The sequence below is a fragment of the Syngnathus scovelli genome, chromosome 13 (genome assembly GCF_024217435.2).
Source record: "Syngnathus scovelli strain Florida chromosome 13, RoL_Ssco_1.2, whole genome shotgun sequence".
Lineage (NCBI taxonomy): Eukaryota > Metazoa > Chordata > Actinopteri > Syngnathiformes > Syngnathidae > Syngnathus > Syngnathus scovelli.
In genome coordinates, this window is record NC_090859.1 from 1,495,654 (window position 1) to 1,567,742 (window position 72,089).

Consider the following 72,089-nt stretch of genomic DNA (forward strand, 5'->3'; position numbering starts at 1 on the left):
GGATGTGAAATTTGAATTTTAATCTAGGAGGTTAAAAGTGTAATGGAATAAATCAGATGAATTATGTGGAAGTAGTTAAGATAAAAATAAAATAAAAGGAAGAAGAATGCAGAAGAAGTTGAATAATAATAAAGTCAAGGCAATTCAAATTTATTTATATAGCCCACAAGCAAGTCTCAAAGGGCTCCAAATGTACAAAAATTGCCAATTTAAAATACAAGAACAATAAGTGTGAGGGCCACAATGATGATCATGACAGCAAAAATATTTCTAATTGGTTTTGATAGGTACAAAGGGGGAACATGGAAGAAGGTTTTCAAAATTTGTGATATAGCGTGACTCAATTATCAAGAGTAAGTATTTCTTTTTAATTCTAAGAATTGGCATCAACAAAAAATGAGAACGATAATCCAAGGTTATAGTGTAAGTGGCAGGAGGAAGCTGTGTATATTTTTTAAACATTATTTTCAGTATCATTATTTCTTAGGAGGGTCAGTAATGCTTGTGAGAAGATCAAAGTCAAAGTCAAAGTCTCCTTTATTGTCAATTCCTCCGCATGTCAAGACAAACAAAGAGATCGAAATTACGTTTCTCACTATCCCAGGGTGACAAGACAGAGTTCACAACGCACATACAAGTAAACAACACAGGAAAAATAACACAAGAAGTCAACATCAATGAACAATAAGCGTGATAGCACGCTAGCCGCTCCCGATGCACAGCAGAGTCCGGTAAGATGACAGTCAACCAGGCCACTGTGAACACGAGCACACAGCAGGCACGCACTGTCCGGTTCGTGGATCCTATCAGACGAACGCAACCCATCTTGTCGCGAACGAACGTACGCCAGGAGAATGGAACGCTGGGCGAGCTGGGCTGGCCGCAAGCCTGGCCCGACGTCTCCGTGCTGGCCCCTCTTCTGCTGCTTCGCAGACCCACTGCCGACGCATCCCAACAATGCTCCAGGACAGAGCAGTCCGAGCTCACGACACAGTCCAACCGGGGGAGGAAGAGCAGGCCAGTCCGGCGTCGCTCCATGACGAAGCAGTCCGAGCGCCCTTAATCTCTCCGCACCAAAGTCCAGAACGCCATAAAATCCACTTCCGCCGATGTTGAGCAGAACATGCCCGCCACACTAGTAGCACGACGTATCACACGAGACGAACACACACAAAACTGCCGGACAAACACTCAGTAAACACTCACACAACACCGAACGGGACAGAGAGTGGCCGCTGCGTGTGCACGCGCCGCCATCTTGAACCGGATGAATGAAGGAACAAGGTAACAGTAAAAGGGAGTGCTCTAAAAATGTTTGGTTCTTTGCCAGAGGTAGTTATTTGGAGGGATGAATTTAAACTGAAAGCAAAATGGAACTGTTTAGTGGAAGAAATATGGGAAGGTGGAAATATTGAAGTTACAGCTCAACACAAAGTGTCAAATAGTCTAAGTGTGAGATGTGAGCAAACTAAATGGGGAGTTAAATCATGTTCCAGTATTATGCATATTGGCAAACGATGTGAGGACAGGAGACCAGACAATTAGATATTAATTTTGGATTTAAAATAAAAAAGGGAAATTTTAATTGAGGAGAAAATTTTGCGTAGGGAGGGTTTTTTTTTTACAATTTGATATTGTATGTTTTATGTGTGTGTTGTGGGATGACAGTTTGTCTGTAATGCTGTATGAATGTCAAGTCTGTACTTGGGATTGGGTTTGTGTATTGTGAATGGTTAACATGATTCAAGGTTGGGGTGATGTGATCACAGCAGAGGATATCATTCCTCTCACCTGAAAAATATAAAGATACTACAGATTTGAAAAAGCAAGATTGATCAGGGCTAATTTTGGACTAAATATGGGTTTAGGATTACTCTGGGGCACCATTGACAACAAAAGACTTCAATGGAGAAGGCCCATTTCAAGATTATGACCAGACGTGACTATACCAGCATTGGTATCAAGACTCTGAGCCAAGACAGTGTATGACAACAACTCTGGACTTACCTGACAGTGTGACGAAATGTATGTGACGGAATTTGTGATGACTTGCTTTGTTTTGATGTTTTACCTAATTGTATTGCAGCCTCTAACAGCAACCCAGGGAGCAGATTGTGCTTTATTTGTTAAACTTGCGTTTTCTTTGCAGGTTGTCAACTGCAGTCTTGGAGAATTTTGTGTCATGTCTGTGAACATGCATTAACAACTAACCCCTTACTTTTCATAATGAGTCTGTAAATGTGATCGGTTTCATGACAGGCTCGGCAGGCTCCAATTTTCATGCGTTTGACATGCGCCCGTGTGTGGATTATTATTTTTATCATTATGAATTTTATTTTTTGGTATTATGGATGTTTATTGTACGGAGAGCTGCATGCACAGCTACAGGTGGGTGGTGGCTTTTGTTCATACAGCCATGTGAGATGCTGCCAGTCGAGTTTCAGGGACTGAGAATTGGTGATTCCAGGCTAGGATGGCATCTGGAGGTACACCGAAGTCCAGCTGGCGATAGGTATGTCACCATGGACATTGTTATTTTTACTTTATAACCATTGTGACACATTTTTTAGAATGTCTCAAAAGGGGGAGGTAGAAAAAAACAACCAAAAAAAACCATAGGGGGGAATTGTGAGATTTTAAGTGTTTTCAGATTTGATGGTTTTTAAGTCTTCAACATGCTGGACGGAGGAGAAGAAGCGGCTCGGCAGAGATGAAGTGAATGGGAGACAACATCATGAGATGGAGCCAAAGCCTGGTAACAAGTGTGAAGAGTTTCAAAATAGCTTATAATAAACTGTAGACCTTCACAAGATAGGATCAAATAGGTGGGAGAGTATTAAATGTAAAAAATTAGAACAATAACATACAGACTCCAAACGAATTGGGGACAGGTGGATTATGAACGTTAAAGTTTGAATAACACATTATTCACGTGATTCATTTGCAGGATAAACAATGGAAGGGATTGATAAACTGAACAAATTTAAGATGATTGCGGAAGTATTATGTCGGAAACAAATAGATTCGACAAGTTTTTTCCCTATAAAATGGTGCCGTTTGGGTTTGAAGTACATAGTCGCTTCAAAGGAGGAAAAGCATGATTTAAGATATGTGATTGATCAATGAGAAGGCTATCCCTTGTACCAGGGGGGTCAAACTCATTTGTTCACGGGCCGCAGTGTAGTCATAGCTTCTTTCGGAGGACCGGTATGACTGTCATACCCAAATAAATGTGTGAGCACCTCATAGAGTAAAAGCTACAAAACAAACTGGCAAGTAACTTGCTTTCAAATCAGAGAAATAAAAACCGGTCTAATATTTAAAAATCAAATATTATTAAAAGTGAAGACAATTTGCAATTCGAGTAATGACACGTGAATAAAAAGCACAATTTGTCTGCGCGGGCCGCATAAAATCATGTGTCGGGCTGCATCTGGCCCCCAGGCCTTGAGTTTGACACCTGTGCCTTATACAAAGGTAAAGTAGGATTAGAATTTGATAAAACAGATATGGACATCATCATATTCCATTAGAGTTTAAATTGCTTGCAATACAATTACAAATTAGTTAACACCTGTGTGATTGATTGATTGATTGATTGATTGATTGATTGATTGATTGATTGATTGATTGATTGATTGATTGATTGATTGATTGATTGATTGATTGATTGATTGATTGATTGGTTGGTTGGTTTATTGATTGAGTGATTCATTGAGTGACTGACTGAAGGGCTGAGTGACCGAATGGGCAATTGTTCGATGTCTGTCTATATGTATGTACTATATATGTATGTATGTATTTCGTTATTTGTTTTACGTATGTAATTCGTTATTTGTTTATGTATTTCTCTTTCACATTTTCTTTCTCATCTTCCACTTTTTTCGGCTGCTCCTGTTAGGGGCCGCGACTGCAGAGCGATCGTTTCCATATCTTTCTGTACCACCAACCTGCATGTCCTATCTTTGTCTCTGCCACACTCTCCATTATTTTGGCCAGTAGATTTCCAAGCCTCGCTTCTAACATTCTTTCCGATAACTTCATGCTTTGCTTAATCAACATAACAACACCTCTGTAGCTACTACAGTTCTGCGCATCGCCGTGGTCTGAAATAAGGAATAGAAGTGAACACCTTTCCGGGGAACTTCTCGCTTTTTAAAAATCTCCCCTGCCATCTCTCCTTGATAGTTCCATGCTGTCACTGGAATGTCGTCTAGGCCAATTGCCTTTCCACTCTCCATCTTTTACAAATGTCTGGGTATGAATTTTATCTATATTTATTTTTCTCACTCATTGGCGGCTCCACAGAGGAACGTGGTGTGCCAACAGAGGGACCCTGGTGGCATCAACGATTTTGGTGACCTCAGTAAAACTGAGGTCAACAGAGGGAGTGAAGGAATGAGGTCGAAATACAAAAAGTCCTGCCTCGCTACAAAAACAGATATGCTCAAACCTCATTGAATAAAGTACATAAGCAGACAAGTATATTCACATATTAAATAAATAAAAGAAACATTTGAAGCATATAATTATACCTACACACCAAATCAATAAAGAAGACATAACTAGACATTTTTGATAAGTGGTGATGAGAAAGGTTTTTATAACTTTATGATCTGATATATATATTTCTGAGGACTTTGAAATAACAAATGACTTTTGATATATTGCCTAAATAGCTTAATGACCCTTAAGGAACTGTGGAATGCATGCCTGATGTTTTTTCTCTGAATCATGGACACGGCCAGAGTCGTCTTGACCGTTCAGTACTTGATTGTATCTTATGTTTTGACTAATGCTAGACGCCAGTTTTTGATTACTACTGAACGCTCTGCACAGAGGGAAATAGTTTGCCTAACAAAGAAAAGATACGGTTGAATGCGGTACGACAGTGTATGTCCAAGATTGGAGAAGAATGTTCACAGGAAGGTCACGTGGAGATAAAACCAGTGGGTGCCAGAAGGAGCCACCCGAGAACTCGGCCAAAGATGATCGCCAAGGCCGAGAGACGGGATGGAAGACAACAGCCCCCTCCACACACACACACACACACACCAACAGCCCCCCACCAACACACCGAGTCGCCCATAACCAGCACCACTCCCATGGAAGCAGACTCTCCTTCGAACTTGCCCCACCCCGAAGACTCATCGCCCATCAATCCCAGCCCACAATGTGCTACTGAATATAAAACTGATCTAACAACCTTGGACTTTGCCTTTTCTGAATGGAGACTTTCCGCTCTTGAAGGGCCCAGCGCTGTATTGTACTTTCCTGAAAACAGAGCTTTTTGAACAATAATTGTGATTGAACTCAACCAATCTGTCTAATTTCTGCTTCAGTGTCTTTGCATTTTCCTAAATCTGAAGAAATGAAACGAGCACGCAGTGAGTAAATTGGATAACAGGTGATTGGCAAAGGCTTTTGCCGTGAGGCGCAGATAACGCGCTCCCTAAATTGTGGACAAAATCCAACACCCTCTTGGGAGTTTAAGATCAGTTTAAGATCAGGGGGTGTTTGAGAATATCTTTCGTTCTTCACATGTCCTGAGTGTTGTTGTTAGTCACCTAAATGTTGAACAGAGGCTGTGATTTACCGAAGTCAAATTCCTTGTTTGGCACGCTCAAACATGGCGAATAAAAAAACTCTTGAATCTTGAATATATATATATATATATATATATATATATATATATATATTATGTAGGAAATATCAAATAAACAAAACAACCAGCTCGGCGAAACACAAGGGGGAAACAATATAAACATCACTGTCTTGTGGGGTTTTGATAGCCCCCTTTGCTACTCAGCGCTGGAGCTTGTTTTAAAGCCATTGCGGTCCTTGTTTCATCATCCGTGGCCTCTGTGCATGTCGCCAACAGCTTCTACAAAGATGAACTCGATGGACATCAGGCAGTTTTTTTTTTATTTACCAGCGCTATCAGAGCAGTCTTCTTGTGCGCCCTCTTTGCATGGGTTTCACCACCACGCATATTGTCATTTGTGTAAAAGCTACAACAGAAAAAAAATGTCAACATTGAGAGCAGCCACCACATCGTAAGCCTTCACTGTTGTCTTTTCTAATCCACAGTACAGATGTCAAACTAATAATATGTTGGAATAATTTTAAATGAAGCTTTGGCCTGCCAGACCTGGAGGCCTCGCCTTTACGAGTTTATCTTTCCTTTTATCTAGGTTCTTCCTTTTTAGTGATAGGGATGTCTTTTGATCCCTGTCAGCCATTTGTATCCTTCCTGTCCATATGTTGTCTGTGTGTTTTGGTTCCCGTAAGAGGCCTTCACTAACAATGAGCAGGGCTTATTTGCATAGGTGACATGTTCTTTGTTTGATTCACAGGAACTTCATTCCTTTTATATTTAGATGTAGGTTTGGTTTATAGATTGTAGTTTATCAGACCTATTCTTCTTTGTTAAGGGTTACATACAGTTAGAAGTAGTTGTATAAAAGTTATCCCATATTTACTCAATGTTTGTTTAAGGAACTGCATACCGGTTACCTCACATTTGTTTAATGTGTGTTGAAATGTTTAGGACAAGTTACTTATTATTATTATGTGTTAATTACCAAGTAGATAAAGTTAGCAAAGGTCTAGTTGCATTTGTTCCACAGCAAAGCGGCAATCAACGTGCGTCAGGGTATTTGTTGACCTGAGGACAAGTCAGCCAACTGTGAAGGAAGACAGCTGGGGACGGCCTCTGCGGGGGGTCACGAGCCAACAGCGGAGTGCTAATTCACACCACACTACATTCTTTTGCTAATCAGCGTTGCTACAGACACAATCCCCCTCCCTTTAGTGTAGCAACGCCTCTGTAACCAGGGCAACCATAACATTAAAAAGAGGGGCACGTGGAGTAAGGACTCAGAACTGATGGAGGTTGTAACTGAGATTGCTTTCTCTATCGTTCTCCTCGCGAGTAAACCTGTTCTGGTTGTCTTCTCCTCTTCATTCCAGCGAGTGATTTAATGTCTAATCGTATTTAGACCCAACATTTAATTGGTCCTTCGAGCCGGATGCCAACACACCTGAGGATTCCAGCGGACGGCAGCAGAGATCCAGAAAGACCGCGCGCGGTAGGACCTCCCTAGGTGGGGTCCTAAATCCTTTTCAAGGGCTGGCTGTCTGCTCGTCAGCTGGGATCTAATGGTTGAAGGCAGTCCGAGGTGCAGAGGTGAGGAGAACCAGAGGGTGAGTTTGTTTTTTTTATATAAAAGGAATGAGCGGCCGAGGGCTCGTTGTGCCCTATAAAAGTCCTAGGACAGAACGGAGAGGTTCGTTCTAAAGGTACCAAAACGGAAAGGTCCGTTTAAATAAAAGTTACACAACGCAGGGGTAACAAACCGGTTAAAGGACAGAGGTGTCCGACGGAGAGGCCCGTCAAAAGAAAAAGGTCAGCGGAATTCCACGTGATGCCGAAAATTCCGTAATACTGAGTGATTGGGAGTGTGAATGGGAATACGTATCACTAGATACAGTATTCCATATTAAAGCAGTGGGGAACACATAACGTGGTTCTGTGGACGCAATAGGCAAGGATTCTCCACCAGAACGCTGGTAGAAGTGAGAATCACCACAGGATCTTTTCGTTATCCCACTGGAAACACCCGACTTTAGAAACCCCTATGGTTTTACAGTTGGGACCAAATTGATTAAAATGGGGAACGGGAAGAGTAAAAATAATATCCGAGATAATCTTAAATGTAAAGATTGGGAAATAATTGAAAGGCAGGATCCCGACCGACTTAAAAACCTCGATAAATGGGTTAAGAAATATAAATTTGAGGGACAACTAAAAATAACCAAATTGATAGAACTTAGAGGCGCCATGAAAGAGAAAACAAAGAGAGACCCTAGAAAGATGAAAAAAGAAGGAGATGAGGATGTGGTGTTTTGGCTCAAAGTAGCAGGAGAGAGAGAGAGGGGAGAAAAAGAGAAAGTGGAAAAGGCACTGTATTGTAGGAAGGAAGGGCCCAGAGTGGCATTTGGTCAGAGGAGAGTGGGCACCCATAAATGCTCGGGGTCAACCCTTACCCTATAATAGCCCAGAATTAATTAATCAAATGGAAGGGCTGATTAACCGGGTACGCAACAGATATACGTAGAATGAGAGCAAATTATACAGAGATAGGGAGAACAAAACAAAATGATAATGAAGCCTTTGACGAGTATCGAGTGCGCATGACAAAAGTGTTTAAAACACACAGTGGGCTGGTGGAAGATATTGCGCCTCAAGGTGCTTATCAACAGCAATTAAAAAATGCCATCCACGCAGGGTCCAGGCCAGCAATACAAGGCTGGGTGATCAAACATTATATAGGCATGAACACCGGAACTTTGGAGGAATACATAAATCACGCCCTCCATGCAGAAAAAGTAGTCAAAGAAAAACAGAAACAAGTGAAAGCGACAAAAGACATTTTTTTTGGTAGATGAGGACAGTGACACTTTCTACCAAGATACAGGCAGAGGGTGGAAAGGTCAGAGGGGGCGAGGAGCCACTAATAGAGGAGGCTCCAAGGGCCACGGGAGAGGATTTGTACCTTATAGTGAACGTGAATGTTGGAATTGTGGAGAAAAGGGCCACATGGCACACAATTGTCCATATAAACAAAACAATAATGACTAGTACAAGATCAAAATACATCAGATTCTCATGTAATAAAGTGGGGACCTGGCAGCCAAAATTAAAGAGAAATTAGCTTAAATATACAGGAGATATTCGTGTTAAAAGGATAAAGTAAGATAAAGAAACACTGAAGTTAAAACTTTGCAAAATAAATGGAAAAGAATTACAAATAGCTCCTAAAACTAAAATAGAGAATAAATCTGACAAGTAAGATGAGCAGAAAGGTGTTCTTAGTACGCTCTATGTGGTTTTATATGTTGTGCGTCATCCTCTTGTGCTGGTGTTTGTGTGTGCGTGTGCGCAGAGGATCCTCATGAATGTTGTGTATATGTGTGAGTGTGTGAGCGAGATGTGTGTCCTATGGAATAAATTAGTAATGGAGAATGTTCAGGAGGCTGTTGAGCAATAATAGGGTAATTGAGAAGTGGATGATGGTGTGCTTAAGTTGGTTGGAGAACCTAAGATGAGCAGTGTGTGGCAGTAGAGAAAATAAGACGTGTGTGGCAGAAAGTGACGAGAACGGTGGCTTGATAGGAAGCGTGCCTGCGCTCGCCCGTAGTCGCGGGTCGGGGCTGTGCGCGTAGGCCTGTGCTATGCTCGTGTGGGCGGTGGGCCGGCATCATGATTGTTGCAGGAAATGGCCAGCCTGTGACCAATCAACATTGATGCCGCGTCCCCCCCTCGCATGGGGGGTGCTATGGCTGTGGGCGAGGCAGGGAAAGTGTGAGTTTCTCAGAGAATGTTTGAAGCAGGGTGAAGCTTAAGGAAGATGTGACAACATTAGCATGAAGGATAAAAGGCACTGATGAGAAAAAAAAAAAAAAGTATAACCAAAACGTCAAAATAGAGGATGACGTTTGCGCAGCGTTGTTTGTTGGTATTGTTTGTGATCTGTGTCTCTGCTGTTTTTGTGTTGTCTGTGTGCTGTCAGTGTTATGTGTTAAAAGGAGGAAATTGGCTAATATACGTAGGTGCACAAAATAATTTATTAGACTGTAGTCTATCTGATTTGCACCGCAAAACAAAATCAATTTTGAAAAAATAGGAAGTAAAGAAAAGCAAGCAATTTGTTTATGGGCAGAAACTGGTTCACACTGCATTAATGCCTAGCCTTGATGAAACAAAATTTGAGAGATGGAAAGAATTTGATTTCTGGAATTGGATGAAGAAAAATTATGTAATAATGACATTTCAAAGCTAAATTTAAAATTTGAGAATAAGAGAGCGATTGAGCTAGTTAAAGTTCAGAAACAACAACAATGAACTATTATATTAATTCACTGGCAGTTATTTTGTTGATTTTTTTCCGATTGGTGGATTGGTTTGTCACTTTAAGGAAGAAAAACTTCCGATGCAAATGGGCAGCAATATTAACTGCCCGTACAAATGAACCGATACATATGGGCAGCAATATTGAGCCATGAAGTTGTCACGTGATGTTGACTTGACACATGGCTCAACAGGGAGGATGAAAGGGCAGTTCAGTCGGCTTTATACAACATATGGATTTGATTCATATACAAAACATTTATGTAAAAAAAAAAAATTGTAAAGCTTGTTTACCATGTGCTAAACTCAATCCACAGGGTTATAATGCCTGGTCATAATAGATGCATTCTCAAAATGGATTGAATTGGCTTCAAAGTAAACACTGAATGCCTTAAAAAGCACAAAGTTCTTGGGAGTGCACATCACTGATGACCTCTCATGGACTACCAACATCACTGCGCTGGTCAAGAAGGCGCAGACACGACTCCACTTCCTGAGAAGGATGAGAAGAGCCGACCTCCCCACCTCTGCTCTCACCACCTTCTACAGAGGTGCTATTGAGAGCATCCTGACCAGCAGCGTCTCTGTTTGGCATGGCAGCTGCCTAGCTGCAGACAAAAAGGCGCTGCAGAGGGTGGTGAGGACAGCAGAAAAGATCATCAGGTCACCCCTTCCAGCCATTCAGGAACTGTACACTTCACACTGTACCAAGAGGGCAATGAACATCATCAAAGACACTACTCATCCTGCACACAGACTGTTCTCCCTTCTACCATCAGGTAGTCATTGTCATCTAGACAAGCAGACTGAGTAACAGCTTCTTTCCTCAAGCCATCAGACTCATGAACACACCGAGGAAAACCACTTGAACATTCCAAAGTCACCATGCCACTTGGCACTTTACTCTTGCACCTTATATACAGTTATACACTTTTTCACTTTACTTCTATGACCACTGATTGTACTTCTGCTGCTGTGTATGTATGTGTGTGTGTGTGGGTCTGTATTGTCAATACTCTTATTACACACCGTGTGTGTGTGTGTGAATGTGAGAGAGAGTATTTTATTGTATAGTACTGCACATGTTTATCAGCATGTTAGTGTTTGAATGACTGGAATGTGTAAGTGTGCATTGTCTATGTTTATGTTGTGAATGAATATGTCAGAGAAAGAAATTGTAAATTCAGTATGAGTAAGTTAGCTGTGTGTGTGTGTGTGTGTTGTGTGTATGTGTGTGTGAGAAAGAAAGAGATTTATGTCAATGTCTTATTTAAATGTTTTTAGTTAAACTGCACATTGGAGACTGGTCAAACGCAATTTCAAACTTCTGTGGTAACCCTGTTACATAGGATTTTTGACAATAAAGTAAACTTGAACTTGAACTTGAACTTAACAGTGGCAAAAATGTTATGTAACGAAATAATACTTTGGCAACAACAGCTGTAGACGTTAAAGAATGAAATTAATATCTCTAAAATGAATGTTTGATAATTGGTTTCAGGTAATTACCTATAAGAGTAACTGGTAAAAGAAACGATTGATTGCTAATGGAAAAACAAGCTGCAAACCAGAGAGAAAAAAAAAAAGAAAAAAAATGAATATGTCATGTGTATGGGTTTGCGACCGATTCTTTATGTTGTACCATTACCATTGACCAAAGATTGTGTGAAATCTGTCACGTCTACTGATTGTGAAATGTACAACAGAGCGTTCTATATTAATATATATATAATATATAATATCCGTTGAGGAAAAGAAAAGAAACCACTGCTTCTAGAGAATGTAGTAAAGCAAAATTGTATATGTATCGACACGCCAAGATCTGGGGAAAAGCTGGTAAAAACCAAAATGTCTTTAAATTTGAGAGGCGACGATGATCTGACTTTAATTGATGCAATTAGAGTCCCCAGAGGAGTTCCTGATTAATAAGAATTAATTGACCAAATTGTAGCAAGATGGGAGTCTTCCATTTGTTGGTGGTGTACGATAAACAAAAACGTAGACAGGATAGATTACATCCATTACAACGTGCAAAAATTGGGCAATTGGACACAAGCGGGGCTTGAGGCAGTGCATGAACAGCTAGCCACGACTTCCCTAATGGCCTTCCAGAATCGCATTGCTCTTGAGATGTTGTTGTCTGAGAAAGGAGGGGTCTGTGCAATGTTCGGAGAACAGTGCTGTACCTTTATCCCCAACAACACCGCCCCTGATGGGAGCCTGACAAAGGCCATTGAAGGCCTGCGATCCCTCAACACGAGGATGAAAGAGCACTCTGGCGTGGACACATCAATGTGGGACAACTGGATGCATGCCTTTGGGAAGTATAAAGCACTTGTGTCCTCAATTATAATATCAGTTGCAGTATTTACTGCTATACTCACCTTGTGTGGATGTTGTTGTATTCCATGTCTGCGTGCTCTGTTTAATCATCTCATCACTACAGCAATATCGCCCATGGAAGACAAGATGGCCCGAGTATGCCTAATGTCTGAACGCCAACATGTTGATGATAACGATGAAGATGAAATTTTTGCACTCGAGTTTACAGACTTTTTCCCAGATCTGTGTGTTTCCGAATGATGATGATGCAACAATTAACCTTTTTAGACATATTTGTGCTCATACCTTTGATCCGACAACTGAAAATCGAGTGAAGTGGGTGTTTTTGGTGATGTAAAAATTGAGCAAATATGTGATAAACAGGGGGAAATGTTGGAATAATTTTAAATGAAGCTTTGGCCTGCCAGACCTGGAGGCCTCGCCTTTACGAGTTTATCTTTCCTTTTATCTAGGTTCTTCCTTTTTAGTGATAGGGATGTCTTTTGATCCCTGTCAGCCATTTGTATCCTTCCTGTCCTTATGTTGTCTGTGTGTTTTGGTTCCCGTAAGAGGCCTTCACTAACAATGAGCAGGGCTTATTTGCATAGGTGACATGTTCTTTGTTTGATTCACAGGAACTTCATTCCTTTTATATTTAGATGTAGGTTTGGATCATAGATTGTAGTTTATCAGACCTATTCTTCTTTGTTAAGGGTTACATACAGTTAGAAGTAGTTGTATAAAAGTTATCCCATATTTACTTTACTTTAAGGAACTGCATACCGGTTACCTCACATTTGTTTAATGTGTGTTGAAATGTTCAGGACAAGTTACTTATTATTATTATGTGTTAATTACCAAGTAGATAAAGTTAGCAAAGGTCTAGTTGCATTTGTTCCACAGCAAAGCGGCAATCAACGTGCGTCAGGGTATTTGTTGACCTGAGGACAAGTCAGCCAACTGTGAAGGAAGACAGCTGGGGACGGCCTCTGCGGGGGGTCACGAGCCAACAGTGGAGTGCTAATTCACACCACACTACATTCTTTTGCTAATCAGCGTTGCTACAGACACAATCCCCCTCCCTTTAGTGTAGCAACGCCTCTGTAACCAGGGCAACCATAACATTAAAAAGAGGGGCACGTGGAGTAAGGACTCAGAACTGATGGAGGTTGTAACTGAGATTGCTTTCTCTATCGTTCTCCTCGCGAGTAAACCTGTTCTGGTTGTCTTCTCCTCTTCATTCCAGCGAGTGATTTAATGTCTAATCGTATTTAGACCCAACATAATACCTGTCCATGGTCTTGGAAACATGCAGGTCTTCAAATCAGCCCCTCCCAACACAAGACTGGTTTGCAATCTGTATACAAGGCATTATGAAGTGTCTCAGAAGAGTGGAATTAAGAGTAGACAAAATTGAATTGAGGACTTTTTTCTTGTAAATCAAGCAAAAAAGTAACTGAAAAGTCAGTAACTTTGACAGCACAGCAATGAAACCAAACGGAACCCTACAGTTCAGAACCCCATTTGTAAGGTATCAAGAGTGAAGTGGGGATCACAACATCCAACATTTTGACTAACCAATTCCAAGCTTAGTCATTCTGTCATTTATTCTTGCATCCTGTTTGTCATTTATTTCCTTGAACATCAAGTCAAAGGTCTTCAGATCAATCATGGGCAACCGTTCACTCTCCGCGTCATATTATGAATGAGAGTTGAGGCTCCTCAGCCCATGGATTGCCAGAAGGGGTTCCACGATGACCTTCAGAAACTCAGAGAATGTAGACAAATAGAAATGAAATACTCAATTAAATTACTGCAGCTATGACCTCTTTAAATGACTAATACCTACAAAAAAACCCTCTTACTTTTCCCTGTGATGGGCGTTTCACACTCACTTCCTAGCTGTTAAAGAATGAAGCAAGTGTTAGCTGTAAGATTCAAACGAACCATTTTCCAATGATAAACTTTGCCCTGTCAAGGCAATGACGTCATAAATGCAAGTTCCATATTGAAGATTGCAATTACGACATACGCTTTTTGCATATGCTCGACAGTAGCTAAGCATACATAAGTATATTCAAACCACCAACAACAGATCAATTTCCAAAGATAACGCAAGGCAGTTGTGATTACTTCTACAATCAAGAAAAAGTCAAAAATCAATCTGTACCTTGTGGAGTCCGGTCAGTTTTTAATACAGATGCTCCTCTTTTCTCCAGGCTTGGAGTCTGAAAAAGAGGGTATAGGGAAAAAGAAAATGTCTGATTTGACAATTCACCCATTAACCGCTGTTAACCGCTGTTAATCACATGACACAACGCAATTTTAACTTTTGAAGTGATTTGCCTTGGAGTTCCAAGCCCTGTTGGGCGCAAGACAAAGTTAGGTGCCCATTTTAACGACATCAGAAGATAAAAACCTACCTTTTCACGTGCCACTCCTTGAGCTAAATCTGGAGTCTCAAATCACAACATGGGTAAAAAGGGAAATTACATCTTTGCCATGCCATCAGAAAATCTCAAATTTGTGATCTATACTTACTGTTTGATCTTGTTTTTGTTTTATAATAGCCATGGCGATTTTTGAAAGCGAGCTGCTGACATCTGCAAAAGCAATGCCATTATTTACATTAGTTTTTAATTCACATATGAATTGTAAATGCATACGGCCAAACCTCTTGTCAAAAATAACATGTCATTTTTAAATATAGGCAGTTACTATATGCCTTATATGTACAGTTATAAACTTTCAAAAATATTTTATTTGCTTGAGATTTTTTTTACGTAAGAAAACCACTACATACACTATGCATCGACATGAAACAAACTTTTCGGAATTTGAAGCAAATTCACTTAAACTACCATCAACGTTTAGAGACCATCAACGTTTGTATCAGCTCTTCTCTTCAGAAAACAATTAGTCAGGTAGAAAAAACGAAGGACTAGCAGGCAAGCTACAACTTAAGTCCAAGCTTGAAATCGATTGATAATGAAATGGACAAACTTTGGACACAGATTACTGCAACCAATGCGGTGTGGCATGGAGGCAATCAGCCTGTGGCATTGCTGAGGTGTTATGGATGCCCAGGATGCTTCAATAGCGGACTTTAGCTCATTTGCATTGTTGGGTCTGGTGTCTTTCAGCTTCTTCTTCACAATACCCCACAAATTCTCTAATGTGGTTCAGGTCAGGGGAATTGGCAGGCCAATTGAGGACAGTAAGGCCATTGTCAGTACACAATTTACTGGTGGTTTTGGTACTGTGGGCAGGTGCCAGATCATGCTGGAAAAGGAAATCATCATCTCCATAGAGCTTTTCAGCAGACGGAAGCATGTAGTGCTCTAAAATCTGCATTTACTCTGGACTTGATGAAACACAATGGACCAACACCAGCAGCTGACATGGCTCCCCAAACCATTGCTGACTGTGGGAACTTCACACTGGATTTCAAGCAACTTGGATTTTGCTCCTCTCCAGCCTTTCTCCAGACTCTGGCGCCTTGACTTCCAAATGAAATACAAAACTTGCTTTCGTCTGAAAAGAGGACTTTGGACCACTCTGCAACTGTCCAGTGCTTCTTTTCCATAGCCCAAGTTAGACGCTTCTTCCGTTGTCTTGAGTTCCGAAGTAGCTTAACCATGGGAATACGGCTATTGTAGGCCATTTCCCGGACACATCTGTGAACAGTGGCTTTTGATACCTGGACTCCAGCTTCAGTCATCTCTGCGGTCATCTCTCTTGGTTGTGCAGCGTTTCCTGCCACATTTCAAAGTCAAAGTCAAAGTCAGCTTTATTGTCAATTTCTCCACATGCCAAAGACACACAAAGAAACCCTAACCCTAACCCCCCTATCCCACGGTGACAAGACATGGCTCACAACAGACAAACAAGTAAACAACTATAACAACAGCGTGCTGAATAAATAATGAATAAATAACACAATAAATAAATAAATAAATAAATAAATAAATAAATAAATAAATAAATAAATAAATAAATAAATAAGAGGGGGGCGGCTCGGTGACGCACTGGGTAGCACGTCCGCCTCACAGTTAGGAGGGTGCGGGTTCGATTCCACCTCCGGCCCTCCCTGTGTGGAGTTTGCATGTTCTCCCCGGGCCCGCGTGGGTTTTCTCCGGGCACTCCGGTTTCCTCCCACATTCCAAAAACATGCTTGGTAGGCCGATTGAAGACTCCAAATTGTCCCTAGGTGTGAGTGTGAGTGCGATTGGTTGTCTGTCTCTGTGTGCCCTGCGATTGGCTGGCAACCAGTTCAGGGTGTCCCCCGCCTACTGCCCGATGACGGCTGGGATAGGCTCCAGCACGCCCGCGACCCCGTGGGGACTAAGCGGTTCAGAAAATGGATGGATGGATGGATAAATAAGAGGAGCAAAAAAGGAGCAAGTGCGCGTACAGCAGACATTCCAGAAAATAGCGCAACAGTGCCGCACGCTACGCGCTATTTCCCCCTTCCAACAGACTTTTCGTGGATGTGCTTTGAAACTGCACTCTGTGAACAACTTGCTCTTTGAGAAATTTGTTTTTGTCTTACCCTCTTGATGGAGAGTGTCAATGAGGGTCCTCTGGACAACAGTCAGATCAGCAGTCTTCCCCATACTTGTGATTTAGTTTACTGAACCAAGCTGAGTGTTTTTCAAGGCCCTTGCAGGTGTTTCGAGTTAATTAGACCATTCAAGTGATTAGTTGAATACCCTACTAGTATACTTTTTCATGATATTCTAATATTTTGTGATAGGATATTTGAGTTTTCTTAAGTTGTATGCCATAATAAGCAATATTAAAATAATAAAAGGCTTGCAATATTTCAGTTGATTTGTAATGAATCCAGCATGTATGACATTTTTGGTTTTTTAATTGTATTACGGAAAATGAAGAACTTTATCACAATATTCTAATTTCCTGTATGTGTTCTGCGATTGGCTGGCAAACAGTTCAGGTTGTCCCCTGCCTACTGCCTGATGACTGCTGGGATAGGCTCCAACACGCCCGCGACCCCCGTGGGGACAAACAGTATAGAAAATGGATGCATGGATTTAATTTTGTCGTCTGGTTTAGGTTATTCCATAGCCCTAATATCAGGTTACAGAAATAACTACACTTCACACGGATCAATGGTTGTTTAAAACAAAGCATCGCAACTTCTGTACATTATTTATACAACTAACTGAATGGTTTTGGGTTCGATATTTTATATTTGATGGACTTAATTTTGTCGTATATTTTTGGTTATTCCATAGCCCCAATAACACTTTACATTGATCAATGGTTGTTTAAAACAAAGCAACACAACTTGTTTTGGGTTTAATATGATCATATTTGATGGATATAATTTTGTCATCTATTTTAGTTATTCCATAGACCTAAAATCAGGTCACAGAAATAACCACCCCTCACACGGATCAATGGTTGTTTAAAATAAAGCAACACGACTTCTGTACATTATGTATACAACTTACAGAATGGTTTTGGGTTTAATATTTCATATTTGATGATTTAATTTTGTCTTCTATTTTAGGTCTATGTGTAGACCTAAAATAGACGTCTATTTTAGGTTATTCTATAGACCTAAAACAGACATCAAAATTAGGTTTGTGTAGCCCTAACGTAGACATCTAAATTAGGTCTATAGACCTAATATAAACGTCGATGAGGTTACAGAAATAACCACACTTCACCCTAATCAATGGTCGTTTAAAACAAAGCAATGCAACCTCTGTTCATTATTTATACAACCTACAGCTGGTTTTGGGTTTGATATTTCATATTTAATGGATTTAAATTTGTCATCTATTTTAGGTCTACATATAGACCTAATTTAGATGTCTATTTTAGGTCCATAAAATAAGCTAAAATAGACATCTATATCAGGTTACAGAAATAACCAATTCACATGTACGGATCAATATCCTTGTTAAACACAAATCCAAACAACTTCTGTACATTATTTATACAACTTACAGCTGGTCCAGTCTTTAAAATTTCAAAATATGATCATATTAGATATTTTTCATTTAGACGTCTATTTTAGGTCTATACCGAGACCAATTTTAGACGTCTAAATTAGGTCTATACGTAGACCAGACGTCTAATAGACACCTATGGCTGACAGGGAAAGATATCAATGAATCACACATTACATGCATAGGGCTATGCACATTTTCCGCCAGAATTCGTGCGTACGCACGTTAGTTAACAATGGCGAATGAAACTGCGACAGCGAAAAAAAAGCTATATTTGTGTGCTCTCTATCAAACAAAACAGGGTACGGGTATCTTCGTGCCCCCCCCCCCCCCCCCCCCCCCACACACACACACACGCACTCTCCGTGGTTCGTGTTTCTGTATGTTTTGTCAGGAATGAAGGTCTTTAAAAATATTCTGACATCCACTCCAATTCAGAAGGTAGCAGTAATCCACTAAACGTTGTTTGCCAACAAAGAAGAAAAAGACGACGAAGATGAAAAAGACGACGAAGAAGAAGAAGACGACGACGAAAAAGATAATCATAATAAAAATAAAGAGTCGTCAACCCACATGTTTGGAGCCGACCATTCAACGTAAAACTACGTAACTGGAAAGTACCGGATGCGTAGATCCTGCCCCCCCCCCCCCCCCAACACACAAACACGCGCGCGCACTGTCCCCGGCTCATGTTTCTGTATGTTTTGTCTTGAATGAAGGTCTTTAAATAAATTCTGACATCCACTCCAATTCAGAAGGTAGCAGTAATCCACTAAAAGTTGTTTGCCAACAAAGAAGAAAAAGACGATGAAGAAGAAAAAGACGACGAAGAAGAAGACGACGAAGAAAACGACGACGAAGAAGAAAACGACGAAGAAGATAATCATAATAAAGAGTCGTCGACCCACATGTTTGGAGACGGCCATTCAATGTAAAACTACGTGACTGGAAAGTACCGGACATATTCTGTTCAGAATGGCCTACCAGACTTTTCAACAGGAGTATTTACAGATTCCGCTTGTGACGAGGGCATATACTACAGCATGTGTCCTTACAACTGCAGCAGTGGTAAGATAAACACTCTTGACTGTTGGCTTGTCAGAGGTTACAGAGGAAAGATTACATTCACTTCGCTTTATTCGCACTTCATTCCTATAACAGCTATTATCTATAGTATCACTTTTCTGCGTTATCGTTCACATATTGTAGGCTAACGTGTGTCTTAGAAACGCCACCCACCCTTTGAAGCGCAAAATCTATGCACCACTTAATGCGAAATATGAATACGAATTTAATTGCACAGCCTTTTTCATCGCTACAAATAATTTCTGTGTTTGCATTCTTGCCTTATTGAGCAATAATATGTAAACGTTCACACACGGAGCAAAAATGACAGATTTGTTTGTGATGTATGATAATACTTACTTACTTACTTACCTTTACTTTACTTTACTTTACTTTACTTTACTTTACTTACTTACTTACTTACTTACTTACTTACTTATTAGTAGTGATTATTTTACAGCAACCGGCAGCTCTCCTGCTAACGTTATTTTGTTGTGAACAGCGATTTTACCGTGATTACAGTCGTCACGAATAGGTTATTTTAGTCACTAAAATTTTGTGTGACGTGTTAGCTTGGCAAGCCAGACCAATGCTACAGCGAAGCGGGGCAAACCTGAGTAAACAGACAGTTCGAATAGACCATTCAGCGAAGAGCAGTCTTCTATTGAAATACAGTAATCGTTTATCGCGGCTTCAGTACATTGCGGATTTTTTTCCAAATTAAAAAAAAAAAAATCAAACATTTACAAATTCAAAATAAACCTTCTCAATTGAGGAATCATGGCACGAAAGTTGCCCACACGCCACCAGAAGGCAGGGAGTGTCCACACAATTGCAGTACGTACACTTGTATCTTTTTATTACAAAAAAGTTATAATAATTAGAGTTCTAAAAACATATTTACAGTATTGTACCGTGTTATAAAAAATGTTATAACAATAAAAGTGTTCTAAAAACATATTTACAGTATGTACACTTGTACCTTGTTATAAAAAAGTTATGAAAATAAAAGTGTTCTAAAAACATATTTACAGTATGTATACTTTAGCTACAGCTACACGCGCACGCACACACATGCACGCACACACACACACATTTATATTTATATTATTTATACATTATTTTGTCATTTATACTACGTATTAATATAGTATTTGCATGTTTGAAACTATTATTTAATGTTCTGATGATAAGATATGCACTAATATGGTTTAATATACACTTGTTGATACACAAAATATTTATGTACCGTATTTGCCTGAATATAAGACGATGTTTTTTGCATTGAAATAAGACTGAAAAAGTGGTGGATGTCTTACACGGATGAGATTCTTCCGCGGATCCACGGATTTTTGTTTTTTTTCCCGTCAGGAGTAGCATTTTTGTAAATCGTGTAGATCCGTTGAGAAAATTGTTTTTACATGGGGGGGGGGGCTGGCAGCAGTATTGTGACATCAGCTGAATTATTTTCAGCAGCATTTTGGCCCTACTTTTGTCACATCATTTGCCCACTCATTTGCCTGATTAGCAAAAGTTTTAGCCAGCATGACGAAGGTTTTAGAGAAAAAAGACGAGGATCGTGCCAGGCAAATAGACAAGTCGAACGGGATCAGGAACTGCTTCAGATGAGCATGGCTCGAGAGCAGCGTCATCTTACAACTCGGAACACAAAGACGCTCTTAAAGTGAGTGCCCGGCGCACTGTGGTTGCGCGATTGGACTAAATTAAGCTCCCTGCGCACTTAGGTCCACTTGAATTTTGGAAAGTTCATCAGGAGTTTAAAAATATTTTCTAAATTCAGGGATGAGAATCTTACGCGGATCCGCGGATTTCCGTGTTTTTTTTCGTCGGGAGTATCATTTTCGTGAATCGTGTAGATCCGTTGAGAAAATGTTTTTATATATGGAAGGGGGGGCGGGGCAGCAGTATTGCGACAACAGCCGTCTCATTTTCGGCAGCATTTTGGCGTTACTTTCGACACATCATTTGCCTAATTAGCAAAAGTTTTAGCCAGCATGGCGATAGTTTTAGAGAAAATAGACGAGGATCGTGCCAAGGAACGGGATCAGGAACTGCTTCAGATGGGCATGACTCGAGAGCAGCATCATCTTACAACTCGCAACACAGTCCGTAATCACCTGCCTGACGGAAAATATCTGTAAATTAGATGTCCCGGGGAAGGTTTTGTGCATTCTTTGTCAAAATGTGATAAGCTATGGAGGTCGCGGCGCTTCGAACATTAAGGAGCACATAAAAAAAAACCTCACAAAGGTACGTTTTTACTTTTATAAGCATGTGGGTAAAGTGATGTTACATGTAAGCTAATGTTAGGCTGTTGTCATGATCGATCGATCGATCGATCGATCGATCGATAGATCAATAGATAGATAGATAGATAGATAGATAGATAGATAGATAGATAGATAGATAGATAGATAGATAGATAGATAGATGTTGCAAAAAATTAACAGTCTTCATCAAAAGGAAAAACTCCAGAATTGATTGTGCCATTATGATGTATTATATTCACCTTGGTAGCCCACCAAGCAGGAATATTTTTTTAACAGAACTGTTGAAATTGAGTGATGAAATTAATGGTTTTGGGGTTGCTATACTGCCAAAATCCAGAAATTTCCAGGGAGCTTTGCCCCTTCGGGGCGTTGCCCCTGGCCCCCTGTGGCCCCCAATAGGGGCCTGTGGCCCCTGCAGCCCCCAATAGGGGCCTGTGGCCCCTGGCCCACTGCGGCCCCCGTTGGGTGGGGCTTGTGGCTCCTGGCCCCCCACAGTGAGACATTCGGTCCCCAGACCCCGGCTACTTTTCAGTGTTTTTTTTTTCATTTGCCGTTCTCATCGCTGGTCTTACATTTGGGGTCTAAACATTATACCCATTCATTTGTGTGCAGCGGTAAGTTAAAGGTTGCTGGTATTGACTGAGTATGTTGCTGTGATCGTGTGCGTCTTTGACACAAAGTGAGTATATACATTTCATTGTTACTACTGTCCACTGTTGTGCCGTTTGTCTGATCCCGTTTTCCTCCGGCGTGCTCCTTTGAGTTTGCCTCGCATAGTACGAGCAGCGTACACACATGACTACAGCTGTTACGCAGCGGCACGGTGACTAACGGACACCAGCAAATTTGTTTTGTTGTCTCAATGACTTATGTTTGGTGTGTTGCCGAGAGTATTTCATTTATGGTTATTTAGTATAGCGGAACCGTTACGCGCAGTTAGTTATGTAATGTGTGCCGTCTACTAGTGTTGTGTGATGTCAGAAGTTGAGCGTTGACTTACGTGCTGTATTTCTGTCTGTTGCAGAACCACACACACACACACACACACACACACCAAACACACCACACTACCCCCCCCCACACACACACACCCTTCACACGCTTCATACAATAATCACACACATACAAGAATCACATTCACACACCCAAAGACTTACCTATGTACACTACACACACCTGCTCTCACATCCTTACGACCAAACTGTGCCTATACCCTTTTGCCAGATTGCCTATATGCCCCTATGAGCTACAGTGCCTGTTACGTTTTTGCCAATAATTCAGTAAAGCAATCAAAACTGAACCACGTCTTCCCTCCTGTGTTCTGACCGACACCCGGGGGCGAAAAAAGCATAACCATCCGAGCCAACCCCCTATACAGTCCTGAGGCTCCCCAACAATAGCGGTAGCAGTTTGCATTATTTTATTGCAATGTTTTTCCTTATTCAGATTTGTTTCAAGACTACAGGTATAGCTAGACTTCACTTTAATGGTTAATGCAGTTATTGAAATGTTGTTTTATCACAGTAGATTTTGTTTATTCACATTTCAAAAACCAGAAGCCATTCATTTACAAATGTAATTGCACTTTAGTTTACATATTTAAATGTTCAGATATTGAAATGTGATAGACAGTTTTTGCATGATTTGAATGAGGCAAAAAACATGCTTTTTCTCTCAAATATATTGTTATTATCATTTGTTTCAGATGTAATCATTTTCTGTATAAAAAAATAATTTGGTGTTCAAAAAGTATTTCTTTCAAACTTGAGTCTTGAAAAAAAGGGGGTCGTCCTATAATCAGGGTCGTCTTATATTCGGGCCAATACGGTATGTTAAAAATGAGAGGGTGACACTTCTTCTTGGTCTTGGAACCAATTATCCGCGATAAATCAGGGATTACTGTAAATGCTTCCACTGTCGTCGGTTGCTGGGGTTTTAATGACTTTAATGTGTAGTTATTCAAAATTGAGTTTAATGCTGAGTAACAAACTACCATCTCTCTCGCGCGTGTATTTTGTGAAGTTGCACACAAAGGATACGTCACACCAAGTAAACAAATTTGGTTTGTCATTTTAAATGTTTGTGCCAAGCCGCAGACTGCCAGATTTGTGACATGTAGGCTGCGTGTTACTGACTCTGAGTGTTTGTAGTTACCGTATTTGCCGGTGTATAGGTCGACTCGGTGTATAAGTCGACCCCCTAAAATTCGACGGAAATTTACGATTTTATGATATATCCTTTGTATAAGTCGAGCTCAATTGTTGCATTATATTAAACTTAAAAATTCAATATACAAAATTTATTGACAAAATGTGTTCAAATTCCGGGAGGCCGTGCGCATGCGGCTGTTTATCAGCACCGCGGAGGAGATCGCGGAGCCTCATTCGACTTCCAGCGGCCGGCGAGCTCGCGCACGCCGCCCGGCACCAATGGGAGGCCGGAAATAGCTCCAAGCCGAGTGGATCGGCACTTTATAAGCACCGCGGAGGAGATCACGGAGCCTCATTCGACTTCCAGCGGCCGGCGAGCTCGCGCACCCGCCCGGCACATCCAGGAGGCCGTGCGCACGCGCCAAGTGGCCGAAAATAGCCCCCCCGAGGGGATCGGCTGTTTATAAGCACCGCGGAGGAGATCGCGGAGCCTCATTCGACTTCCAGCAGCCGGCGAGCTCGCGCACCCGCCCGGCACATCCGGGAGGCCGTGCGCACGCGCCAAGTGGCCGAAAATAGCCCCCGCCGAGCGGATCGGCTGTTTATAAGCACCGCGGAGGAGATCGCGGCGCCTCATTCGACTTCCAGCGGCCGGCGAGCTCGCGCACCCGCCCGGCACATCCGGGAGGCCGTGCGCACGCGCCAAGTGGCCGAAAATAGCCCCCGCCGAGCGGATCGGCACTTTATAAGCACCGCGGAGGAGATCCCGGAGCCTCATTCGACTTCCAGCGGCCGGCGAGCTCGCGCACCCGCCCGGCACATCCGGGAGGCCGTGCGCACGCGCCAAGTGGCCGAAAATAGCCCCCGCCGAGCGGATCGGCTGTTTATAAGCACCGCGGAGGAGATCGCGGAGCCTCATTCGACTTCCAGCGGCCGGCGAGCTCGCGCACCCGCCCGGCACATCCGGGAGGCCGTGCGCACGCGCCAAGTGGCCGAAAATAGCCCCCGCCGATCGGATTGGCTGTTTATAAGCACCGCGGAGGAGATTGCGGAGCCTCATTCGACTTCCAGCTGGCCGCGCACTCGCGCACGCCGCCCGGTTCAAATTTTCTAAGTGCAACGCACAATGAGATGCATGAGAAACGGCCTTGGTTACCATCACATTTGAAGCGATGAATACGAAGTTAAATTTTATGACTCGGTGTATAAGTCGAGGTCGATTTTTTTCGGTCGATTTTGGATCGAAAAAGGTCGACCAATACACCGGCAAATACGGTATTCAAAACTGAGTTTAATGCTGAGTAACAAACTACCATCTTTCTTGCACAGGTATTTTGTGATGTTGCACAAAAAGGATACGTCACACCAAGTAAACATCTTTGATTTGTCAGTTCAAATGTTTGTGCCAAGCCGCGGACTGCCAGGTTTGTGACATGTCAACTAGATTCCAGATTAACTGGATCCCGATTCCAGCTGTTGCCGTCAAGGAAAAGTCAGTCCAGTCATGCAGATTCATGGCAAGTTCGATCGGTGACTGATCATCATTGGCTGATATTTATGAAAATGGCCATGATCAGTATATTTCATCAAAACCCTCCATAGTCAATCATTACGGCCAACTGTGTGCTTACAACAGATGTCAATCATGCATAAAGTCGACTCCTTAATTAACTCTGAGCCAAAGTGCACATCAAAATCGACTTTCACTAACAATGCCTAATACACTTGACTGGTTTCTTTTATATCAAACAAATTGTTTTAGGTTATTCACCTGACATGTTTCGGCGGTTTCTTCCGCCGCGGAAGAAATCACTCTTATTGTTCATCTTCTTGTTTTATTTTTCCTGTGTTGTTTACTTGTATGTGCGTTGTGAACTCTGTCTTATCTTTCCGGACTCTGCTGTGCATCGGGAGCGGCTAGCGCGCTATCACTCTTATTGTTCATCTTCTTGTTTTATTTTTCCTGTGTTGTTTACTTGTATGTGCATTGTGAACGCTGTCTTGTCACCCTGGGATAGTGAGAAACGTAATTTCGATCTCTTTGTGTGTCTTGACATGCGGAGGAATTGACAATAAAGGAGACTTTGAGACTTTGACTTTGAAAAGCATGTCGAAGCGTGACGGGAGGGGCACAATTCAGAAAACGTGCTCAGCTCGTCGAAAAAATGCGATTTAAGAAATAAAATTAAAAATGCGCCTAAAACCTAAACCAAACGCTGCAGATGTTCATTTCTTCATTCGCAGTGGTCAACTCGGCACTCTACTCTTTTTACTATGCCAACCTAACCACAGTGACGGGAGAGGCACAATTCAGAAAACGTGCTCAGCTCGTCGAGAAAATGCGATTTAAGCAATAAAATTAAAAATGCTTATAAAACCTAAACCAAACGTTGCAGGTGGTCATGTCTTCATGTGCCGAGATCAACTCGGCACTCTAAAGCCCCCAAGAGCACTTTTTACTATGCCAACCTAACCAGAGTGACGGGAGGGGCACAATTCAGAAAATGTGCTCAGCTCAGCCCAAGTGAACTGCTAGATTCATCATATTCTGCGTCAAAAGAGGTTTCTGAATCGGATAAAATGATAAAATGATGCTAATATTGCCGCTAGAAACGGAGCTGTCGCTATCATCTGCCATGTTGTTTGGGTTTGTTGACATCCAGATGTACAACTTGTGACGTCACAGTAATGGCGCCGCCAGTTTGGCTTCGTGCGGGACCCGATCGATAAACTGAACTTCATTTCAACTTTATTCTTAGTAATCGGTGTCCATTTTTAATTTCCAATGTGGCAAATGTGTTCACTTTATACATTCTATCAAATTCCGTTCTAATTGAAAAAAAAAAGGGATGTCTCTAGCCCTTTAATACAGGGGTCACCAACCTTTCTTAAACCGAGAGCTACTTCCTGGGTATTGATTAAGGCAAAGGGATACCAGCTTGACACACACTTCTGAAATAGCCTATTTGCTCAATTTGGCTTTCACTGTGTGTTATTATTGTCATTTCCAGTTCACATGTGTGATTTTAACAAGAATAGCAAAAATACAGTCAAACCTTGGTTTTTGACCCTCAATCCGTTCCAGAAGGTGGTTCGAGAAGCAAATCGGTCGAATTCCGAATCTATTTTTCCCATTACAAATAATGGAACATTTTTTAATCCGTTTCAAGACAAAAAAAAACAAAAAACGCCTTTTTAAAGCATTTTTTCATTTGGGCATATTTGTCCGATCGCGCAACTGCACCGCGTTGGTCGCATTATTGTGACAGAGCCGTCGCTAAAATTTAGAAAATATTTTTAAAGTCCTGATGTACTTTCCAAAATTTAAGTGGACCTCAGTGCGCAGGGAGCTTAATTTGGTCCGATCGCGCAATCGCAGCGCGCCAGGCGTTCACTGTCGCATTGCTTTAAGAGCGTATTTGTGTTTTAGGATGGCTTTACTGCTCCCACTTGCTTTCTTTGGAGGCATGATTAGGGGTTAATAGAATCCTCAAAGTAATGAAAATACAATAACAACGGAGTCAGTCGGCATCCGGGCCGTGCGGTCGGGTTTTCCCGGGTCCTCCCGGCTCATCTCGCAAGGTTCGACCTCCGAATTTTGTTCGACAACCGAAGGAAAAAAAATCTTGAATTTTTTGTTCCAATTCCGATTTGTTCGAGAACTAGGACGTTCGAAAACCGAGGTTTGACTGTAAAATAAATAGATGAGGCTCACTGACAAGTGCCGCTATTTGAGCTAATTTTAGAACAGTCCTGCGGGCGACTCATGCGGTCTTCACGGACGACCTGGTGCCCGTGGGCACCGTGTTGGTGACCCCTGTCTTAATACATTCATGTGTAAATGAAACATCAGTGCTATGATGCTGCTCAAGTTGCTACTAACTATATAACATGGCAAAGCAGAATAAAATAAAGTATATTGCAGCTTACTCTGATTATCATGTCTCATTCTCATCACCTAACGGTGAGCATGGGCTTCTCTAATTAGCAAATTAGATTACTCGAACGGTTTCAAAGTATATTATACAAAACAAAATAATATAAAATATTATTCAATATTTAATATAATATTTTATAACATAATCCCAAATTGTGTTTTGCTGTGTTTCAGAACAAGTCTTTATCTACTCGATGACTTTTTAAACTATTAATTTACTATGTTAGGTCAATCTGACTTTGGCACCATCTTCTGGTGAAATATGGAACGTGAATGGAGGTTGACTGGCTCAACCAACAAACTCCCCTTTACCAGTTTAACAATAGTTAATTTTGAAGAACTAACTTTCAAATAACCCTTACTCAAGCCCCCTCCTTCAGGTCTTCCATGTCAAGCTTTGTCACCATCTTCTGGTGAAATTTGGAATTTCATCTGAGCCAATTCGTCTGGGCCAAATCCAATACACATTCACGCACCATCTTGTACCATCCTATCCTCCATGTAACTTGACACAGAGGACAAAGATTTCCATGAATTTAATCATTTGGAGTGACACTGATGGTTCGATAAACTTGTTATTTATGTTATAATTATTTGAAATATAGTTTATATAGTTATATAGGCCTGTGGAATAATTGGAACCGCAACTGATGACGACTCTGACGTAAGTGCCGCGTCCACTGATTTACGGAGTCGGAGGACGAAGATTTCGATGGATTTAATCATTTGGAGTGACATGGATGGTTCAATAAACTTATTTATGTTATAGTTATTTGATATATAGTTATATATACCGTATTTGCCGGTGTATTAGTCGACCTTTTTCGATCCAAAATCGGCCGAAAAAAATCGACCTCGACTTATATACCGAGTCATAAAATTTAACTTCGTATTCATCGCTTCAAATGTGATGGTAACCAAGGCCGTTTCTCATGCATCTCATTGTGCGTGGGTGTGCGTCCGTCAGGCTCATCAAACAGCGAGAAACTGAATCATTATAAAGCGTTCGTCGCATTAACACGCATCCTCAGCAACAATTTCAAATATTCTCACCTCAATAACGGACATCGAAAGCCAGGCAGCGACGATGACTGCTAGGGGGAAGTACTGGGTATTGAGCGAATGTGCGAGTCATCGCGCGTCAAGCAACGACAATAACTACCGGTAAGTAAACATTCAATCGCCATGTCTAAATGAATGTCGTTGGCACTTAGAAAATATTCGCCAAACTTGGCCAGACTTCCAGGGGAAGAGGCCGAATTTTCACTTGTTCTGGCCGACTGGAGAAACCAGCCGAGGCGGACACTTTACGGCGGTTGAGACGTTGGCACTTAGAAAATATTCGCCAAACTTGGCCGGACTTCCACGGGAAGAGGCCGAATTTTCACTTGTGGTGGCCGATACGGGGAACCAGCCGAGGCGGACACTTTACGGCGGTTGAGTCGTTGGCACTTAGAAAATATTCGCCAAACTTGGCCGGACTTCCAGGGGAAGAGGCCGAATTTTCACTTGTGGTGGCCGACACGGGGAACCAGCCGAGGCGGACACTTTACGGCGGTTGAGTCGTTGGCACTTAGAAAATATTCGCCAAACTTGGCCGGACTTCCAGGGGAAGAGGCCGAATTTTCACTTGTGGTGGCCGACACCGGGAACCAGCCGAGGTGGACACTTTACGGCGGTTGAGTCGTTGGCACTTAGAAAATATTCGCCAAACTTGGCCGGACTTCCAGGGGAAGAGGCCGAATTTTCACTTGTGGTGGCCGACACGGGGAACCAGCCGAGGCGGACACTTTACGGCGGTTGAGTCGTTGGCACTTAGAAAATATTCCCCAAACTTGGCCAGACTTCCAGGGGAAGAGGCCGAATTTTCACTTGTTCTGGCCGACATGGGGAACCAGCCGGGGCGGACTCTTTATGGCGCAAGAGCCGTTGGCACTTAGAAAATATTCGCCAAACGCTCTCAGGATAGAGAAGACCAAGAAGATGCCCTTTATGACGACAAACTAAACGAAAACGAATGGAACGAGCTTTTCGGAAGTAGCGACAATGAAGACGAATTTTGAACTCTATGTACCGGCAATCACTTTATAATTATAATTTGTAGTTTCTTAACTAAAAATAAACCAGTTTCTAAGAGTGTTCATTGTTGTTAGTCTCTCTCGGCGCGTAATATCACAGGGTCATGAAGTAAATAATATTTAAAATGGCGTATAGATCGCTCGCTACAAACTCGCGAATTTGAACACATTTCGTCAATAAATTTCGCATATTTCTGATTGAATTTTGAAGTTTAATATAATGCAACAATTGAGCTCGACTTATACAAAGGATATATCATAAAATCGTAAATTTCCGTCGAATTTTAGGGGGTCGACTTATACACCAAGTCGACTTATACACCGGCAAATACGGTATATTTATATAGGCCTGTGGAATAATTGGAACCGCAACTGACGATGACTCTGATGTCAACGCCACATGTACTTCCGGAGTCAGAAGCGGCCTTGTTTACACAGAGGATGAATACGTCAATGGGTTTAATGATTTGGAGTGACATGGGCCATTTGATAAATTTGTTATTTGTTCTAGTTATTTGTTATATAGGCCTGTGGAATAATTGGAACCGCAACTGACAATGATGTCAGCGTTCAGGAATCAGCAGCGGCGTTTACACAGAGGACAAAGATTTCAATAGATTTAGTGAGTTGGAGTAACACAGATTTCTGATAAACTTGTTATTTATGTTATAGTTATTTGAATAACTATTAATGCCACGTCAGGCACGTTCTCAGATCCTCGTTTGTGTTTATGTAACGATAGCATAACGTATCATTTAGCCTGTTGTTGCTTGTTCTTGGTGTTGTGCACCCATCCATCCATCCATCCATCCATCCATCCATCCATCCATCCATCCATCCATCCATCCATCCATCCATCCATCCATCCATCCATCCATCCATCCATCCATCCATCCATCCATCCATCCATCCATCCATCCATCCATCCATTTTTTGTACCGCTTTGTCGCCACTGGGTTCGCGGGCGTGCTGGAGCCTATGTCAGCCGTTATCGGGCAGTAGGCGGGGGACACCCTGAACTGGTTGCCAGCCAATCCCAGGGCACACAGAGACGAACAACCATCCGCACATACTCATACCTAAGGGCAATTTAGAGTGCTCATGCTACAAAGCATGTTTTTGGGACGTAGGAGGAAACCGCGTCAAAACTCCCGTCAACCCATTGTCCATCTATCTTAAAGGGACCGTAGCAATCACTTAAAGGTTGTACATTAGCACAATGGAACCAACCCACCGGAAGTAAGCAGGGGCAGGTAAAGACTTCTTATAATTTGTAATATTCATATCGAATTAATTCTTACCCAGAACAATGTCATTCCCCAAATGCAAACACGTGTATCATATTACTTGTTTCCCTACTGTAATTTCCCGATACACTCGTATGCATTTTTCAGAATTATTTTCCCCCTTTCCAGGACTTTCTAAATAATGTACTTTCAGGGATAACGTGATTCCCAAAATCTGCACCCCAAAGTCCGCGTAAAATCAAGGTTTACCTGTATTTATGGGCCTATCCTTGACTGATGATGGCGTGAGGGATCAAGTCTGAAGTTCATTGATGTCATGTTTGTTTTTTTCTTTCTTCCAGCAACTCGAGATCATCACACCTTTTCAACTATACTTCAATCCAGATTTGATCCTAAGGAATTACCAAGTGAGTAAGCAAACTTGAGTGTCAATCTTGGTTTAATATCAGGAAACATCAAATGTGAAACTGGCCTCAAATGTTAGTTACTGTCTTTCCGCAGCTATTTAAATGTTGGGTCAGTGTTGTCACAATGCCAACATTTTTACTTACTTCGATACTATAACTGCATACCTCAATACCGGTACCAAAACAATACCATGGCAAAAACATAAATCATAATAGTAGCTGACAGCTAAGCATCTTAAAATTTATTTTATTTGCATTAAAAAAATACAATAAAAATGCTCATTTGAATCTTTCACCCCTCCGTGGTGGAGGGGTTTGCGTGTCCCAATGATCCGAGGAGCCATGTTTCTGGAGCTTCATGCCCCTGGTAGGGTCACCCATGGCAAAAGGGTCCTAGGTGAGGGGCCAGACAAAGCACGGCTCAAAAAGCCTCTGATGATGAAAAACATATGGACTCAGATTTCCCTCGCCCGGACGTGGATCACCGGGGCCCCCCTCTGGAGCCAGGCCTGGAAGTGGGGCTCGAAGGCAAGCGTCTGGTGGCCGGGCCTTCGCTCATGGGGCCCGGCTGGGCACAGCCCGAAAAGGAAACGTGGGAGGGGCTAAAGGGGTCAGGTGCATTGTGAGCTGGCCAGCGGCCAAAGGCAGGGACCTTGGCGGTCCGATCCCCGGCTGCAGAAGCTGGCTCTTGGGACATGGAAAGTCACCTCTCTGGCTGAAAAGGAGCCCGAGCTGGTGTGTGAGGCAGAAAAGTTCAGACTCGACATAGTCGGACTTGCCTCCACACACAGTTTGGGTTCCGGTACAAGCCTTCTCGAGAGGGGCTGGACTCTCTTTCACTTTGTAGTTGCCCACGGTGAGAGGCGTCGATCAGGTGTGGATATACTTATTGCCCCCCCAGTTGGGCGCCTGCACATTGGGGTTCATCCCGGTGAACAAGAGGGTAGCCTCCCTCCGCCTTCGGGTGGGGGGGACGTTTCCTGACTGTTTGTGTCTATGCACCAAACAGCAGCTCAGAGTAACCACCCTTTTTGGAGTCCCATTTAAGAAGTGCTGGAGAGCGCTCCTTCTGGGGACTCCATCTTTCTACTGGGTGACTTCAATGCTCACGTGGGCAATGACAGTGAGACCTGGAAAGGCATGATTGAGAGGAACGGCCCCCCCGATCTGAACCCGAGCGATGTTCTATTGGAATTCTGTGCTCGACACGGATTGTCAATATTGAACACCATGTTTAAGCATAAGGGTGTCCATGTGTGCACTTGGCACCAGGACACCCTAGGCCGCAGTTTGATGATTGACTTTGTAGTCGTGTCGTCGGATTTGTGGCCGCATGTTTTGGACACTCGGGTGAAGAGAGGGGTGGAGCTGTCAACCGATCACCACCTGGTGGTGGGTTGGCTCCGATGGTGGGGGAAGATGCCGGTCCGACCTGGCAGGCCCAAACGTACTGTGAGGGTCTGCTGGGAACGTCTGGCAGAATCCTCTGTCAGGAAGAGCTTCAACTCCCACCTCCGGCAGAGCTTTTCCCACGTCCTGGAGGAGGTGGGGGACATTGAGTCGGAGTGGACCATGTTCCGCGTTGAGGCAGCCGACCGAAACTGTGGCCGTAAGGTTGTTGGCGCCTGTCGTGGCGGCAATCCCCAAATCCGCTGATAGACACTGGTGGTAAGGGATGCCGTCAAGCTGAAGAAGGAGTCCTATCAGGCCGTTTTGGCCTGCGGGACTCCGGAGGCTGCTGACCGGTGCCGGATGCTCAAGCAGAACGCGGCTTCGGCGGTTGCTGAGGCAAAAACCCGGGCATGGGAGGAGTTTGGTGAGGCCATGGAGAGTGACTTCCGGACGGCTTTGAGGAAATTCTGGTCCATCATCCGGCGCCTCAGGAGGGGGATGCAGTGCACCGTCAACACTGTTTACAGTGGAGATGGCGTGCTGCTGACCTCGACTCAGGATATCGTGAGTCAGTGGGGAGAATACTTTGAAGACCTCCTCAATTCTACTTCTAGCCTTCCATTGTGGAAACAGGGCCTGGAGACTCTGAGGCGGACTCTCCAATCTCTGGGGTTCAAGTCACTGAGGTAATTAAAAAACTACTCGGGGGCAAGGCCCCAGGGGTGGATGAGATCCGCCTGGAGTTCTTAAAGGCTCTGGATGTTGTGGGGCTGTCATGGCTGACACGCCTCTACAACATTACGTGGACATCGGGGACAGTGCCCCTGGATTGGCAGACTGGGGCAGACTTCTCTTTAAGAAGGGGAACCGGAGGGTGTGTCAGGGGAATCACACTCCTTAGCCTCCCTGGTAAGGTCTATTCAGGGGAACCTCGGATTCAGTGTGGCTTTTGTCTTGGCCGTGGAACAGTGGACCAGCTCTACACTCTCGGCAGGATCCTCGAGGGGGCATGGGAGTTTGTTCAACCAGTCCACATGTGTTTTGTGGACTTGGAGAAGGCATTCGACCGTGTCCCTCGGGAAGTTCTGTGGAGGGTGCTTCGGGAGTACGGGGTGCCCAGCCAACTGATAAGGGTGGTTCAGTCCCTGTATCACCGATGCCAGAGTTTGGTCCGCATTTCCGGCAGTAAGTCGGAATCGTTCCCAGTGAGGGTTGGACTCCGCCAAGGCTGCCGTTTGTCATCGATTCTGCTCATAATTTTTATGGACAGAATTTCTAGGCGCAGCCGAGGCGTTGAGGGTGTCCGGTTTGGGGACCTCAGCATCGCGTCTCTGCTTTTTGCAGACGACGTGGTGCTGTTGGCTTCTTCAAGCCATGATCTCCAGCTCTCACTGGAGCAGTTCGCAGCCGAGTGTGAAGCGGTCTTGGGGTCTTGTTCACGAGTGAGGGCAGGATGGAGCGCGGGATCGACAGGCGGATCGGTGCAGCGTCTGCAGTAATGCGGACTCTGTACCGGTCCGTCGTGGTGAAGAGAGAGCTGAGCCAAAAGGCAAAGCTCTCAATTTGCCGGTCGATTTACGCTCTACCCTCACCTATGGTCACGATGGTCGTGACCGAAAGAACGAGATCCCGGATACAAGCGGCCGAAATGATCCGCAGGGTGTCTGGGCTCTTCCTTAGAGATAAAGTGAGAAGCTCGGTCATCCGGGAGAGACTCGTAGTAGAGCCGCTGCTCCTCCACGTTGAGAGTAGCCAGATGAGGTGGCTCTCATCAGGATGCCTCCTGGACGCCTCCCTGGGGAGGTGTTCCGGGCATGTCCCACCGGTAGGAGACCCCATGGACGACCCAGGATGCGCTGGAGAGACTATGTCTCTCGGCTGGCCTGGGAATGCCTTGGGATCTCCCGGGATGAGCTGGATGAAGTGGCTGGGGAGAGGGAAGTCTGGGAGTCCCTCCTATAGCTGCTGCCCCCACGACCCGACCCTGGGTAAGCGGAAGAAAATGGATGGATGAATGGAATCTTTCACACCATAGAAAATAATTTTTTTATATTTTGAAACAGTAAAACAATTTATCGTGAAATATTTTTTGAGAAAATGCACTTTACTGATCATTTTGTGTATGTACATTACTGTATAAAAGTATTACTTCAGCATTTGGGCAGTATAAACTCTCTTTGAATATTTAAGATCTAACATTCCAATCATTTATTGTAAGATAAGTGACCATGCAGATGGACCAGTGATGGTAATGAAGTAAAATAGCAACGTGATTTCATACGCATAATTTTTCTTGTATGTCAGCTTTTATTGCTTGTCAGACAGCCCTCATTATTTAGATATTTGTTTTTAGCGTTTAACGCACTGATAAAGGATTTTGCTGTTTGAGTTTGAAATGTCTTTGAATTTGTATTAGGGCTGCTCAATTATTCAAGTTTTAATCATGATCACGATCTTGGCTCCAGACAATCTCAAAATTCATATAATCAAGGACAAACGATTATTTGGTGTTTCCATTCTGAGACGTGCATGCGCAACTCGCCCCTGCGTGTGTGTCTAGTGGAGATCCAGGCCATATTTAACAGGCAGTGTTGTGCCTGAACGCGTTCATTTAACAAAAGTTCATATGAACGTTGCGCATTTTTGCTCCGTTTTTGTGAATGCATGCATTTTGGGGCCATAAATTGTTTTAAGCAGTTAAGCAGTTCACAGGATGCCACGTTTTCTCTTCCTAGACTTTAAAACAAAACCCCGCTCATCACACTAAACGAGGCTTAAATAGGCGGGGGGAAAAGGATTTGCATACCCCAGTCACAAACAGTTACATGGCGATGAAAGTCATGTCGCGCGATGAGCAGCTCCTGCTAGCCTTTTCTTGTCAAACAACAACAAAACGGCATCGTCCTGTGAGAGCATTCAGATATTTGGCGTTGAACCACAAATGACTCTTAATCTAATTGTTTTTATTGTTTTCGTAATTTATTTGGGCTTTGCACCTTTACCGTTGCACTTGTCCATCCATCCATCCATCCATCCATCTTCTTCCGCTTATCCGGGGTCGGGTCGCGGGGGCAGCAGCTTTAGGAGGGACTCCCAGACTTCCCTCTCCCCAGCCACTTCATCCAGCTCATCCCGGGGGGTCCCAAGGCGTTCCCAGGCCAGCTGAGAGACATAGTCTCTCCAGCGCGTCCTGGGTCGTCCCCGGGGTCTCCTACCGGTGGGACATGCCCGGAACACCTCCCCAGGGAGGCGTCCAGGAGGCATCCTGATAAGATGACCGAGCCACCTCATCTGGCTCCTCTCAACGTGGCGGAGTAGCGACTCTACTCCGAGTCTCTCCCGGATGACCGAGCTTCTCACCCTATCTCTAAGGGAGAGCCCGGACATCCTGCGGAGAAAACTCATTTCGGCCGCTTGGATCCGAGATCTCGTTCTTTCGGTCACGACCCATAGCTCGTGACCATAGGTGAGGGTAGGAGCGTAAATCGACCGGTAAATTGAGAGCTTTGCCTTTTGGCTCAGCTCTCTCTTCACCACAACGGACCGGTACAGGGTCCGCATTACTGCCGACGCTGCACCGATCCGCCTGTCGATCTCACGCTCCATCCTCCCCTCACTCGTGAACAAGACTCCAAGATACTTGAACTCCTCCGCTTGGGGCAGGATCTCATCCCCGATCCGGAGAGGGCATTCCACCTTTTTCCGATCGAGGACCATGGACTCGGATTTGGAGGTGCTGACCCTCATCCCGACCGCTTCACACTCGGCTGCGAACCGTTCCAGCGAGAGCTGGAGATCACGGCCTGAAGAAGCCAACAGCACCACGTCATCTGCAAAAAGCAGAGACGCGATGCTGAGGTCCCCAAACCGGACCCCCTCAACGCCTCGGCTGCGCCTAGAAATTCTGTCCATAAAAATTATGAACAGAATCGGTGACAAAAGGCAGCCTTGGCGGCACTTGTATGCCCTAAATTCCAAACGTATTCTGGTTATTTGGGCAAACAAGAAATAATACATTCATTAAAAATGAAAAGTTAGTTAAAGCAAATGTCATGTTACTTTAAATGTTTTGCACTTCCTTTGTACATCCTTTAATTCCTTACCTCAGTCTACAGTAGACTGTGCTTGCACATTCTGAACGACAGTTATGTTTTTGTTTCAATTCATTAAAGGAAAGAATTAAAGCAACTTTCTCTTGTATCTCTTGTAAGATTGTTCTGTGATAGCAGCATCGGGATACTAATGTGAATGGAATGGGTGAAAACAATGAGAAAATACCAAAATGGCAGGGGTAACAACTCGAAGCAACTTGATTGGCGGAAGAAAAGAACTAGAAATTTTTCATCTTTCCAAAGTGTCTGTCGCAATGAGGCAGCCATTAAAGCTATTCACTGCCTCACGAAATGCCTCCAGTGATGCTTATGAAGGTCTCACCAAATCTTGGATCAACAGCGTCATGTCGTCCTTTAGTGAAATACGTTTTTTATCCAGTTCAGCAACAAGTGAACTCATGGATAGAGCATCCGGGGAGACTACTGAAGAGACATTAGCTTCGGAGCTACTCGCAGCCATTTTAGCTTGTTTGCTAGCATTTAAAGCCGTACTTGCCTGGGTGTCCGGACAACTCGATGTGGCGTTTACTTTGGGCTTGGAACCCTTAGAAATAGGGTGAGAAGCTTGATCAACCAGGAGAGAACTCGGAAACGAACAGCTGCTTGTGCATGTTAAGAGGAGCCAGATGAGGTGGCTCGGCCATCTGACTAAGATGGTGTGGTGTTACGGGCAGGAGCCCCTGGGGACAGCCCCAGACGAGTGAGAGAGGCTGTATTCTGGCTGGCTTTGGAACTTCTTGGGATCCCCCATGGTGAGCTGAAGAAGAGGTGGCTGGGGAAAGGTCTGGCAGCACCAAACACGGTCAGCAGCAGGCAGGCAGTGAGCTACTTCACTGTGTGGCCAGCTGGGCGGCGCGGCTGGGAGGTCCTCCCGGCTGCTTCACCAGCAGCCATTCTCATCCCTGAAGAAGCCAAACCGTATAACTTTCATCCCATTGCTTGATTGACATACAGGTAAGCCTGTCGGGAGGCAATCACAGTAAATCGCACATGCGCCATAGATAGTGACCACACCCCCTCACCGCAGCAGTTTGGCTGCGCATACCCAAACCTGGCACCAAAGCTAACAAGCTCATCAACGCACACGCTTGCTCTTTTCTTTTAAACTACAGAAAGTTGATGACCATCAAAAATTTGTGGGGTTGCTGGACTAAGTAAAAAGCCAAACCGTATCACTTTCATACGGAACGAGAGTTGGACCTTTTTTTACCTCATTGACTGGGTTGACATTCCCTTTAGCACAGCTCCATCAAGTGGATGCATACCGCAAACCTAGTCAACCCCAGTTTGATGCAGTAGCTTCTACTCTATATGCCTTTTAATCCGCCCTATATATGAAAAAAATTCTAAAATAAAAAATTCAAAGAAGGTGCGCCTTGTAATGCAGAAAGTACTCGGTCGGTCGGTCGGTCAGTCAGTCAATTATATTATACTGTTTACCAACTCTAAAGACTTGAAAAAATTCTCACTTGAAAAACTCTATGAAATGTTCGCAATGTGTTGTGGGTGCTGCATAATCTCATTTTTCTTCCTTTTTTTTTTTATAGGTATGGCGACTAATAACAAACTTTCTATTTTTTGGTCCGGTTGGCTTCAATTTTCTGTTCAATATGATATTTTTGTATCCTTCTCAATTTTCAGTCCAACTCCATTCAGATGCATAATATCCATTTTCTGAATCATCTTTGCTAGGGTTGCGGGCATAATGGAGGCTATCCCAGCAAGTGGTAGATACACCCTGAACTGGTCATGAGCCAATCACACTTAGGGTTGGGCATCAATTAGAAGTGAAACCACAGGCAAAAAGATTAAGTAATAATAATAATAAGAATAGGCTTATTTTACATTTTTCAATTTACAATTTTTAAATGAGAAACAGGAGATGGCCCGTTCCTGTTCAATGGAGACTGCAACACTGCCTACTTGTAAACAGAAGAAGCATAGCTTATTACACATAAATGTCTGAGGCGTGTGTGTGTCTTGAAATGGCATGATGTTTGTGTCAAAAAGAAATGCACGTGACCCATTAACACACATTCCACACTGCACACAGAATTGAATATTTACAAATGATAAGTCATGATAAATGCACACAACAATAAAATACACATGAAAGTTGCGTACTATATACAGTATTTGTGGATTTGAAAAACGTGGAAATCACAAATATGTGTGCATCTGAAAAATGTGAAACCACAGACTGACGAAAAATGAGAAAAGTATAATATGTGCGCTCGATGCGCAATACACACGTCTTTTAACTAAGTAGGAAATTTGTGCAATCATCAAGCTCGTGGTCAATTGGCTTACTATGCGTGTCTTAGGAAACAGGAGTACACAGAGGAAACTCAGGAAAGCACGGAGAAACTTAAAACACATGCAGGAATGCGACCCTTGAGGACTAGAGTTTGACACCTGTGGTACACTGTTTAAAGCACTGTGAAGCTGCGGGAATGAGTGAGAGGAAAACAAAGGTCGACCGCGTTGTAGCGCATATTTAGTCAATGACATGTACACATAACAGTATATATTTGATCATTTATTGTTTGACATTTTAGGGGAAGTTGAGCTTCCCTTGCAATCTTAGAGCAATCGCCTCGGTCTTCCACTAATATTGCTCACTTGAAAATTCGGTGGGTTCAAATGAGGAGGCGCTCTGTCTGAGTTCTTTAACACATCTAAAAGTAAAAAAACATCCCTGAAATAAAAGATGCAGGGCGGCTCGGTGGCACACTGGTTAGCATGTCCGCCTCACATTCAGAGGTTGCGCTTCCTGTGTGGAGTTTGCATGTTCTCCCCGTGCCTGCGAGGGTGTTCTCCGGGTACTCCAGTTTCCTCCCACGTCCCAAAAACATGCTTGGTAGTCCGATTGAGCACTTCAAATTGTAGATTGATAGTTGTTTGTCTCTGTGTGCCCTGGGATTGGCTGGCAACCAGTTCAGGGTGTCCACCGCCTGCTGCCCAATGACTTCTGGGATAGGCTCCAGCACGCCCGTGACATCCGTGGGGATAAGCGGTACTGATGGATGGATGGATGGATGGATGGATGGATGGATGGATGGATGGATGGATAAAAGATGAAATTCTGAATTTTTTTTCTGAAACCCAAATAGTTACAACAAAAAACTCAGAAATTTACCTTACAGTTTACTGTAGAGGACTGTTTAATTTGTATTTGGTGCCAGACTTCAAATTTGAATGTAAACAAAGAATTTTTCTATCACCGGCATTTGGTGTTTTCGATCTGTGCTGTTGTAAATAGTGACAGTTGCACACAAAAAGTGACAATATTCTCTGACAAGTGTCACGGCCAAAACGCTGAAAACAGTCCAAAATATGTTAACTTGATACAAAACCAACACAAAATAATTACTACAATTAACGGAAGGGAGTAAGCCATCACCAACCTTACAATTTTTTTCTGCATCATTTGAGATTGTTAAGAAACGTCATCCACTTCCTTAACAATGTGTTTTTAGATACAGATACTGTCGTATGCTGGAGGAGGGTTCTTTCAGGGGGCGAACAGGTGACTTTGTTTTCATGTTCCTCTTTGGTGGATTTCTGATGACTGTATCCTTTTCATTGAAGTTTGGACGGGCAACCTTTTTCTACAGGTCAATTCAGTTTATTTTACAAATGTAAATGTGCTTATATTTATTTGGAGCTTTTTTATCTTTGTTAACCATTAATGACTTTCAAAACGTAATCACCAAGTGGTACTGTATTTCTAAAATGAAGCTCTTATTACCGTATTTTCACGTTCAAAAGGCGCATTGTAATAAAAGGCGCAGTCTCAGTTGTGTGCCATGACTGTGTTTAACACACATAGGGCCCAACGGCTCATAGGGCGCGAGTTTTACATATACAATCTACGCCCACACTTAGCCATTTAACGTTCTCATGGCGCTCTCAACCACCAACCCCCCCCATCCCGAACTGGTCCCCGAGAATCCAGCCAGCCGCTATCAGCTTTTGAGCCACCTAACCCCCTCCCCAGCCGGGGAGGAGGTGGGCAGAGAGAACAGAACAAACTCCGGCCAAATCGGCCATCACTAGTTAGTTAAAGGCCATCTCATAGAAATGTGTCTTTAAACGTGTCTTAAATGTTTCTACTGAGGTAGTAGTTCTAATATCCATTGGTAGGGCATTCCAAAGCTCTGGAGCCCGAATAGAGAATGCTCTAGACCCTGCAGACATTTTCTTGGCCCTCGGTATAACTAAAAGACTAGCGTTTTGCGAACGAAGGTTACGAGACGGAACATAAGGAACGACTAGGTCGACGAGATATGAAGGCGCTAAGCCATGCAGTGCTTTATAGGTTAGTAGAAGAACCTTGAAGTCACATCTTAAATGGACCGGGAGCCAATGTAATTCGGCTAATATTGGGGTAATGTGATCAAATTTTCTTGACCGTGAGAGCAGCCTCGCAGCGGCATTTTGCACTAACTGTAGACTTTTAATACTGGATTTAGGAAAACCAGAGAATAATACATTACAGTAGTCCAGGCGCGACGTGACGAACGCATGTATAATAGTTTCCGCATCCCCGGTCGAGAGGATAGGACGAATCTTAGCAATATTACGAAGGTGAAAAAACGCAATCCTGGTTATATTCTTAATGTGTTTTTGAAAGGAGAGCGTTTGGTCAAATATTACCCCGAGATTAGTTACCGTATCACTCTGAGTGTTAGTACGGTTATCTATAGTTATAGTGGTTTCCTTAAATAAATGTTGATAACGAGTAGGACCAATTATCAACATCTCAGTTTTATCCGGGTTAAGACGAAGGAAGTTGAGAGACATCCATTGCTTAATCTCCGCAAGGCACGCCTCGAGATTACAGCAGTCCTGTGGATCTGTCATCGATAACGGCATATATAATTGGGTGTCATCCGCGTAGCATTGAAAACTAATATTATATTTACGTATTATGTCCCCAAGCGGAATCATATAAATATTAAATAAAATCGGTCCGAGTACCGATCCCTGTGGGACACCACACGTAACATTATAAAGCTCAGAGGACGTATTACCATGGAACACTCGGTGCGTCCTGCCTGATAGATAGGAATTGAACCAGCTTAGTGCTGACCCTGAGATACCAACACAACTTTTAAGACGCCCTAATAAAATATCGAAGTCTACAGTGTCAAAGGCAGCACTAAGATCAAGTAGTAACAATACAGACGACGTATTTGAATCCATAGCTATAAGGAGATCATTAGTCACTTTAGCAAGTGCTGTCTCTGTAGAATGATTAGCTCTAAAACCAGACTGAAAAGAGTCATATCGATTATTAGCGACCATGTAATCAATAAGCTGCTGTGCTACTACTTTTTCAAGAAGTTTTGCTATGAATTGGAGGTTTGAAACTGGCCTATAATTACTGAGACAGTCCGGGTCAAGATTTGCTCGCTTAAGTAGTGGTTTAATAATAGCGGTTTTAAAGGCTATTGGCACTATCCCAGAGGAAACAGACAGATTGATTATATTTAAGACGGACGGTCCTAAAATTGGAAATAATTCTTTAAGTAGTTTGGCTGGAAGCGGGTCGAGTAAACATGTTGTTTGTTTAGCCGTACTAACCAATTTTGTAAGCATTTCAAGGGACACGCTTTTAAAATTTGAGAGGGTTATTGCATGATCCCCAGCGCTAGTAACCGGCGGAGCGATTGGCATGGTATTCTTGATCTCGTCCCTAATGGACTCAATCTTTTGAGCAAAAAATTTCATAAACTCATCAGCTGAGTGGAAGGAGCTATCGGGGGTCAGCTGGCGCAGAGTTAGCTTTGCCACTGTATCAAATAAGTATTTAGGATTGTTTTTATTAAGATTAATGACTTGCGAAAAATAACGAGTTTTTGCTAAAATAAGCACATCTTTATATTTCAGGAGGCTGTCCTTCCATGCCTGATGGAAAACCTCAAGTTTGGTTAAACGCCATCTGCGCTCATGCTTTCTACATAATTGTTTAAACGTACGTGTTTCATCTGTGAACCACGGAGTTGGTCATCTACGGCGAGTTTTCAGACGTAGCGGTGCCACAGAGTCGATGGCTTTTAATAATGTCGCATTGAATTCATTTGTAAGATTATCGATAGAGCCACTGTACGCGGGAAACATGGCGGTTGCCGGCGACAGTAACTCAGATAGCGCAGTTGCAGTCATGGAGTTAAAATTACGGCTGCTATAATTCTGATTGCTCTCTTGTCTTTGACAAGGAACTAAAATTTCAAATTTTATTAAAAAATGATCAGACAGAACAGTAGTGTATGGCAGTACTGTTATATTTGAGGTTGCTAGTCCCCGGGATAATACCAGATCTAAGGTATTTCCATTCTTATGCGTTGCTGCCTGTACAGCTTGCGTAAAACCAAACGTATCGATTAAAGTTTGAAATGCCGAAGTCAGTGGTTCTGACGGTGAATTCATGTGGATGTTGAAATCACCCATAACTATATTATCTGCATTTGTCACTAGATCAGCCACAACTTCTGAAAATTCATCCAGGAAGCCAGAGTAAGCCCCGGGTGGGCGGTAAATAACAAGATAGAATGACGGTAACGCAGTGGATCGCACAATGAGAACTTCAAATGTTTTAAATACGTGAATTGAGCGAGGCCTAAATCTAAGCTCAGAATTTGAGATGAGGGCGACACCCCCACCCTTTTTTCTAGGACGAGCCACATGCGAGCTCACAAAATTTGGAGGCGAGGCCTCGTTAAGTGGCAGCAGTTCATTAGGTTTTAACCAGGTCTCGCAAAGACCAAAAACGTTTAGATTATGTTCCGTGATTAACGAGAACTGCTTTCGTATGAAGTGATCTAATACCGTATTTGCCGGTGTACAGGTCGACTCGGTGTATAAGTCGACCCCCTAAAATTCGACGGAAATTTACGATTTTATGATATATCCTTTGTATAAGTCGAGCTCAATTGTTGCATTATATTAAACTTCAAAATTCAATATGCGAAATTTATTGACGAAATGTGTTCAAATTCCGGGAGGCCGTGCGCATGCGGCTGTTTATAAGCACCGCGGAGGAGATCGCGGCCGGCGATCTCGCGCACGCCGCCCGGCACCAACGGGAGGTCGGAAATAGCTCCAAGCCGAGCGGATCGGCACTTTCTAAGCACCGCGGAGGAGATCGCGGCGCCTCATTCGACTTCCAGCGGCCGGCGAGCTCGCGCACCCGCCCGGCACATCCGGGAGGCCGTGCGCACGCGCCAAGTGGCCGAAAATAGCCCCCGCCGAGCGGATCGGCTGTTTATAAGCACCGCGGAGGAGATCGCGGCGCCTCATTCGACTTCCAGCGGCCGGCGAGCTCGCGCACCCGCCCGGCACATCCGGGAGGCCGTGCGCACGCGCCAAGTGGTCGAAAATAGCCCCCGCCGAGCGGATCGGCTGTTTATAAGCACCGCGGAGGAGATCGCGGCGCCTCATTCGACTTCCAGCGGCCGGCGAGCTCGCGCACGCCGCCCGGCACCAACGGGAGGCCGGAAATAGCTCCAAGCCGAGCGGATCGGCACTTTATAAGCACCGCGGAGGAGATCGCGGCGCCTCATTCGACTTCCAGCGGGCCGCGCACTCGCGCACGCCGCCCGGTTCAAATTTTCTAAGTGCAACGCACAATGAGATGCATGAGAAACGGCCTTGGTTACCATCACATTTGAAGCGATGAATACGAAGTTAAATTTTATGACTCGGTGTATAAGTCGAGGTCGATTTTTTTCGGTCGATTTTGGATCGAAAAAGGTCGACCAATACACCGGCAAATACGGTATTCATAAAACCGAATTTAAGTGTAATTGGTTGATCAGGGTGCGTATCTATCGAAGGATTTTTAAACGGGATGCGAGTAAAATTGTGTTCTCTAGGCCTAATATCACCTCTCAAAAGTTTATTAGGGCGGTGGGATGAAACGACCGTGGGAATTTGATGATGAGTATCTGTTACACATGTGAAGTTATCTAAAACAGGCACCGTTTCATCAGCAAGACCGGTCGGGACGGAGTGATTGGATTTGTCTACTACCCCAGTAGAAAGTGTGTTTATGTGTACTGCAGCACTATTTAAACTGTCGCGCTCTAGTCTACACGAGGAGCTATGTGTATGCTGAAAGTCTAGCCTAGCGCTAGTTAACTTTAACTTAACAGACTCCAAACCCATCCTCACAGGTGGTCTAATCACCTGTGCCCTGGCCTGCTCTAAAGTGACCTGTCATGAGTGGCTCAAACAGTAATCTATATTCCTAGAAAGAGTGAAGGCGCCTTCACGGTTAGGGTGAAGGCCGTCCTTCCTCAGCAGGTCGGGGCGGCCCCAGAAGAAGGACCAGTTATCTATAAAATACAGTCCCTGCTTTTTACAGAACCCAGCCATCCATCGATTAAGGGAGACTAATCTACTAAACCTCTCATCAGTGCCTCTCCCAGGCAGGGGGCCAGAGACAAATACTCGATGCCGACTCATCTTTCTGGCAAGATCACAAGTCCTCGCTATGTTTTTCTTTGTGATCTCTGATTGTCTCACATCATTGGAGCCGACGTGTATCACTATGTCCGAGTAGCTAGTGTTGTTGGAACTACGCTGTTGACTAGGCCTATTGCGAGTCAGCTCCCTAAGATTAGCTTCTATGTCGGGTGCTCTGCCCCCAGGAATACACATTACCGTGGCTGGATTTTTAACCGTAATGTTGCGGGTAATGGAGTCGCCTATGACCAAAGTGCGAGGGCCAGTAGACCGAGATGACTTTGGACGGCTATGCGTCTTACCTGGCTCATCGCGATTAGCAAGCCGCTTGGGGCTAATGCTAACCGGGCTAGCGGGCTGACTACAGCCCGCGTCTGTGTCCGCCGCAACTACTGTTATCGCACTATTCTGCTCTAACTGGCGGACACGTCCCTCTAGCAGAGACAACCTCTCTAAGAGAAGGGTGCAGTTGGTGCACGAAGCCGTACATACCTCTTGGTCCGCTGCCATACTTTGTGTCCGAAGTATAGTTGATCACTTCACAGTTGATCAAAGAGCGATCCAGGGCGCTTGTGTGTGTTGGCTCACATGTTGAGCTCTTAATTTGTGAAATAAAGAGCCGGTTATCAAACCCATGTCTTGCCTGGTACTCTGGTAACGCTACAATATAGTTATATACGTAGATCTGTGGAATAATTGGAGCTGCCAACTGACAACGAGGCTGACGTCAGCGCGCACGTAGGTCCAGAATCGATAGCTGTTTTTTGTTTTTGTTTTGGTTTTTTTTTTGTCACAGAGGATGAATATTCCGGAGACTTTAATGATTTGGAGTGACACGGATGGTTCGTTAAAATTGTTGTTTCTATTACATTTATTTGATGTATCTAGTCTGATGTCAGCGGCTCACGTAGTTCCGGTGTCAACAGCTGTGTTTTTTTTGTTTTTTTTAAGTGACACGGAAGACAAAGATTCTGATGAATTTATTGATTTGGAGTGACACGGATGGTTCAATAAAATTGTTGTTCATATTATTGTTATTTCATACATGGTTTATATATTGTTATATGGGCCTCTCGGTGCGATACCAAGGGGGGCGCGTGTGACACCAGGGAACATGCTTTTCTTATGGCTGTACTAGATTAAAGGGTAATTAGACATCAACTGCAGTAGGTGGGAGTGTGTGCAAGGAGTAGTCGCTCTACAGTGTAGAGCGCACGGAACATACACACATGCAGCACAGAGCAGGCGATAAAAAGTGCAGTGGGACACCATGGAAAAATATTGAACAGGGTTGAAAAGAACGGCGGAGAGATAAGAGAATTAAGAGTCACACAAAAGCTAAGACAAGGAAATATGACGAAGCGTACGTAGCGCTCGGCTTCAGTGCGACTACGATGGGAGAGAAGGAAAGACCGATGTGTTTACTGTGCCTTACAATGTTGGCAGCGGACAGTATGAAGCCAAATAAATTAAGGCGGCACTTATAAAGTCATTGCACCCCAATCATGCTGATAAGATGCTTGAGGTTTTTCAGCGAAAACGGGCTGAATATTGCCAACAATCATCCCACTTTGTGAATGCTACTTCAGTCAATCAGCAAGCACTGTAAGTATCATACAAAGCAGCGTACTATATTGCTTAGTGCAAGAAAAAAAAACACCATTGCAGAAGAGCTGATACAACCTGCAGCCGTGGATATGGTCTCCGTCATGCTGCATCCTTTTGAGCACAAATTGTTTTGAATAAATCACGGTACTTGAATACATTACAAAGACAAGATATTTTATCTTCAAACTAATAAACTTTTGTTATTTGCGAATAATCATCAACTTGGAATTTTATGACTTTACAATGACTAAATGACAATGGTTTCATGTCATTGTATATAAACACAATGTGAGTATGATCTCCCATACCAATATTAGTTATGAAATAGTTTGTTTTGGCACATGCTAATTGCAGTCTTCACACATGGTTAAAAAAACAATATATTTTTTCAGCTTCCTGAATATTATTTCAGATATTTGGAACTTTTGTGAGTTTGGTGTTCCTGGGCCAAGCTTTCACAATAATGTTGGTGTACATATGGAGTCGACGAAATCCAAATGTTCGAATGAATTTCTTTGGCCTTTTGAATTTCCAGGCACCCTTCCTGCCTTGGGTGCTGATGGGATTTTCACTTCTGCTGGGCAATTCCATCATTATAGATCTTTTAGGTACAATATTTATAACAATCATCTGCAATACACTGTGTGGTGAATGATGTCTCTTAATAATTGTCTTTCAATGTATTTTGCCTTTCTCAGGTATCGCAGTTGGTCATGTATACTTCTTCTTGGAAGACGTCTTCCCTAACCAGCCTGGAGGTGGAAGATGGCTGAAGACTCCATCGATCATGTGAGCTGCTAAAACCTTTAAACCATTTAAGCATCAGAAATTGTTCTATTTTGTGGGCACTGACTGCTTCACACATTGGGCTTATATCCAAACCAACAACACACAACCAACGTTGAGTGACTTACCTTTTTTTAAATTAGACTTTTGGTGTTTACTGGCGGTTTGCAATTTACAACTCCAGCAACTCGAAACAGGAGCAAATAAGTAAATAGCTCTGATTGGCTATTGTCACAAATGAGACCACCTCCTTCTGCTTTGAGTATAATGGCGGTTTGCAGCTGTAGCCTTGCATTAGCGCCATTGTAAAATGAGTGTTCTCAATTGGCTTACCTGGTAGAACATTGAATAATAAAAAAATAAATAAAATAAAAATACTGTATGCTTATTGCAACCAGGCACATGCTTGATTGAGAAATATGCACACACTGACCACTGCAATCAACTGAAATGTATCAGTAATCACGATCACGATCAGGCCTAGTAGATTCAAGTAAATTTGACAGTGAAGTGGCAAAACAAAACTCTACAGAACACTCTGAAAAACTTTGCACTTTGATGTGATTGATAACTTCCCATGGGCTCACCACCTGTGGGAGGGGCCAAAGAGGTCGGGTGCAAAGTGAGCTGAGCGGCGGCTAAATGCGGGGACATGGAATGTCACCTCTTTGGCAGGAAAGGAGCCCGAGCTGGTGTGCGAGGCAAAAAAGTTCCGATTAGACATAGACGCACTTGCCTCCACACAGTTTGGCTTCTGGTATAAATCCTCTTGGGAGGGGCAGGACTCTTTTCCACTCTGGTCTTGCCCACGGTGAGAGGTATCGAGCAGGTGTGGGCATACTCATTGCCCCCCGGCTGGTGTGTGGGCATTGAGTCTGAGTGGACCATGTTCCGTGCCGCCATCGTTGAGGCAGCCAACCGTAGCTGTAGCCGTAAGGTGGTCGGTGCCTGTCGTGGCGGCAACCCCCGAACCCACTGGTGGACTGGTGGTAAGGGATGCCGTCATGCTGAAGGATTCCTATCAGGCCGTTTTGGCCTATTGGACTCCGAAGGCAGCCAAACGAAACGCGGCCTCAGCGGTTGCTGACGCAAAAACCCGGGCGTGGGAGTTGGGCGAGGCCATGGAGAATGACTTCCGGATGGCTTCAAGGAAATTCTGGTCTACCTTCCGGCATCTTAGGAGCGGGAAGCAGTGCACCGTTAACACTGTTTACAGTCGAGACGGTGTGCTGCTGACCTCAACTCGGAACGTCGTGAGTTGGTGGGGAGAATACTTCAGACCTCAATTTCACCCACACGCCTTCCGTTGCGGAAGCAGTGCCTGGAGAATCTGTGGTGGACTCTCCAATTTCTGGTGTTGCAGTCGCAGAGGTAGTTAAAAAGCTCCTCTGAGGCAAGGCCCCGGGGGCGGATGAGATCCGCCCGAGTTCTGAAAGGCTCTGGATGTTGTGGGGTTGTCTTGGCTGACACACCTCTACAACATTGCGTGGACATCAGGGACAGTGCCTCTGGATCGGCAGACTGGGGTGGTCGTCCCCCTTTTTAAGAAGAGGGACTGGAGGGTGTGTTCCAACTACAGAGGAATCACACTCCTCAGCCTCCCTAGTAAGGTCTATTCAGGGGTGCTGGAGAGGATGGTTCGTCGGGAGGTCAAATCTCGCATTCAGGAGGAGCAGTGTGGTTTTCGTCCTGGCCGTGGACCAGCTCTACACCCTCGGCAGGGTCCTCGGGGGTGCATGGGAGTTCGCTCAATCAGTCCACATGTGTTTTGTGGACCTGGAGAAGGCGTTCGACCGTGTCCCTCGGGGAGTTCTGTGGGGGGTGCTTCGGGAGTAAAGGGTGCCGCACCAACTGATAAGGGCGGTACGGTCCTTGTACCATTGATGCCAGAGTTTGGTCCGCATTTCCGGCAGTGTGTTGGATATGTTCCCAGTGAGAGTTGGACTCCGCCAAGGCTGCCCTTTTTCACCGATTCTGTTCATAACTTTTACGGACGGAATTTCTAGGTGCAGCCGATGCATTGAAGATGTCCGGTTTGGTGACCTCGGTATTGCATCTCTGCTTTTTGCAGACAATGTGGTGCTGTTGGCTTCTTCAGGCCGTGATCTCCAGCTCTCACTGGAACGGTTTGCAGCCGAGTGTGAAGCGGTCGGGCTGAAAGATAACACCTCCAAATCTGAGACCTTGGTCGTCAGTCGGAAAAGGGTGGAATGCCCTCTGCGGATCGGGGATGAGATCCTGCCCCAAGTGGAGGAGTTCAAGTATCTTGGAGTCTTGTCCACGAGCAAGGGCAGGATGGAGCATGAGATCGACAAGTGGATCGGTACAGCGTCTGCTGTGATGCAGACTCTGTACTGGTCCATCGTGGTTAATTTAAATCAATTTTAATTTTAATCAAATTTAAATGGTCGATCTACGCTTCTACCCTCAGCTATGGTCACGAACTATGGGTCGTGACCGAAAGGGTAAGATCCTGGATACAAGGGGCTGAAATGAGTTTCCTCCGCAGGGTGTCCGGGCTCTCCTTTAGAGATAGGGTGAGAAGCTCGGTCATCCGGGAGGGACTCGGAGTCAAGCCGCTGCTCCTCCACGGTGAGAGGAGCCAGATGAGGTGGCTCAGGCATCTCATCAGGATGCTTCCTGAATGCCTCCCCGGGGAGGTGTTCCAGTCATGTCCCACTGGCAGGAGACCCAGGGGACGACCCAGGACGCACTGGAGAGACTATGTCTCTTGGCTGGCCTGGGAACGCCTTTAGATCCCCGGGGTGAGCTGGACGAAGTGGCTGGGCAGAGGGAAGTCAGGGCATCCCACCTAAAGCTGCTGCCCCTGCGACCCGACCCCGGATAAGCGGCAGATGGATGTGATTAATAAAACAAACTTTGAGTCCATAATAATGCTTTATATGTATATCTTTATCTCCTAACCTAACCCCACACTACTAGAAAGATGCTGTTTGACACACCTGACGATGATGCCAATTACAATCCATTGCCTGAGGATCGCCCAGGAGGGTTTGCTTGGGGAGAGGGACCACCACATTTTGGAGGTTAACGATAATTCGGTTTTGTTCTTTCAGTATCTTTCAAAAATGTCCCACCAGAGTGATGACGTTGTACTGATAAGATTGTTTTGATTCATGGGCGGATAATGCAACAACAAAAAGAGAGAAATCCAATGATTATTTTTGTTTAGTTTTTCACTGTCAATTTAAATTATCCTAACAATTTCCAATGCCAGTCTCTCTCGGGAAAGTCATGTTTTCTTTTTCTTCTCTGTTAGCAGTGGACAAATGAGGTCATGGTTGCAATTATTTTTACAATAAGGGTTAAGTCAAAAAGCTGAACTGTTTACTAATCTGTTCAACACAGTAAATTTCAAACTTAGGGTTGACTGTCTTTGATGCTATCATTTTATTATTTGGTTTTCATTCGCACAGTACTGTGCAAGTTGTACAGTCATGTCTGTAGTTGTTTTTCTTTTTTAAATTAAATATTACTTGTTGGTTGAACAATGCAAAATCTGGTCATCATCTTCACTCTTCATCTATCATATACATTGAAATATGATAGACAAGTGCATTAACAAAATATCTGATTAAAAAATAATTCAGACTATTGCTCAACCAATGAACACAGAAATAATCACAGGCAAAGATCGATTAGCATGCAGCTGCAGTGGGGTGAGGGGTTTAATATCGCATTCCCTTCATGAACACTGGAGCTTTAATTGATATTTATATTTATATGTTAAGTTTATAACCTTTAACAACTAGGCTAGACTAGGTCATCAAAATATCACAAAAACATACTAAAGTGCTGAGAAAGTAAACAAAAAACAATTCTGAAATTTGTGTTCAGTAATTACCGTAATTTCCGGACTATAAGCCGCACCGGACTATAAACCGCACCAGCTAAAATTCAGGGATATTTTAGTTTTTTTCTTACATAAGCCGCACCGGACTATAAGCCGCACGTGCACATGAGTTTTTTACAAAGAAAGACCGTACACAGAAAGCCGTAAAAATCCATAAATATGCCGCGCCGCCATTTAAGCCTCAGGCTTCAAAGTAACCTTCTGAATAAAATGCATTAAAAGTTCACATTCATTACAACTTGTTTTTGGTGAGCACAATGCCAGAAGAATTGAATTTAAATGCTGATTGATTGGGTTTTAATACAATGCAGATGGTCTAAACAGCGCCACTGCTTTGTGTAATCTCTGAGTCACATAGTATGAAAAAGGGTTTAGAGCCCTTTGACACAGGTCACCTAGCGTGTATTCCTAAAGCTCATAATAGTCACAAGCAACACTGCCAGAATAAGCAGCAGCCATAGTAGTGTTTCAAAATAGTATTTTTGTTGTCGTTTTGTTCTTCAAGATACCGCACAACAGTGATCCACAGCCTTTTTGCGAGTGTATAAAAGTGATCAAGTCATCACAAAAATCACGAAAAAAAAAAAACGTATATAAGCCGCACCTGACTATAAGCCGCAGGGTTCAAAATTTTGGAAAAAAGTCGCGGCTTATAGTCCGGAAATTACGGTATCTTTCTGTATTAACAGCACCTTTTTGCCTATAAATTCTGTACTTTTGACCCTCTATTTCAATTATTTTTTTAAGGAACGTGCCTGTAATTGATTGGCTGATTAATTTTAAAAATATATCTAATAAAACAACTTTTTGTGGATGCCATATCATGCTGAATCTTTTTTTTTAAGCTTTTTAAAATGCTAATTTCTCACCAAAAACACACCCCTAAGGAGTGTTTTCCTCCATTTACTCATTTGGAGCATTTCTCTTCATTCCTTCATTCAGTTGGGTCCTGACTTGTCACCAAAGTGAGGTGGTACCCCTGTCTCTGCCCCTGCAGCTTAAACCCACCCAGTTTCTCAGAGCAGATGTCCCTGAAATTTGATTAAACATAAAGCTGTTGTGATTGTGATGCATCAAATAAATTATAAAATCTTTCCACGTACCTTCTGCTGTGGGCTCAAGTACGAGTCGTTGTTGTGAAAATTATTTTTTTCCTATGTAATTTTGAGATGCCCTACTTTGTAAGCAGAATTAAATGCTTCTTGAGTGTGCTGACGAATGTTCGCGCACAGGAGAGGTGTTTTAGTGAACCAGGCAGTTATAAAAAATAGCTACCATAATAATAAATTAGATCGCCATTGTGTCAAATATAATATATAATCATATACATATATGGCTATAATTACATGTGGAAAGTGGCAAATAGTTTAAATATAAAGTATTGTGGTACAGCTTTAAAAGGACATTTGTTGTCAAGGTAGTCCATATTTAACTTTTTTGATTTGCCAAAAGAGCAATCAATACACGCACGCAAAATAGCGCAGTAATTTTCAGTAGTCAGTTTCCACCATTAAGCGTAATGACAATATCAACAGTGCTGGACCCTTGGTTCAAGATGTTGGGTTAGTGCATCAAAAGCCTGAAAACGAAGTGTGCAACAGAAATGCCACACTGAGTCGGCACAAATGGAAGACGTCATAGCTGGACCTTCAACTCCATCCACCTGCTCCCAGTTCAGATGACAGCCTGCTGGACAGCAGAGCCAATTCTAATGCTATCATCGAGGAACAAACATACCTATCTGAGGTGAACACACCAAGATCACAGGTGGGGGAGGACTGTGTTGCATAATGTTGTCTTTGTACATAATATCGTCTGTATTCTTTATTCACTTGTTGGCTGCCATAGATTAAAAAAATTGCATTTTACTCCTGCAACAAACTTCTGATTGTTTTCCAATTACCTTTGGTTCCTTGAAAAAAATGGAGGAACATATAAAATGTGTTCTAATTCCTACACCTTCCACCTCCATCTGAATGTAAATACCCTAAAAAAGACCAGGGTCTGCAATTAAAACACATTTCAATTGTTTCATTTCTAATCTATTGTGGAGCTTCACAAAGCGGTGAGTGAAATTTGTGTAAATATCCTAATATGTATGAACCCGAATGTATACCGTATATTAAGAGTAAGAATGTGGGGTGTTCTCTTTTTTTTTTTTTTTTTATAGCTGAAGGAGGATAACTATCTTGTTCAACCACTCCCCTCACCCTGCAGCGAACGACAAGAGCGAATAATCAACCCCCCTTTAGGCATACAGATCCACCATGACTAGCACTTAAAAAAAAAACACAATAAAAACTTGAACAAATATAAATAAAAAGGTCTGGTTAATAAAAACAAGGGCTGGGTTTTTTCTACTCGGAAGAGCGTCAGAAATATTTGACGCGTCTCACAGTCAATAGTCAGCCTTAGATATTGGTTAATTTATCTTCGATAAAATATGTAGGACAGGAATGATATACTCTACATCAATGAACGATATAATAACAATCGTTTCTCTTTGTGAAAGTCATCTCGCACAGCTTCCGTTGCTTGTCGGTACTGCAGAACTGACGTCACACTTGAGGGGAAAAAGACGACGCAAACAGCAGCTGATCATTCTTCGACGACCTTCTGTACCGGACGACTATACCGCTACTTCTTTGTACGCTGTTCAAACAACAGAAAGAGGTAGGAAGTATACTCGGTGAATTTTAGGCTTAGTATTTATTATATTGGCTGCAGGTTAACTGCGTACACGAAATATGTCATTCTTAATCTTTATATCCCTCGAGCGCTAGCTTGGCAGCTAACTCAGGTAACCGGTTTCAAGTGGTTCAATATTACTAAAATATTTACTCGGTGTAAATCAGTGAGCTCACATGGTCGTTTTGTCAAATGGCCTGGTAATTTAAGCAACCGGGTTTAAAGTACCTCTCCACTGTTTAAAGAATAACGTGACACCATTCGACTTGGTATATAAACATCTAAGGTCATATATGTCAAACTCACAATATTGTTTTTGCATCTGTAAGATATAAGATAAGATTAGCCGTTTTACTGCAATATTTCTGCCTTAGACGTTCATGACGTTTTAACCTGTCTGTAGACACGATATAATAATGCAGCGTTTGCACTTAACAATTTGGAGCTATTTTATCAAAGAATTTAACGTTTGACGTCAAGTTTTCGTGAAGAATTTGCGGGTTCGTTGGAACTACTGAGCATGAGCTTGTCGGCCATTTCGTATGGGGAACCGCCCAGCAGAGGTGCAGTGCTACAAATGGCTGTAATCCTGCATTGATGTTCGCCGCTGTTAATGATTGATACATTTTCCCCGCATAAGGCTTCCCAATTGTGAACTGAGTACCCAAACGGAAATGTGCTAGAAAATAAGTATAAAATGGCGCCGTTGACAGTGTTTTTCCTCGTACCTTAACCAAGAGGTCCCAAAAGGGCAATACAAGAGAATGACCACTAGAGGTGGTCAGTGCTTCATCAGAATGTCCAAGCATCCATCCATCCATTTTCTGAACCGCTTAGTCCCCACGGGGGTCGCGGGTGTGCTGGAGCCTATCCCAGCCGTCAACGGGCAGTAGGCGGGGGACATCCTGAACCGGTTGCCAGCCAATCGAAGGGCACACAAAGACAAACAACCATTGGCACTCACACTCACACCTAGGGACAATTTGAAGTGCTCAATTAGCCTACCAAGCATGTTTTTGGGATGTGGGAGGAAACCGGAATGCCTGGAGAAAACCCACGCGGGCCCGGGGAGAACATGCAAACTCCACACAGGGAGGGCCGGAGGTTCAATCGAACCTGCACCCTCCTAACTGTGAGGCGGACGTGCTACCCAGTGCACCACCGAGCCGCCCTCATCAGAATGTACCATTCCTAATTTAGTTGCTTTCATTTTGTCACGTTTAGGGTTAAATTAGTCTAATCCAGGTTTGGGCAAACTACGGCCCGCGGGCCACATCCGGCCCACGGGACCGTTTAATCCGGCCCGCCAACCCTAAATAAATTGTATTATTAAACATTTTTTTTGGGTCATTTTGCCTGCAATGACTGCGTTTCCCCAGTAGATGGGGAACCACTCGCCTGCGCATTTACTACCGGAAGCCGCGTCAGAAAGCTCGGTGCACACTCACAACTGCGTGAGTAGTACGGAAATGGCGCACTCGCGCTCTATTTGTATCAGTGCCGAATTTAGAGCGTGGGCTGTGACGACAGCATTCTTGTAATTTGCGCGCCGAGCTTTCGGATACAGTTTTACGCTAAAGCCACCCACAAACCTTCCCCTGGAATCCTTCCATTAAAATGAGTCGCCCAAGGAAAAGCAAGGTGGACACTGAGTGCCAAGTGTTTAAAAAGAGTGGCCAATTTGGCTCGACGTACGCGACGTGACGTTCAGCCACATGAACATCAACATCAACCCGTCACAGATCTAGGTAAAAGGACCAACACCTCGGATCTCTCCTAAGAATTGCCACAACAAATTTTACTCCAGACTACACACTAGCAAAAAAAGGGAGACCAACAACACTGTTCCCACTGAAAATGAAGGGGAGGCTTTCAAGTTTGTTGTAAAAAAATGCATTTTGAATATGATCTGTACAAATAGCAGGGATTGAAACTAGCGACAATTCTCGTTTTCAAACAATGCAGGATGCTCAAGGATATTGATACACCACCTTTTTGTGACTAATCTTAACCTGTAAAGTTCTTAAGGCTTACTTTAAGGAAGTGTTTCCCGTTTCCTCACCTCTGTTACCAGGTGTTTGTGAGTTAAAACTGCTCTGATTTTCAGATACCCCTCACCGTGTTGCCGTTTTGATTATTTTATTTGGATGTATGCTTTCACCGATTCTTCAAGATGATATATTTGGTCAGGATGTTTGCCGTTTGATGTGATCTCATAAGATAAACATCATTAATCTGACCTGCAGGCACTGAAGTGATGGAGACTGTTATTCATAATAACAGTGTCGTATTTTATGAGAATCACTGATAGCAGTTTTTTAGGGATGTTTTTTTTTTTTTTTTTAATGCTGTTAATAAATGCATTTGTTTTTTTGAATATCCATGCTTTACTACCTACTAAAGGCCAAAACCTTTTATGTAATGACCTTTACAGGTCGTTTATATTACTTCACACAAACACTACATCCATCTGCTCCTGGTTCGGCCCCCCGGTCAAAATTTAGAACCCAATTCGGCCCGCAAGTCAAGAAGTTTGCCCACCCCTGGTCTAATCCATTCGTCCGTCCGTCCGTCCGTCCGTCCGTCCGTCCATCCATCACCAAGTCTGGTCCTCAAGGATGACAATCCAGCTTTTTTTGATGCATCCCCCTCTGCAACACACATGATTCAAATCAGAATATCATCAGGCTTAATAGAGCTAGCTGATGAGCTGATCATTTGAATCAGGTGTGTTGTAGTAGGGCTGCACCGAACACAGGCTGGATTGGTGTCCTTGAGGATTGGAGTTTGTAACCCCTGATCCAAGCTATCTATCTAAGCTATCTTGCCCTGTACCAAGGCATGTCTATCACCAAATTTTGACTTGACCATAGGAAGCAAAGTCATCAAATTCCAGTGAGAGCCAAGCTTTAACATCTGAAGTAAATTTGATGACTTTGCAAATACTCTGACAAAAGCAAGGCAGATAATGGATGTCTGCGGACTCTGGGGTCAGTGTGGTCAGCAAGTAAACAGCTGCTAAAAACACAAAAAAGCAAGTGAACAAACCCTATGCTCTAGATACAGTTAGAAACAATGGATATATAAACTAAAACTTGGAGCATGACCCTACACTAATTTTTGCACGGTAGCACTGATGCTACCAACATTTCCAGTTGGTTGCACCAGCACAGGATTTGGTCACACCTTGTTGCATGAGTGATCCAAGTGATCAACCCGCTTATGCACGCACATAATAAATTCATTTTCGCGTCTTAACCTAACAATCCCTTTATAGTCTCAATTGGCTGCATGCCTATTAGGGGCGTAACGGCACAGACAACCCGCGGTGTGGTCCGTACCTCGGTTTTTGCGCCACCTTTTTGTGCGTACAGAGAATACTTTTTTCTTCCATTGAAATATTGCTTTATTTTGCAGCATGTTTTTTTCCATCTACATAATATAAACATAAAATAACATAATTTACAATTTTACGACACCGAGGGCACCCTGTTTTGGAATCACTGTTGTGTGGTCTGTACAGTGTGAAACATGAAACATGCATGTACTAATTTTTGCTGTCATCTTCGAGACAAAATGGAAACAACTGGTGTTAAAGTTCTGGAGACTGCTGAAGACATCCAAGAGCGCCGGCAGCAAGTGCTGGATCGCTACAGGCGCTTCAAAGACCTGTCCATTATGCGGCGTCAGAAGCTGGAAGACTCTTACCGCTTTCAGTTCTTCCGCCGTGATGCAGATGAGCTGGAAAAGTGGATCCAGGAGAAGTTGCAAATTGCCTCTGATGAGAACTACAAGGACCCCTCTAACCTGCAGGTGTGTATAGTTTTTATTACAGCCTGACCACATTAGTGTCAGGCAAGGCCAGGCAGCTTCATTTAAATAGCACATTTCATACACAATATTAAAAGTAAAATATTTAAAATTATTGACAAACAAAACTAAAGACATTTAAAAACAAAGTATAGGAAGAAAAAGTAAATTGCTTAAAAATTTTGCCAAATTGATTTTAAAACTGCTTCAGAAGACCTCAATCACAGGCATGGGGAAAAAAAGGATGGCCTTCACACATATGTTATTCTACTCCATTCTGTATTATTATTGTATGAAGGCGATGGCCTTCACACATATGTTATTCTACACCATTCTCTATTATTATTATTAGTGTGAAGGTGAAGACCTTCACACTGTTGTTATTCCTGTCCTTTATTATAATTATTATTAGTGTGAAGGTGAAGGCGATGGCCTTCACACATACCGTATTTGCCGGTGTACAGGTCGACTCGGTGTATAAGTCGACCCCCTAAAATTCGACGGAAATTTACGATTTTATGATATATCCTTTGTATAAGTCGAGCTCAATTGTTGCATTATATTAAACTTCAAAATTCAATATGCGAAATTTATTGACGAAATGTGTTCAAATTCCGGGAGGCCGTGCGCATGCGGCTGTTTATAAGCACCGCGGAGGAAGGAGATCGCGGCCGGCGAGCTCGCGCATGCCGCCCGGCACCAACGGGAGGCCGGAAATAGCTCCAAGCCGAGCGGATCGGCACTTTCTAAGCACCGCGGAGGAGATCGCGGCCGACGAGCTCGCGCACGCCGCCCGGCACCAACGGGAGGTCGGAAATAGCTCCAAGCCGAGCGGATCGGCACTTTATAAGCACCGCGGAGGAGATCGCGGCCGGCGAGCTCGCGCACGCCGCCCGGCACCAACGGGAGGCCGGAAATAGCTCCAAGCCGAGCGGATCGGCACTTTATAAGCACCGCGGAGGAGATCGCGGCCGGCGAGCTCGCGCACGCCGCCCGGCACCAACGGGAGGTCGGAAATAGCTCCAAGCCGAGCGGATCGGCACTTTATAAGCACCGCGGAGGAGATCGCGGCCGGCGAGCTCGCGCACGCCGCCCGGCACCAACGGGAGGCCGGAAATAGCTCCAAGCCGAGCGGATCGGCACTTTATAAGCACCGCGAAGGAGATCGCGGCCGGCGAGCTCGCGCACGCCGCCCGGCACCAACGGGAGGCCGGAAATAGCTCCAAGCCGAGCGGATCGGCACTTTATAAGCACCGCGGAGGAGATCGCGGCCGGCGAGCTCGCGCACGCCGCCCGGCACCAACGGGAGGTCGGAAATAGCTCCAAGCCGAGCGGATCGGCACTTTATAAGCACCGCGGAGGAGATCGCGGCCGGCGAGCTCGCGCACGCCGCCCGGCACCAACGGGAGGCCGGAAATAGCTCCAAGCCGAGCGGATCGGCACTTTATAAGCACCGCGGAGGAGATCGCAGCCAGCGAGCTCGCGCACGCCGCCCGGCACCAACGGGAGGTCGGAAATAGCTCCAAGCCGAGCGGATCGGCACTTTATAAGCACCGCGGAGGAGATCGCGGCCGGCGAGCTCGCGCACGCCGCCCGGCACCAACGGGAGGCCGGAAATAGCTCCAAGCCGAGCGGATCGGCACTTTATAAGCACCGCGAAGGAGATCGCGGCCGGCGAGCTCGCGCACGCCGCCCGGCACCAACGGGAGGCCGGAAATAGCTCCAAGCCGAGCGGATCGGCACTTTATAAGCACCGCGGAGGAGATCGCAGCCAGCGAGCTCGCGCACGCCGCCCGGCACCAACGGGAGGTCGGAAATAGCTCCAAGCCGAGCGGATCGGCACTTTATAAGCACCGCGGAGGAGATCGCGGCCGGCGAGCTCGCGCACGCCGCCCGGCACCAACGGGAGGCCGGAAATAGCTCCAAGCCGAGCGGATCGGCACTTTATAAGCACCGCGGAGGAGATCGCGGCCGGCGAGCTCGCGCACGCCGCCCGGCACCAACGGGAGGCCGGAAACAGCTCCAAGCCGAGCGGATCGGCACTTTATAAGCACCGCGCAGGAGATCGCGGCGCCTCATTGGACTTCCAGCGGGCCGCGCATTCGCGCACGCCGCCCGGTTCAAATTTTCTAAGTGCAACGCACAATGAGATGCATGAGAAACGGCCTTGGTTACCATCACATTTGAAGCGATGAATACGAAGTTAAATTTTATGACTCGGTGTATAAGTCGAGGTCGATTTTTTTCGGTCGATTTTGGATCGAAAAAGGTCGACCAATACACCGGCAAATACGGTATGTTATTCTACTCCATTCACTTTATTGTGTGAAGGCGATGGCCTTCACACATTTTATTCTACACCATTCACTTTATTAGTGTGAAGGTGAAGACCTTCACACTATTGTTATTGCTGTCCTTTATTATTATTATTATTATTAGTGTGAAGGTGAAGACCTTCACACTATTGTTATTGCTGTCCTTTTATTATTATTATTATTATTATTATTATTATTATTATTATTATTATTATTAGTGTGAAGGTGAAGACCTTCACGCTATTGTTATTGCTGTCCTTTATTGTGTGAAGGCGATGGCCTTCACACATGTTATTCTACACCATTCTCTATTATTGTGTGAAGGCCATGGCCTTCACACATATGTTATTCTACACCATTCTTTATTATTGTGTGAAGGCGATGGCCTTCACACATGTTATTTTACACCATTCTCTATTATTATTATTGTGTAAAGGCGATGGCCTTCACACATATGTTATTCTACACCATTCTCTATTACCGTATTTGCCGGTGTATAAGTCGACTCGGTGTATAAGTCGACCCCCTAAAATTCGACAAAAATTTACGATTTTATGATATATCCTTTGTATAAGTCGAACTCAATTGTTGCATTATATTAAACTTCAAAATTCAATCAGAAATATGCGAAATTTATTGACGAAATGTGTTCAAATTCTGGGAGGCCGGGTGCATGCGCAGTGGCCGGAAATAGCTCCAGCCGAGTGGATCGGCTGTTTATAAGCACCGCAGAGGAGATCGCGGAGCCTCATTCGACTTCCAGCGGCCGGCGAGCTCGTGCACGCCGCCCGGCACCACCGGGAGGCCGGAAATAGCTCCAAGCCGAGCGGATCGGCACTTTATAAGCACCGCGGAGGAGATCGCGGAGCCTCATTCGACTTCCAGCGGCCAGCGCACGCCGCCCGGCACATCCGGGAGGCCGTGCGCACGCGCCAAGTGGCCGGGAATAGCTCCCGCACAGCGGATCGGCTGTTTCTAAGCACCGCGGAGGAGATCGCGGAGCCTCATTCGACTTCCAGCAGCCGGCGAGCTCGCGCACGCCGCCCGGCACAGCCGGGAGGCCGTGCGCACGCGCCGGGTGGCCGAGAATAGCTTCGGCCGGCGCGCACTCGCGCACGCCGCCCGGTTCAAATTTTCTAAGTGCCAACGGCTCTTGCGCCATAAAGAGTCCGCCTCGGCTGGTTCCCCATGTCGGCCAGAACAAGTGAAAATTCGGCCTCTTCCCCTGGAAGTCCGGCCAAGTTTAGCGAATATTTTCTAAGTGCCAACGACTCAACCGCCGTAAAGTGTCCGCCTCGGCTGGTTCCCCATGTCGTCCACCACAAGTGAAAATTTGGCCTCTTCCCCTGGAAGTCTGGCCAAGTTTGGCAAATATTGTCAAAGTGCGAACGACTCAACCGCCATAGAGTGTCCGCCTCGGCTGGTTCCCCGTGTCGGCCACCACAAGTGAAAATTCGGCCTCTTCCCCTGGAAGTCCGGCCAAGTTTGGCGAATATTTTCTAAGTGCCAACGACTCAACCGCCGTAAAGTGTCCGCCTCGGGCTGGTTCCTCCGGTCGGCCAGAACAAGTGAAAAGCGGCCTCTTCCCCTGGAAGTCTGGCCAAGTTTGGCGAATATTTTCTAAGTGCCAACGACATTCATTTAGACATGGCGATTGAATGTTTACGTACCAGTAGTTATTGTCGTTGCTTGACGCGCGATGACTCGCACATTCGCTCAATACCCAGTACTTCCCCCTAGCAGTCATCGTCGCTGCCTGGCTTTCGATGTCCGTTATTGAGGTGAGAATATTTGAAATTGTTGCTGAGGATGCGTGTTAATGCGACGAACGCTTTATAATGATTCAGTTTCTCGCTGTTTGATGAGCCTGACGGACGCACACCCACGCACAATGAGATGCATGAGAAACGGCCTTGGTTACCATCACATTTGAAGCGATGAATACGAAGTTAAATTTTATGACTCGGTGTATAAGTCGAGGTCGATTTTTTTCGGTCGATTTTGGATCGAAAAAGGTCGACCAATACACCGGCAAATACGGTATTAGTATGAAGGTGAAGACCTTCACACTATTGTTATTACTGTACTTTATTATTATTATTATTAGTGTGAAGGTGAAGACCCTAATTTCTACATTTTTCAACCGATTCAACCCATTCCAACTGTATTCACTTTGTTCACCTTATGCTTACCATATTCACCCCCTTGACCCCCACTTCCAGTGTAGCGGCCATCTTGGATTGACCCTGATATTCTACACCATTCTCTATTATTATTAGTGTGAAGGTGAAGACCTTCACACTATTGTTATTCCTGTCCTTTATTATTATTATTATTAGTGTGAAGGTGAAGGCGATGGCCTTCACACATATGTTATTCTACTCCATTCACTTTATTGTGTGAAGGCGATGGCCTTCACACGTTATTCTACACCATTCTCTATTATTATTATTATTATTATTGTGTGAAGGCGATGGCCTTCACACGTTATTCTACTCCATTCACTTTATTAGTGTAAAGGTGAAGACCTTCACACTATTGTTATTGCTGTCCTTTATTATTATTATTATTAGTGTGAAGGTGAAGACCTTCACACTATTGTTATTGCTGTCCTTTATTATTATTATTATTATTATTATTATTATTATTATTATTATTAGTGTGAAGGTGAAGACCTTCACGCTATTGTTATTGCTGTCCTTTATTGTGTGAAGGTGATGGCCTTCACACATATGTTATTCTACACCATTCTCTATTATTGTGTGAAGGCCATCGCCTTCACACATATGTTATTCTACACCATTCTTTATTATTGTATGAAGGCGATGGCCTTCACACATATGTTATTCTACACCATTCTCTATTATTATTATTGTGTGAAGGCGATGGCCTTCACACATATGTTATTCTACACCATTTTCTATTATTAGTGTGAAGGTGAAGACCTTCACACTATTGTTATTACTGTCCTTTATTATTATTATTAGTGTGAAGGTGAAGACCCTAATTTCTACATTTTTCAACCGATTCAACCCATTCCAACTTTATTCACTTTGTTCACCTTATGCTTACTGTATTCACCCCCTTGACCCCCACTTCCAGTGTAGCGGCCATCTTGGATTGACCCTGATATGCCCCAATGAACCCAGAATGGACCGGAAGTGCCCCAAATCAAACCGGAAGTGACCCCAAATGAACCAGAAGTGACCTTAGGTAAACCGAAAGTGACCCCAAATCAAACCGGAAAGGACCCAAAATGAACCGGAAGTGACCTTAGGTAAACCGGAAGTGACCCCAAATAAACCGGAAGTGACTCAAAATAAACCAGAAGTGACCTTTTTAAACCGGAAGTGACTCAAATAAACCGGAAATTACCCGAATCAAACCGGAAGTGACCTTATTTCAACACAAAGTGCCCCAAATAGCTACATTTGCGTTAACTTTTGCAATTTTTGTCCGATTAGACCCGTTTCAACATTTTAACCCTAAAAGTGAACCTCCTGACAACGTATATTTCGTTCCGTTCCAAATTTCATAACATTTTGGCGCAATTACTGTTTTTTTCATATTCCCTTTCATTTTCTATGGGGATTCAACATTTGCGCTAACTTCTACATTTTTTAACCGATTCAACCCGTTCCAACTTTCAACTGTTAATCTTTTGCCTACCTATTCCACAACTTCCCACTTACCAAATATTCCAAATTTAAAATTCAACCAAATTCTCCAAAATTTCGATTTTCTACTCTAATTTCTACATTTTTCTACTGATTCAACCCATTCCAACTTTCAACTGTTCATCATTTTTCTACCTATTCCACAACTTCCCACTTACCAAAAATTCCACATTTTCAATTTTGAAGTTTACACCCAATTTTCCAAAATTTCCTTTTTTCCTTCTAATTTCTACATTTTTCAACCGATTCAACTCGTTTCAACATCATTCTGCAGCATTCCCCAAGTATTTATTCAACTTCTTCACCTTCACATGCAATTTCTTCAGGAATTGCAAATTCTAGTTATTATTCGACTTATTCCGCTCACTTTTTTTACGCTTAACTACTTCCACATACTTCAACTGATTCACTCCGTTCCACTTTTCACTTATTCCAAATATTCATGACACGGCTGCTTACATTTTTTTCGTTCAAAAAATTTTCCGTTTTCACAAAATTCACAAATTTCCGGCAAATTCTTCCCCATTCATTCTTAATAGCAGATTCAACATTTCACATTTACGTTGTTCCAGTTTGAAATTCACTTAATTCAACACATTCAAATCACATTGGGGACATTCCCAGACTTGCCAAATTCAAAAATTTCACTTCACTGGTTTCTTTTATATCAAACAAATTGTTTTAGGTTATTCACCTGACATGTTTCGGCGGTTTCTTCCGCCTTCATCAGAGTGTCACAGATGTGATGGTGACGCGTCTTTATCAGCTGATGGATGAATGGAGAGGTGAATGGACAGCAGAGGGCGTGGCTCACCTGTCAAATCTGACAGGTGAGCCGCGCCTTCATCCATCAGCTGATAAAGACGCGTCACCATCACATCTGTGACACTCTGATGAAGGCGGAAGAAACCGCCGAAACATGTCAGGTGAATAACCTAAAACAATTTGTTTGATATAAAAGAAACCAGTGAAGTGATTAAATAAGGAAAAACAAAATGAACTTAGTACAATCAAAAATTTCACGATTTTACTTTTAAAATTTGCACAAAATTTTGCAAAATTTCACTAAATTTAGTTTTTCACTTGCAATTTCTACATACTTCAACCGATTCAACCCGTTCCAACTTTCAACTGTTCATCTTTTGCCTACCTATTCCACAACTTCCCACTTACCAAATTTTCAAATTTGAAATTCAACCAAATCTAATTTCTACATTTTTCAACAGATTCAACCCATTCCAACTTTCAACTGTTCATCTTTTGCCTACCTCTTCCACAACATTTCACATTTACGTTGTTCCAGTTTGAAATTCACTTAATTCAACACATTTAAATCACATTGGGGACATTCCCAAACTTGCCAAATTAAAAAAATTCACGTTTTCACTTTTAAAATTTGCACAAAATTTTACAAAATTTCACGAAATTTAGTTTTTCACTTCTAATTTCTACATACTTCAACCGAATCAACTTGTTGCAACTTTCAACTGTTCATCTTTTGACTACCTATTCCACACCTTCCCACTTAGCAAAAATTCCACTTTTTCAAATTTGAAATTCAACCAAATTCTCCTAAATTTTGTTTTTCTACTCTAATTTCTACATTTTTTAACCGATTCAACCAATTCCAACTTTCAACTGTTCATCTTTTGCCTACCTATTCCACAACTTCCCACTTACCAAAAATTCCACTTTCAAATTTGAAAATCAACCAAATTCTCCAAAATTTCATTTTTCAACTCTAATTTCTACATTTTTCAACCGATTCAAACGTTTAAACTTTTAACTGTTCATAATTTTCTTACGTATTCCACAACTTCCCATTTAGAAAAAATTACAAATTTTCACGACAAATTCTCCAAAATTTCCTTTTACACTTCTATTTTCCACAATTCTCAAGTAATGCAACTCATTTCAACATCATTCTGCATCATTCCCCATTTTCTAGTTCTTAACTAGATTTAAAAGCCCTCACACTTGGCGCTGACTTCTTGTCTGTTGGCAGCGTTTTCAAATTGCATGTAGCCTAACAGCTAAATGCTGTTTTGCCATTGGTTTTATATTCCATTAGAATTCCTTTAATGTGTTCAGAACCTAAACCCCATTTATAAATCAATACCAGAACCTTTCAAATTTGGTCTGAATGTAGAGTTTTGGATTTGATGTTTATTTTTCAGCATTTAATAAAGTCATTGAATATCTAACATGTGATATCCCAAACACAAATCCAATGGCAAGCTTGTAGATTGAAGGATAGTGATTTTTTTTTTTTTTTATAAATACATACTGGCTGGTGGGAACACAGTGGACTACTTGGTTGTATGAATACAGTTTTTTGTTTTTCAAACCTTTCCTTAGGGTAAGCTGCAGAAACATCAAGCCTTTGAGGCTGAAGTTCAAGCCAATGCTGGAGCCATAATCAAATTGAATGAGACTGGAAACCTGATGATCAACGAAGGCCATTTTGCCGCTGAGACCATTAGAGTAAGACCTGATGATGCAATAACTCTTAGGTATTGTGCATATACACTGTGATCAAAATGGTTTGGGTGAGTCGACTTATTGGGCTGGGATAGTGGTGGTTATTGTGGTGGGTGGGTTTGCGTTCTTGTGTTCTTTTAATACGTGAATCTTACTCAGTCCTACACGCCTTACCGGACACAACAGAGACCACTATTTTCAAGTATTAAAATGGCTGACTATCTACTGGTAGGTGTTGAATTGGTGTGAATACAGAATTTCTTATGAATGCTGTGGATCTTTTATCTTTGGCTCACATTTAGTGAAATAGTCGGTAAAGAGTTAAATGAACTAATTATGCATGTCCTATTTTGTGCATTTTGTTATACATCATTGAGTATTTTCGTAATCCTCTTTAAACACTCAACTAGACTCGACTTGAGGAACTCCGACGCCTATGGGATCTTCTGCTGCTAAGAACCAAGGAGAAGGGAATGCATCTGCTGCAGGCCCAAAAACTAGTCCAATACATCCGTGAGTGTGAAGACACCCTGGGCTGGATCAGTGATAAGGTACGTACCATTTCACGAGATGTCTCTTTAAATCGTGGCGGAGTATGTGGTTGTGGCTTTAATTTTCTTTTTTGCTGGTGGAATATGTTTACACAACGAATTGTTTTCCTTCTTAGAACAACTTGTTGTCGTTCTGCTTCAGAACAGCAGACAAGGTTCAGTAGTTAGCTTGAGTCGGATGATGCGCACCTTGCTTTTTAGTGCTCTGCTGGGTGACCAATCCTGCTTAAATCTAGTCACATTTTCTTGTTGACATTGAGTCAGATGATGCACACCTGGCTTTTTAGTGCTCTGCTGGGTGATCAATCCTGCTTAAGTCTAGGCACAATTTCTTGTTGAAATTTATGAAAGAACGGTAACTTTGTATGATTTGTTTTTTTTTTTCAAATCAGCCCCAAACAGCGACCTCTGCGAGGTCCTTGTTGTTCTTGTAGAATGATTCTTATTCTTTGCATTTATTATGATGCGTTTGAACAATGAACCGCATTTTTCAGGGACTAAACATGCACAAAAACTCAACAAACCTTACATATTCATCGGATTTGGCGAAAATATTGATATCCCAACAGCCAGGGGTGCAAGGGCCCTGCTTGCAGCTTTTTTTTGTGAAAGTACCAGAATACAATATATAGTTCCATTTCTTTGCTTCACAGGAAGCTATAGCGACATCTGAGGAGCTAGGCCAGGACCTTGAACATGTGGAGCTTCTGCAGAAAAAGTTTGAGGAATTTCAGACAGACTTGGCAGCACACGAGGAACGAGTGAATGAAGTGAACCAGTTGGCAACCAAGCTGAGACAAGAAGACCATCCTGAAGTAGAGCTAATCATTTCCAAGCAGGATGAGGTCAATGCCGCCTGGCAGCGATTGAAGGGCCTGGCCCAGCAAAGACAAGGGAAGCTGTTTGGAGCTGCTGAGGTTCAGCGTTTTAACAGGTAAACAACGATGATCTAGAGTCATGTTTGAAATTGTCATTTTCAATATGAATTCCTATGTGTTTGGTGGTTATGGAGTGCTCTGACTCTCTAACTTTTTATTATGAACCTGCTTACTGAATTTGAATAGGGATGTGGATGAGACCATCAGCTGGATTAAGGAGAAGGAGCAACTTATGGCCTCTGATGACTTTGGACGTGATCTGGCCAGTGTACAGGCTCTTCTGCGTAAACATGAGGGTCTAGAGAGAGACCTCGCTGCACTAAAAGATAAGGCAAGAATGTTTAATTCATTAAAATAAGTCAGACAAATATTACTTATATGTGACTTATTTCTTTGTGTTTTGTGTTTGTCAGGTCAACACACTAGGTGCTGATGCAGAGCATCTGCAGCAAACACATCCCCAAAATGCCTCCCAGATCCACCTAAAGAAAGATGAACTCGTCACAAACTGGGAGCGCATTCGCAGTCTGGCTGCTGAGCGTCATGCCCGTCTTAATGATGCGAACAGGTATATTACCACCAGGGCATTGCTACAATTGTTTGTATGCAAAGTCAGGCATTAAAGGGACGGTAAATCAAAGATGGTTCATTTTTCACCAACTAATATAGTTTTTTTTTTTTTTTTAAATGAGGAAAATGAAAAAAAGTTGGCATTTTCTATTTTATCCATTCATTTTGCAGAAATAATGAAAAAACAAATGCCTTTAAAAATGCTCAATATTAATGAGGAACAGGGTCACACACCCCTCCCCTTCATGTCTTAGTTGATGATGTCATGGAAGCAAGCAATGACAATTTCCCCATTGGAAATCATTGCCCAGATGATCGCTTAAAATGTCCCAAAACAGCTATCAATTGGCACCAAAATTCACATGGACATCTCTACTTATGACTACTTCAACATATCACAAGCATTAGCCTCTCCGTGGCTGATTAAAAAGCAATAAATGAGCAGCCTCTCTGCAGCTGAAGTGCCCAGTCACATCTCCCTCTATTTCCTTTCACCAGTCACTAACATAGTAAGCATGATGCATTCTGAGACGCTATATGTAAGCTGAATCGTTCATATGTCGTTATATAATCACTTGAAATTGGAAATGGTTAATTTGACTTACATTTACCCTTGAGTCCACATATGGGGTACCATCTTGAGTCCACATATGGGGTACCACCTTGAGTCCACATATAGGGTACCACCTCCGCCGCCTATCTGAAAAGGAGGTGCTTTAAACCACTACACTCAAGCTGAAGGGTTGGTCTCCTCGCTACAAGTCCAGTGGTCCCAATCTTTCCAACAAGTCGACTTCTGGGCTTTGTGACGCGGTCCGGGGCGAGTCTTCTGGCTGAGCCACGAGCCGGCTGACACTTAAGTGTTTTTGTAAATTTCCATCTTTAGAAACTCTGTTTCTTTAAGTTCTCGCTCGCGTTCTACAGTAGACCAAGTGTGTGTTCAATGACCACTTGCAGAGTCGGAATTTTTTTCAGGGGCAATTGCAGTACTGACATTATTTTTTAACTACCGTATTTTTTGGACTAAAAGTCGCTCCGGAGTACAAGACGCACCAGCCATAAAATGCACAATAGAGGAAAAAAAACATATACAAGTCGCACCGGAGTTTAAGTTGCATTTTGGTGGAAGTTTATTTGACAAAATCCAACACCAAGAACACACATGAACCAGCAACAACAGGCTAAACGATACGGTATGCTAACGTGACATAAACACGAAGGAGGAGCTGAGAACGGGCCTGATGTAACATTAACAGTTATTTAAATAACTATAACATAAATAACACCTTTATCAAACCATCTGTGTCACTCCAAATCATTAAATCCATCGATCAAATTCGTCCTTCTTTCTGTGAACAACGCCGCGTGTGCGGCGCGCCGCTGACATTGGACTCGTCGTCATTTGCAGTTCAAATTAATCCACAGGCCCATATAATATGTAAAGTATATATCAAATAACTATCATATAAACAACAATGTTATCAAACCATCTGTGTCACCCCAAATTATTTAATCCATTGAGGTTGTGGGTGAGAGGAGGACGTTGATTAAGCTGAAATCCATCATGGACAACACCTCTCACCCCTCCATGACACTGTGCGGTCCCTGAGCAGCTCCTTAAGCAGCAGACTTACACCCACGGTGTAGGAAGGAACGGTTCTGCAGGTCCTTCATTCCCTCTGCTGTCAGACTATACAACATGCGTGGCACCTGATAAAAATTGTTTAGTCTGTACTAGCGGCACTTGTCTTTGTCTGTTATTTATCCTTTTTGAAATTTTGGCACTTGTTTTCTTGCCTCGTATGCGCTGCTGTGACAAGTAAATTTCCCCGCTGTGGGATGAATAAAGTCCTATCATCATCATCAACGATCGAATTCGTCCTTTATGTAAACAACGCCGCGTGTCGTCTTTTGCAGTTCAAATTATTCCACAGGCCCATGTAATTATAAACAACAATTTTATCAAACTATCTCTGTAACTCCCCGTCATTAAATCCATCGATCGAATCCTTCGTCCTTTATGTAAACAACGCCGCGTGTGTGCAGCACCGCTGACGTCGGACTAGTCGTCAGTTGCAGTTCAAATTACAGTAATCCCTTGCTACATCGCAGTTCGTTTATCACGGTTTCACTACATCGTGGATTTGTTTTTCCAAAAAAAAAAAAAAAAAAAAGATTCAAAATAAAACTTTTGAATTGATGAATTATGGCACAAATGTTGCCCACTCGTCAGCAGAAGACGGGGAGTGCCCACACAATTGCAGTGCATACACTTGTACCTTTTTATAAAAAAAAAAATTATTAAGAGTTCTAAAAACACATTTAAGAGTGTTATAACTTGTTGTAGGAAAATCGTTATAATAATAAAACTGTTCTAAAAACATATTTACAGTATGTACCCTTGTACCTTGTTATTAAAATTGTTATAATAATAAAAGCTGTTCTAAAAAGATATTTACAGTATGTGTTAAGAATTCTCCATGTTATTTATGTTATTCAGCCGTGCTTTGATTTGAGCTTTATTTTGAAGGCCGTTTTGAGATTATTCCATTTCAAATCATTAAATCTCCTGACTCTGGAAGTCAATGAATGGAACTCATTGTCAGTGAGGCTCCAATTATTCACTGCCATAGTGCGCCCTCATGTGGTTTAAAGTGAAGATAACATATGTAGTGATCAACTATACTAGTAAGTAATGTGTTAATGATCAAGTAAAAATCTGTGAATAATTTCACATAAATCGCTCCTGAGTATAAATCCCCCACCCCCCCACCCAAACTATGAAAAAAACGTGACTTAAAGTCTGAAAAATATGGTAATTGAACGCCAGCCATTTTCTGAGCAGCCAACCCCTTCGCTGCCAGCTGAGGAATTTTGACCTATGTTTCAAGACCCACAGAATATAGTCTGCTATGATGAGAGAAAAAAAACACCATGGGAAAGATTAGTCTTATCTTTCTTCAAAAAAGTTTGTCTCTACCTTTTTCCATTCTTGAGAAATTGGAAGGAGAACATAGGATGATTTCACCAAAAACACAATTTTCAAACTAAAAAGCTTAAAAAAAAACAGCTTTTTGTGAAATGATGACTGATGTGAATATTTTTTACTTTACACCTCAAACGTGTGATACATTATTTGCTTCTATAGAAACAACAAAAACACTTTTACATTTATCAGTCTTGTTTATCTCCAGGTTGCAACGTTTCACTGCAGACTTCAGAGATCTTACAAGCTGGGTAACAGAGATGAAGGCCCTAATCAATGCTGATGAACTTGCTAATGATGTAGCTGGAGCCGAGGCCCTGCTAGACCGCCATCAAGAGCATAAAGTAAAACACCCTTATTATATATTTGCTTTGAAATATGGTCATGTTTTCTGTTAACTTGTAACAGTAAATTTCAATGTATGCTGATGTAATCTTTTTTCACAGGGAGAGATTGATGCCCATGAAGATAGTTTTAGAGCCACTGATGAAGCTGGTC

The 72,089-nt window shown here is 43.2% G+C and overlaps 2 protein-coding genes and 1 long non-coding RNA gene across 14 annotated transcripts in view; 2 read left to right on the top strand and 1 right to left on the bottom strand.

Annotated features, from left to right (window-relative positions):
- Window positions 1-13,648: 13,648 nt before the first annotated feature.
- Window positions 13,649-18,912, bottom strand: LOC137840863 (uncharacterized). Of its 3 annotated transcripts, none has more exons than XR_011087984.1 (7): window positions 18,790-18,912; window positions 15,936-15,991; window positions 14,777-14,838; window positions 14,659-14,694; window positions 14,406-14,463; window positions 14,101-14,137; window positions 13,649-14,003 (listed from the first exon to the last, which is right to left on the bottom strand). It is a non-coding gene; the product is annotated as an uncharacterized lncRNA (long non-coding RNA). The 3 variants fall into 3 exon arrangements; XR_011087986.1 differs by having other exon boundaries at window positions 18,577-18,842; XR_011087985.1 differs by lacking the exon at window positions 18,790-18,912 and adding an exon at window positions 16,265-18,560.
- A 134-nt stretch (window positions 18,913-19,046) lies between these two features.
- On the top strand, window positions 19,047-51,280 carry derl2 (derlin 2). Of its 3 annotated transcripts, none has more exons than XM_049738744.2 (7): window positions 19,047-19,284; window positions 31,326-31,391; window positions 38,443-38,516; window positions 40,375-40,468; window positions 47,388-47,583; window positions 47,674-47,764; window positions 50,705-51,280. In XM_049738744.2, the coding sequence occupies exons 1-7, from the start codon at window positions 19,192-19,194 to the stop codon at window positions 50,811-50,813; spliced, it is 723 nt and encodes a 240-aa protein (XP_049594701.1). In that variant the 5' UTR covers window positions 19,047-19,191; the 3' UTR covers window positions 50,814-51,280. The 3 variants fall into 3 exon arrangements, with proteins under 3 accessions (XP_049594701.1, XP_049594702.1, XP_049594703.1); XM_049738745.2 differs by lacking the exon at window positions 50,705-51,280 and adding an exon at window positions 49,833-50,698; XM_049738746.2 differs by lacking the exons at window positions 38,443-38,516; window positions 40,375-40,468 and having other exon boundaries at window positions 47,511-47,583.
- A 2,878-nt stretch (window positions 51,281-54,158) lies between these two features.
- sptan1 (spectrin alpha, non-erythrocytic 1) overlaps window positions 54,159-72,089 on the top strand; it is a 100,649-nt gene continuing 82,718 nt past the window's right edge. For 6 of the 8 annotated variants that reach the window (XM_049738605.2, XM_049738607.2, XM_049738609.2 and 3 more), the window contains exons 1-9: window positions 54,160-54,308; window positions 57,895-58,136; window positions 66,484-66,609; window positions 67,017-67,157; window positions 67,811-68,091; window positions 68,222-68,366; window positions 68,449-68,603; window positions 71,800-71,935; window positions 72,038-72,089. The exon at window positions 72,038-72,089 is cut by the window's right edge and continues 50 nt beyond it. In XM_049738605.2, coding sequence (XP_049594562.1) covers window positions 57,900-58,136; window positions 66,484-66,609; window positions 67,017-67,157; window positions 67,811-68,091; window positions 68,222-68,366; window positions 68,449-68,603; window positions 71,800-71,935; window positions 72,038-72,089 — 1,273 coding nt within the window. In that variant the 5' untranslated portion in view covers window positions 54,160-54,308; window positions 57,895-57,899. Of the gene's footprint in view, window positions 54,309-57,894; window positions 58,137-66,483; window positions 66,610-67,016; window positions 67,158-67,810; window positions 68,092-68,221; window positions 68,367-68,448; window positions 68,604-71,799; window positions 71,936-72,037 lie in introns of all 8 variants that reach the window. The other 2 variants (XM_049738608.2, XM_049738610.2) reach the window with 1 other exon arrangement.

What these genes read in the sequence shown, in the direction of transcription:
- derl2 (XM_049738744.2), top strand. Translation starts at nt 19,192, where the DNA reads ATGGCCTACCAGACTTTTCAACAGGAGTATTTACAGATTCCGCTTGTG. An exon ending in TCCTTACAACTGCAGCAGTG is followed by an intron (nt 19,285 to 31,325) that starts GTAAGATAAACA and finishes TCTTTCTTCCAG; the next exon opens with CAACTCGAGATCATCACACC. An exon ending in TGATCCTAAGGAATTACCAA is followed by an intron (nt 31,392 to 38,442) that starts GTGAGTAAGCAA and finishes TTTTTTTTATAG; the next exon opens with GTATGGCGACTAATAACAAA.